Genomic DNA, 72089 nt, shown 5'->3' with positions numbered 1-72089 from the left:
TGGTACAACTCCAAATCAATGGAGCTAATTGATCATAGACTGGGACCTGCAAAACTGTGAGCCAAGATCACACTTTTCTCATTGTTATCTCAGGTATTTGTTTAGTGGCTGATGCCTAACAGTACTCTTATAAAAAGAAACACCAGCACCTTCTTTCTGCCTTGTGTAGACACAGCAAGATGATGGCTGTCTTTGAACTAGGAGGCACCCTTCTGAGATGTTGAATCTGCTGATGCTGTGATCTCCAACTTCCGCTTTCCAGAGTTATGAGAAATAATTGTACACTGTTATGAGCCACCCACTCTGTAGTATTTTGTTACAGCAGCCCAACCAACTAAGATAAAATGTTGAGGGAAAACCAGTGCAGGATCTTGTTGAAGGTGACAAGATATTTTTCAGACTCCTCCATATAAAGGAGAGACACTCCATGGTAGAATGAGTTCAATCCAAATAAGACAAAGTGACAAGATTTTAAACAGAGAGGGACTTGGAGATCAAAAGGGCAAGTGGAGAAATACTAGAAATGGCTTAGGGTTGGGCAGTACCCACTGAACAGTTTGGCAGTGTCTTATCTTGTGCATAGACTCACTACAAGGCTGAGGCCACCTTTAGGGACACAACCTAGTGCGAGCAGAAGCCAGGTTAATGTTGGCCAGTCAGCAAGGTGTTCAGAAAAGTCCTCTGTGCCCTGTGGGATCCTAACTCAAAGCAGGCTCACCAGCAGGGTAGATCTATTCTGGGCAGTACGGTGTCCACTATTCTGGGCAGTATGGTGTCCACACTGTGCTGAGTGTATGGCCACATTGAGAAAGCGACAAGAAGCAATATGGCTCCAGGTTTCACAATGGGACAGAGTAGCACTGGCTCCTCCTACAACTGCCCTTCAGCCTTGGTGTTCCTGAGTCCTGGGGGCTGCCTGGGGACTACTACCAGCTTTGGCCCAAGGAAATCCTATGAGTTTCTCTAGTCTACAATCCCAGCCACATTTTCTCTAGTGAGGTCTGAAGCTTGGCCTTGGGGAAGGGTCCCTTCCAAATTTGTCCTTCCCTTGGCACACCCCTCAGCTTCAGCGTCACTGTAGACATCTGTCTGCATCTTAGTTTGATAATTTCTCACAATAGGCTTCTGCTGCTCGCTCTGTGGTTATGATTTTCCGATTGCATCCAAATGGATCCAGAGTGTCACATGAAGAATGAAAGCGTTTGAGCCCAAGCAAGCTTTGACAGCTGTAGACAAAATGAAGCTCAGCAGATCTCCAGACCTTGAGGTTACTGGAAGCCGTTACTACTACCTGCAGCCTTACCCAAACCAAGACTGTGAGACACTTTCACAGAGCGTCGGCAAGGGATTAGTGTCTAGCCTGTCACAGGGTCCATTGCAACAAGACAGCCACAGGGACCAAGAGACAGAGCCTGCATATTTGCGGACTTTTCACTCCCTTTTTTATTTAGTAAAACTCTAGATAAGCCAACTGTTATGGTTGATACACTGTGCCAACTTGAGAAGTTTAGAAATTTAACTAAGAGACTCAACAGGGAGCCAGGATCCTTACTTTATAAATATCCTCAGCCTGTACAAGAGGAGGGCATAGAGGTGGTGTGAGTGCTGCACCTGCCCTGGGTTGGGGAGAGGGTCTTGCTTACTATATAAGGGAGGAGAAAAGGCTTGTTCTCCCCAACTTTTGCTCTTGCTGCTTTTGCTGTCTTCTGCTGCCTTGAAGTACTGCCCCTCACCATGCCTCCCTGCCTTTGAGCCAACTGATTAAGGACTGAAACCTCCACAAACTGTGAGCTAAATAAACCTTCCCTTTCTTCATTTTGGGTGTTGGGTATTTTTTTCCTAGCAATGAGAGAAAAGTAACTAATACACCAACCAATAAACCTTTGTGTACTTAATGTCTACTTTGTGCATGTGGTTCTGGTATATATCATAGGCTATTGAGGCACAAGCAAATGTTCTCTAGGTAGCTTACAGTCTGGAGGATATAAATCCCACAGGATTAAATACAATAGCAAGTATCACAAGTCATAGGCAGTGCTATGTATAAATAATTATAAACCATGTTGATGGGGCTGGGGATGTAGCTCAGCTGGTAGGGAACTTACTAGCACATGTCAGGCCTTGAATTAGATACCTAGTGCTACTAAAATAATGAATGGATAAAGCCACATGGATTATGAGTACCCAGAATTCTGGAGGGACCTGAACTACATATTTAGTTCCTTCCAAGCAATGACTTATAACCTACTTTCTATTTCCCTCCTATTATGGACTGAATGCTTTGTCTTGCCTCCCCTTCCCCCCAATTCACATGCAGAGGGCTTAACCCTCAGTCTGACTGTATTTGGAGTTAGAGCCTATTGGGAGGAATTAACCTAACCATAAGGATAGAGTTCTGAAACAATAGGTCTGATAGCAAGAGACACCAGAAAGCTCTTGGCCACCACCTCCCCACATGAGGGTGCAATGAGAAGGTAACCACACGCAAGCCAAGGAAAGAGCTCTCAACCAGAGCCAAGTAAGCCAGGCACCCTGACCTTGGGTTCCACCCTCCAGAAGAAAATAAGTGACTTGTTTAAGCCCTGTTGTCCATGGTACTTCGTTATCCCAGCTTGAAACGACTAAGATATCTCCCCTCTTTTCTGCTCTTTGGGTTTATAGGATGAGTCCCTGGATGGCCTGGATGAACCAGCATTTCTCCTCCTTTCTCACTCGCAGCTCAGAATAACTGTAGACTGTGGGGAATGCAGCAGCCTGACACAAGCAGGGAGTGACTAGAATTTTCCAGGCTCTATTCTTGTCCCCTTAGAACAGGACATCCTGCAGCACTTTAGCTCAGCAAGTCCACTAAGCCCCAGGTATAAAAGCTGGGCTGCGCTGTGCTCTGGGAGACCTTCCATTGGTATGAAGAGGGCCATTCATGGAGAAGACTGCCTGGGCAGCTCTTACCGTGGGGCACCCATTTACCATGGGGCCTAGGCTTCTGTTGCATCTCACTTCCTAAGTAATAAAGTTGCTCTATTTCCCTTTTGCAATAATTTATTTTTGCTATTTATTTATTTATTTCAATGATAAGGATCAAATCTAGGATTTCGTGTACACAATCAAGTCCTCTACCATTGAGCCATATCCTTGGCCCTTCCACTCCCCATCCCGTGTGAGCATCCCATCTCAGCAGACTCCTGCAGATGGGCTGAACAGGCAATGCAGGTGCACAGTGTTGGCAAGGAATTCAGAGGCTTCCCTGGGATTGGTGTCAGTGCATGGTGACCCTGCATCACAATCTCAGCTCTCACAGCAGCCCAATTAAAGTAGCACCTAAAGTGACACAGTACACATAATCCAAAAGACATTCTTGTCTTGACCTCATGGAACTGACCAGACAAGCCTTAATGAAGCTCAGAAAGCTACAGTTCTATAGTAGGGCCAGAAATACAAAGAAAAATGGTCTCCCAGAGCAGAACAAATATCAAAAACCATTTCCATGCAGCAAAGACAGAGGTGAGCCATGCCTGGAGGGGAGCAATAGAGGAGGCAGATAACTCTGGACCATTTAAAAAAGTTTCAGAAGGATTACCCTTCCCAGAGCCACCAGCAACTGGCACTGAATGCCAGAGGGAGTCAGGGCAGACCAGTTTTAGAAGGGGCTATAGCTTCTCCTGGACTATGTGGTGGGGGGAACACCCCCACAAGTCAGGCTGCTTCTCCCAGGTCTGGCAGGAGTGACACTGGTGTGTGACACCGGGTACCTTGCACTGGCTATGAACTCTTGCGTGAGTTGTTGCATAGTATTCACAAGAGAACTGAAAATTGATCAGTAAACCTCAGGAGGAAGCAGAAAAAGAGATGGTTGTCACCCATTGTCAGCACTAGCAAGATAATTAGACACACTGGGCAATTTAGCAAAGGGAAATGAAGCAGCGGAATTAAGTTGTTGAGTTGTTCATAGAAATTGTAAATGTCAAGTTAAGCTGCATTATCTCAATGACAAGGATTGCCCTCACGGGCACAAAAACCCTGAAGCTCCCTGGAGAGCATTATCATTGTGATTATTATTTGCCAGAAAGTACAAAGCCATTTGCTGCAGAGCAATGTTGTTTTTGTTTAAAACCCTGTTTTTTATGTGCCTTCTACCCCAAGCTGCCACCAAGATCCAGACAAGCACTGTCCCACTGTGACTCTTTAGTAATTCACAAGGCAACAGGGGGCTGCCAGTTCTCCAACTGAAACAGGCCCTCGTCCCACACCCCTGCCCTGCAAGCACATTCAGCATGGAGTATATTAGAGTCTAAGTGGCAGAAAACTGAGCCCAGACAATATCCCCTGCAGGAACTAGACATGGGTTCAATTAAACAGAACCCAGGAGAGTTTTCCCTGAAGGATAAAAGACAGATCTTCTCCTAGATGGGGAAACAAATGCAGGGAATTGCTTGGTTCTCTTGTGGATTTTGTGTTTTGGTGCCATCTCACAGCCTGAATGCCCAGGACTCCAAGCAAGAATCCTGAGGTTGATCTGGCAGGTAGTGAGGTCACAAGCATACCCTTGAACCTCAGAAATGAACTGGGGAGCAGAATAAGCTTGTTGGCCCAAGCCTGGATCAGGAGTTGGTGTGACTTCTTTCTTCCCAAAGAACCTGAGCTTCATGGGAGACACAAACACCCAAACCAGACTCAAGGCACTGCTGGGAAGAAGAGAAGAAAGACAATAAAACCAGTTTGATGGGACTCCCTTCTCTCACCCAGAAGGCACACTGCAGCTGCCCTGCCTGGAGGAGGGAGCTGGGCCGAGCTGCAGGAACCTACTGGGCCTTGCCTGTGACCTTCTTTCTGCCCGGAGAGCACCAGCACTACTGCCACTGCCTGGAGGAGGGAGCAGCCCTGCTAAGGAGGTTTGAGCTCTACCTAGGCCATAGGGGTGCTCTTCTATCAGCCAGGGGAGCTTTGCCATCCAAGGAAGTGGATGGTTACACAACATCCAATCCCCGGGAGAGTATGAGATCCTTGCTCTAGGGGGTTGCGGCCACACTAGATTGGGCTTAGTGGGATTTGGGCCTGCCTGTACCATGCCGGATGGCCTTCTTTCCATCAGGGGAGCTTTGCTGCCAGAGGGGGGAGCTGTGCAGCTTGAGGAGGCTTTAGACCTACCTGAGAGGATCCTGGCAACCTTCTTTTAATCTGGGGGCCTCACTGCCCAAAGAGGGAACTACGCTACCAGAGGAGTCCCAGGAGCCCAGAACATAGGAGACAATTTCCAACACACCCAAGGAGAAGCTTTGGAACAACACTTGAAACATGGAAATATAGGAAAATGACAAAATTAAAGACCAAATTACAATCTCAAACCTCCAGTCCATCCCAAGAAAACCTAGGAGCCATGCACATAGAAGAAAATACATGCCATATGCCTGAAATACCTGAAATAATAGTAACTGAAATAAAGAAGCAACTCTGGGAAGCTTTAAAGGAACTCAAACTAGAAATAATCTCCCAGGTAAAGGAAGAAATGATAAAAGAAATGAAAGAGATGCCGAACATATCTAAAGAAGACACAGTTAAAAAATTGAAGAAACTAAACAAAAAGATTGAATCCCTAGATGAACAATATAAGAAACAAACAGAATACATAAATCAGATGCAAAGAGATACACAGGAAATTAAAAATTCCATTGAAAGTTGTAAAAACCGCCTCAATGAAAGTGAAGACAGAATTTCAGACCTCAAAGACAAGATTTCAGCCAGTGAACAGGAAAGATCTTTTAAAAATAACAAGAAATCAGGAAATAATTCAACAACTGCAAGATGATGCAAAAAAAAAAAAACATAAGATTGATAGGGATAAATGAAAAAGAAGGGGACAACATAAAGGATGTCAAGAGAATATTTTAAAAAGTAATAGCTGAAAATTTCCCAAACATGAGAACATAAACTGACATCAGGATTAGTGAAGCATATATAACTCCAAATAGCCATAACCAAAATAAAACTACACCCAGACATAATAATCACCATCCCAAATATCCAGCAAAAGAATAGAGTATTAAAAGCTGTCAGAGAGAAAAGACAGATCACCTATAAAGGAAAACCTATCAGAATCACAGCAGACTTACCAGCACAAACAATAAAGTTAAGAAGAGCATGAAGTGAAGTATTTCAGATCCTAAAGGAAAATGATTTCCAACCTAGACTGATGTACCCTGAAAAACTTTCTTTCAAAATGGATGGAGAAACAAGATACTTCCATGACAAAGAACAGCTGAAGAACTTCATGATCACCAAGCCAACCCAACAAAGAATACTGAAAGATAGTTTATATACACTTAGGAAAAAACACTAAACAACGCAGACAATTAAACAGAACACGAAGACAAAGATGCAACAGCAGAAAGATAACATGTCAACAATAAACTAACATATAATAATTATAACCATTAATGTAAATGGTCTCAATGCACCAATTAAAAGAAACAGACTGGCAGAATGGATCAAGAAACAAAATCCAACCATATGCTGTCGACAAGAAACCCATCTAACTCGAAAGGAAACTCACAGACTGAAAGTCGAAGGATGGAAAACAATACTTCATGCAACAGGAACCAAAAAAAAGAGGGGGTAGCTATTTTGTTTGCAGACAATGTGAACTTCAAATTAAGAATGATCCCAAGAGATAAAGAAGGTCACTACATACTGGCTAAGAAAAAACTTCAAGAGGAAGAGATAACTATCTTAAATACATATACACCAAATTCCAGAGCACCCAGTTATATAAAACAAGTATTAACAGAAATGAAAAACCAAATTAGCAGTAACACAATGCTAACAGGAGATCTTAACACATCATTGACACCAAGGGACAGATCAACCAGAGAGAAAATCAGCAAAGAAATAACATAACTGAATCACACCTGTGAACAAATGTACTTGATAGACATATACAGAGTGTTCCATCCAACAACATAAGAATACACATTCTTCTCAGTAGTACATGGGTCATTCTCTAAAATAGACCATATATTAACTCACAGAACATATTTAAATAAATGCAAAAGAGTTGAAATTATCCCTTGCATGTTATTGGATCATAGCGCTATGAAATTAGAAATTAATGATAAAATATACTGCAATAATCCCACAAATAAATGGAAACTGAGTAACACACTCTTGAGTAATCGGCGGGTCACAAAGGAAATTAAAGAAGAAATTAAGCAATACCTACAAGCAAACGAAAACACAAATACAACTTACCGGAATCTGTGCGATGCAATGAAAGCCGTCCTCAGAGGAAAATTTATTGTACTGAGTTCACACATCAGGAAAACGGAATGAATACAAATAAATAACCTGATGTTACACCTCACACACCTAGAAAAAGAAGAGCAAGTCAAGCCCAAAGCCAAAAGAAGAGAGGAAATTATAAAAGAGCAGAAATCAATGCATTAGAGACTAAGAAAACAATCCAAAGAATCAATGAATCAAAGAGTTGGTTCTTTGAAAGAATAAATAAAATCAATAAGCCCCTAGCCAACCTTATTAAAAGAAAGGGAATAAAAAGCTCAAATTCATGCAATAAGGAATGAAAAAGGCAAAATCACTACAGACTCTATAGAAATAGAAGATCATCAACACCTATTTCGAAAACCTCTACTCTCAAGGGTTTGATAACACAGAAGATATAGACAGATTCCTAGAAGCATATGAAATACCAAAGCTAGGTCAAGAAGATGTAAAATTGCTAAATGACCCAATTTCTCTTAATTAAATTGAAATGTAATTAAGTTCTTACCTACAAAGAAGAGCCCAGGCCCAGACAGATTCACTGCAGAATTCTACAAGAAATACAAACAAGACCTAATGCCAACACTTCTCAAACTCTTCAATGAAATTTAAAGGGAAGCCATCCTTCCTAAGTCATTCCTGGAAGCAAATATTACTCTAGTACCAAAACCTGAGAAAGACTCAACTAAAAAAGAGAACTACAGGCCAATCTCCCTACTGAACACAGATGCAAAAATCCTCAATAAAATATTGGCAAATAGGATGTAGCAAATTATCAAGAAGATTATACAGCATGACCAAGTGGGATTCATCCCAGGCATGCAGGGATGGTTCAACATATGTAAGTCAATAAATGTAATCCACCACATCAATAAAGACAAAAGTAAGAATCACATGATCATTTCTATAGACACAGAAAAAGCTTTTGATAAGGTCCAACATTCATTTATGATAAGAACCTTACAGAAAGTTGGAATACATGGTCTTTATCTCAGTATAATAAAGGCCATCTATGACAAACCACAGCCAGTATCATACTAAATGGTCAAAAATTGAAGGCCTTTCCTTTAAAATCAGGCACAAGACAAGGATGTCCCTTATCACCACTCCTATTTGATACAGTACTGGAAATATTAACCAGAGCAATTAGACAAGAGAGAGAAATAAAATCGGTAAAGATAGGAAAAGAAGAAGTTAAATTATCATTATTTGCAGATGACATGATACTCTACATAAAAGACCCTGAAAACCCCATTGAAAGACTTTTAGATATAATAAATAAATTCAGCAATGTAGCTGGATACAAAATCAATACTTAAAAATCAATAGCATTCCTATACACTAACAAGAAAATCACAGAGAGAGAAATAAGAGAAGCCACACCCTTCACACTAGCAACCAAAAGAATGAAATATTTAGGAATTACTCTCACGAAAGAAGTGAAAGACCTATACAGGGAAAATTATAATACACTGAAAAAAGAACTTGAAAGTGATGTCAGAAAATGGAAAGATATCCTTGCTCATGGATAGGAAGAATAAATATTGTGAAAATGGCCATTCTCCTAAAACTGTTATACAGATTCAATGCAATCCCAATAAAAATACCATCAACATATCTCATAGATCTCGAGAAATCACTCCTAAAATTCATCTGGAGTGAAAAGAGACCCAGAATAGCAAAGACAGTTCTAAGCAGCAAAGGCAAGGCAGGAGGCATCACAATTCCTGACTTGAAGTTATACTACAAAGCAACTGTAGTAAAATCAGCATGGTACTGGAACCAAAACAAAGTCGAAGATCAGTGGAATAGATTAGAAGATACAACCACAAACACACTCAACCACCTTACCTTTGATAAAGGGACCAAACAGTTTCACTGGAAGAATGACAGTCTCTTTAATAAATGGTGTTGGAAAAACTGGCTCTCCATATACCGAAAACTAAAAGTAGACTCATACCTATCACCATGTACTAAAATAAAATCTGAATGGATCAAAGATCTGAATATTAAAACAGAAACACTAAATTATTGGAAGACAAATTGAGTGAAAACCTTTAAGACAGGAGTAGGTAGAGAATTCATGAACAGGACTCAAACCGCACAGGAAATACTTCCCAGAGTCAATAACTGGGATCACCTCTTACTAAAAAGTTTCTGCACGTCAAAGAAATCTCCAACGTAGTGAAAAGAAAACCCACAAACTAGGAAAAAATCTTAGTGAACTGTCCCTCAGACAAAGGACTTCTGTCTAAAACATATAAAGAATTTTAAAAAATCAAACCCCCAAAATCCAAAGATCCAATCCAAAAATGGGCATCTGAGATGAATACACACTTCAGATGAAGAAATAGAAATGGCAAATAAGTACATGAAAAAATGTTCATCATTAGTCATTAGAGAAATGCAAATTAAAACCACACTGAGATTTCATCTCACTCCTGAAAGAATGGCCAGGATCAAGAAAACCACCAACAATAAATGCTGGAGAGGCTGTGGGGAAAAAGGATCTCTCCTGCACTGTTGGTGGGAGTATAGACTGGTACAAACATTGTAGAGGTCAGTCTGGAGATTTCTCAAAAAGCTGGGATTGGAAGTCCCCTTTATTCCAGCTATTCCACTTCTAGGCATATTCCCAGAAGAACTGAAAGCATCATACCACAGTGACATATGTGCACCCATGTTTATAGCAGCACAATTTGTAATAGCCAGATCTTGGAAACAACCTAAGTGTCCATCAACTGAGGAATGGATAAAAAAAGTTGTGGTATTTTTATACAATGGAGTACTACTCAGCTATAAAGAAGGATCACATTGAGATATTTATAAATAAATAGGCGCAGCTTGAGGCCATTCTCATAAGTGAAATAAATCAAACTCACATGTATAAATACCTAATAGTTTCCCTAGTGTAAGAAATGATAAGAATGTATATAAGTATGTGGTAATCATGGTTTCTCATTAGATTGGTTTGAAGCCTTATAATGTTTTCACTCATTTAATTGGAATGGTTTTATTCTGGGTTGTTTGATTTTATTGTCTGTAATAGTATGAATAGATATTTTGAAGAAAACAAGACATCATAATAGCTAGTGCTGATTTAATATCATCTTGTTTTGAAGTTCCATCAAACCGTTGTTCTTCTGTCTCCACTGCTTTTATCATGTTGTATCTTATTGGACTTTATTATATGTGATAGTATAAACAAAATTTTTTATAGGCAAAGAGATAATATAGAAAGCACTGTTCATTTTCTGTTAGCTGGTTCTAAATACCCTATAATAGTTTCATCCTCTTGAATGGTTTCACACTGTCTTGATATGTTTGATGCTATAGTATATGAAGTTATACTCAAATATTTCAAGGAAAGAGACACTATGGTAACTACTATTATGTCAGGTTATCTGGTGGTGAAACACTACGTTGCTTAACTTGTTCTGTTCTGACCTGTATTGTTATGTTGTTATGTCCTCTTTTATCTCAATCTCCCCTTTTTTTCCTTTTTTTAAAATTATTTTTTAATTAAGGGAAAAATAAATTTAAAAATAGCAGGATATATTATAGTAACTTTGTTTTTCCTATTAACCTGATTTGAACCGCTGTATTGCTCTCACCATCTTGTATTGACTGATTTTACTCTATTCTGTTTTGGTTGATAGTATCAAGTTTGAGGGTATAGGCAACTACTTTGAAGGCAATAAGATTCACTATGATGCCCATTCTGGTTTGACTATTATCTTCTTTGGAAGTCCTGTAATAACTCCAATGTTTAGGTTTTATTGGTTTTGTTCTGTACTGTTTTGTTCAATTTTATTATACCTGATGATATAGACAATTCTTTTTAAGATAGCAAGAGGCATTATGGTAACCATTGTTGATCACCTGGTATTCTGTTTTCATGTCATGTACTATGTCCATCCTTTTGACTGACTCCATTTTGTTTTGTCACATTTGGTTTTATTCTCTTCAAAAAAATGTAATAGTTGTGGGAGTAATAAAACTCAAAATGTGTAATTGTTATTGTAAAAAAGAGGAAAAGAAAGTGCTCTAAAGGATATAACTGCATGTATATTTAAGTGTGTAAGATAGAAAACCATATTGCTAAATTTTTGTTGGGTCATTGAACACAACTGTGTGCAGTCTCACTGTTTGAATGCTTTAATTTTGTAATTTGAACAACTTTGCATGCTTTAATTTTGTAATTTGAACAACCATTTCTAAGATGACAATATGTAATCTGTTAACTAGTGATTTTTTACTGTTTATTTTTTGAAATTCTGTATTACTTGTACCCTTTTACTGTCTTGTTTTGTTTTGTTTTTTCTCTTTAAATAAAAAATGAAGAAAAAGAAAAGCAGTTTGATGAACACTGCCAAATTCTAGGCGATCCTCTTATAAACTCCATGAAGGGTGCATTATTTGGGGACTGAAGCTCAGATGGTATAAAAAGAATGTATATTATCATACAGCGAGCAGGATGTTCAAAGGCCAGTCTATCACGTCCAAAGCCTTGTGGTATTTCAATTAAGTCTTTGTCCAAAAAAATACTCTTCCTTCAAGGTGAGGAATGCAAAGCAGAGCTACCAGTTTGGGTCCTGGGGTACTGTTAGCCTGCAGCTTGGTGCTGCGTTTGGACTCAGAAGACCAATGTTTGTCCCAGCTTTGCCACTTCCTGTCTGTGTGGCCTCTGGACTCTCACACAGAAGGGTGGCCAAGGTATCGCCACACCTGGTGCCGACTTCATCAATTCAGTGGAGAGCAACAGTCCAATGGCGAGCCAAACCTCCTCTTTTTGTTTTCAGGTAATAGTTCAACTGCACTATCTCTGTGAGAACGGAGGGCCCCAAGAGCCTTAGCGGCTCATTTATTTGACTAAGGATTTTGTGTAAGTCCAGGTGGGCTGTATTGGTGAAAACCAGGCACAGAAAGGATTATTTCTTTCTCAAGCCAAATGCACAAAGACCAGTGGCTCTCAAACCAAGTTCCACAGGGATTCCTTAAGGCCACCATGGCAGCAACAGGAAACCAAATCACATTTCCTGATTTCTTTTTTATTTACATAAAACTCAAGACATCTCTGAATTTAAAAGTTTGTACAAAACGACTACGTGAGGGGAAAAAAGTTGTTCTGCTCTTTTCTGAACTAACCCTGGTGTCCTGGAACTCCCATCGTTCTACCCTCATGGTCCCGCCAGGCCCTGTTAAGTCCTTGCTCTAGGTTGCCAGGGGTTCTTTACTTGGCTTCCCCCTCACATAGAGGTCTGTAAAAGTTTCAAGTTCACATTAGAACAGTTGAGTGAGAACTTTCAGCTTTGGGGCACAGAGGGCAGCAATCCTGTGACCCTCCCAGGCAATGACTCCATGTGCCCCCTTGAGGATCTTTTTCCAGGCAGAGCCCAGAAGGAGCCCACAGAACGGTGGCCACCATCTTCTCCCTCAGGGAAGGTCATGAAGAAGCCAGTGAGGAAGTTTTGCTTCAGCCAGTGAGGAGTTGTGGGATTGAAGGGAATTAGGTAACTATTCTGACTAATGATTGCTGCTCTTTGCCCTCAGCTATGGGAAGCAGGTGTGGGAGGGCTGTCCAGGGATCTGCACTGTCCCCAGGCACCCGGCCTAAGAAGGTGTTCTCTCTCCTCCCTGATGCTCATCTGCTCAGGAAACAAGCGCATCCGGAGCTGGGGGAGCACCCACAGGTCCAGGAATTCACAGGCCACATGTGCACGTGAACACATTCTTACGCGTATTACAGATAAATGGGTAACACACATTCACACGTGTGTGTATACCCCACCGACATACATGCAACCTCACACCCACGTGTAAATACACTCCCACACACACATGTTCGCATTCTCTAATGGCCAAAAATGCCAAACCTTATTTGATTTATCAACTTAGCTCTATGTATTTCTTCTGAGAAGTGTCTTTTTATTTTAATTGCCCATTTTTTGACTGGGAACTTTACTCTGAGGGCTCTAGCTTTTCTGAGTTCTTTATATATTCTAGATATTAGTCCTTCGGCTGAAGGACAGCTGGCAAACACGTTTTCTCCTTCTGTGTAGAAGGTTGGCTCTTCACTCTGTTGGTTTTTTCCTTAGGCAGAGAATCCGGATCAGTTGTTTCCCAGCTTGTTACATTCTCTGCACCCAGCCTTGAGGTAGGGGCAGGAGTCCACTGAGGTTTATCTCAACTGGAAGACAAGCCCCCCCTCGTTGCTGTTCCATCTGGATTCTCACACTGGGGTCCACTCCATTTTCTCCTGCATCAGTGTCCGGCAGCAGTTTCCCAGCCTTCTCTCAGTGGCCTTTCTGCCTCCAGGGCCTTGGAACTATCTCCGAAACTGAGACTGTTGATTCTTCTATCTCCCACAAGATGGTGTCATCCTTAAGGGTAGAGACTACAGTCTTTTCAAGATTTATGCACAGCTTGGAATGCAGAGGTGCTCAAGATTTATGGATGAAGCCAGTCATGGTGGCGCTAGTCTATAATCTCAGCACTCTGGGAAACTGAGGCAGGACAAACACAAATTCAACCCCACCCTTAATACCCTTAGTCACTTCATGAGAGTCTGTCTCAAAATAAAAAATAAAAGGCTGGTGGATGTGGCTCATGAAAGAGGGAAACAGGGAGAAAGAAAGGAAAAGAGGAATAAACATTTTCCACCTTTGCCAAGGTGAGGAAAATTTATTTTATTTCAGTGTTGATCCATTTTTTAAAAAATTTTATTCATTTACGCTTTGCTATTCTTGACGATCATATTTGTTTTTCTCTCCAGAGGCACTGGCATTGTTGCAGAGGTCTGACTACTCAACTACTGATTGACAGACAATAATGGCAGCTGGTTCTTAGCTTCTGCAAGGTCTGTGTACCACCCCTGTGTTCTCAACTCAGTACTGTCCCTGAGCTGTCTCCCCATGTCACAGATAGGAAATAGGAGGCTGGTGAAGAAGGCAGCTGAGATTTGACCCAGGCGTTATCTGATACCGGAGCTTCTGCTCACAGACCCTGCGGGCGGACACCTTCACTTCACTCCACTGTGCGCGTCATTCCGGCCTTACATCTGCTTGGACTTTCTGTCCTGCACTTCCCTCTCAGACTCAGAATCCACACTCTTGTATACTCTGCACTGTCCAATGCAATGGTGCCCTCCAAAGTTACCTCCAAAGGTTACTAATGACTTTTTAAAGCATGTTTTAATTGTTTATTTTCTACATCATTATGCATTCGTGGATTTTTATCTTGCTATACTGCAGGATACTACAGTCATTATCGATTGGCTGTCTGATGGGTGTTCCAGTCTGTCCATCTTTGGCCATCCTTTTCACGGACACTTGGATTCTTTTGAAAGGACTGGGATCATGTTTGGCTTCCTTGCTTTCAGGCTGAACAAGTCTCCTCAAGCTCATCTTACACATTTCCCTCCCACACTAGAATCAAAGGCGCTGATCCTTTCAGTAAGAAAAGACATTTAGAACACAGGAGTAGGAATAACCACTGATACTAGGTTGCTCTTCCTTCTGTCTTTTCAACAGATAGAGGTGAAAAAGAAGTAATTTTTAAGCAAGATAATAAATCGTTAATTCTCACTGGCATCTTCAATTCCTTTATAATTTTACTTTTAAGGCTGGATGTCTTGAGTACTAACATTATTAAGTATCTAAATGATTTTATTTATCGTAGCATAAAATGGACAGAAGTTTCAAACTCCTAAAACTAGCATTTAGGTGCATTTTTCATATGTTTTATTAGTACATATTTGTAGTACATAATGTCTATATTCCTTGCAGGGAATTGGTACTAGTCCAGACATTTAAACCCCTTTAATGTCAGTACTACGACTAACAAAACCACTACTGAACACAGTTTGAGATTTCATGTGTTTTTCCTTTGTCCTCAGCATGTGCCACCAGGGAATATAAAATCAAAATATTTGGCACAGGTCATTTGCAATAAATTCACAACCATGAGTTTGTTACTAATATAGTAAGTAGCTCAGTTTGTTGGTTTCTGTTTTATATGCAATTTTAGAGATCATTTTGTTTCATTCTTTCTTTTGATTTACTTTTTTAAAAAAATATTTATATATATTCCAACATTAAAGCTATAAAACAAGCTACATACAGAGAAGTTTAGTGTTCTTTTTTTCCTCACTCCTCTATCTTCTTCCAGGCATTAATTTTCAAATCAGTATTTGCTTTAGTCTTCTGTTGTCCCCATGTGAAAACATTAACAAACAAGCATATTTATACATATTTCTAAGACAACACATACATTCTGCTGTATTTTTGAACAAATTTCCCATATTCATAAATGGAAATTGGATAAGTGAGACAGGGAGACAAAGAACCATTGTGTTCACACTAACTTCATGAACTGCAAAGCGTCTCCCACTGTTATTCCGGACCATGGGGTCCCATAGGATGGAGGAAGGTTCAAGTGGGGAGACCAAGCGAGGGGACTTGGGGACCACCGTTACCACTTCAGCCCCAGCAGCACCAGTTTTGTTCTGCATCATTGACATACAGATCAAAGTGGGTCCAACAAACGGTTTTTGTTACTAAAAGAAAAATTCTGAGAGAAAATGAGCCCAAGTCAACTATCAACCCAAACCCACAGATAGGAGTGGCTTCTGGGAGCCCCCACTTCCCGTTAACCTCACAAAGCAGCAAAGGCTTGCAGTCTGGGACTGTCTGAACCTGAGTCCCAAGAAAACCCTCTGGGATGCGAGAAGAGCAGCAACTCACCCATGAGACTGAAGAGGGCCCGAGAAACCACCTGTCCATGCCTTCATCTAAATGAATCCTTTATGCACATTTACAAACTGACTTTAGCTCCAATTGGGGGACAAGAAAATGCAAAGGAAATGAAAAGACTTCTAGAAAGCAAAGAAAACCTGTACAGTTCTTGTTATAAAATTAAAAGTGCCTTTTATAGATGTGTTAAAAATTAACTCAAGAGTTGGCTGCCCGGATGGAAAATAGGTGACAATGAGTTGTTTTTATTTTTTGCTCTTTGCCATATCCTACTATTACAAGCTGGCACAGCCACTCTTGGAAGTGGGCAGGCAGCTTACACGAACACTACATAACACATATGTGTCCACAAATGGCCTGCCCTCAGTATTGCCCTAGTTCATGGCACAATTATTGGTCCATAGTAGGTGCTCATTAGAGAATTTTGGAATGGATGAATAATATAAATATTTTGTCCTAATGAACTGAAAGGATAGGAGTCCAAATCTTGGTTCATCACTGTAGAAACCTCTCAATCTCTAGACCTGTGACAGAAGTGGGGTCAAAGTAGAATTTTGCATGGTTAGTGTTTTCCCTTCCCAGATCAAGTGGGTCAGAAGGGAGCTGTGTCCCAAAATGCTTTGAATCTGACATGTAGCTAGGGGACCGCACAGCTGTAAGAAAACCCTTTGTGAGGTCATCATTCCACACTTACTGGATGTCCCCAGATGGAGACATGTAAAATCTTTGGGGAGCCATGCCTCACTTTGTAGCCCCTCTTTTAAAAAATGTCATCATCAGAAGTCAGTTTGATAGCATCAGGAGGAAGCAATGCCTCCAGTATCTGAAGACCCTGAAGTCTCTGCGATATGATGGATTTCAGACTGTGTACTTTGGGGAAACGGATATCTCAGAAAGTCTTGTCACTGGGGAAGATTTTAGTAATGGCTATTTCCTGCAAGGTCCAACTTGGTGTGTTGTGCATGCTGGTGGCTGTCAAGGATGGGTGCCTTGGAAATACCGGATGTTCCTGAGAGATGAGCTGTGTGTCAAGCAAGAAGACAAGCTATTCTTTGAGTTCTGTGACATAGTGAAGAAGGCTTATGGGAAATGTGCTATCGTGGTCAAAGGGAGAAGGCAGCAGAATGAGATGAGACCCAAGGAAGATGGAGAGGCTGAGGCCCAGTCCTATGTCCCAGCTGCGATTAACTTAACAAGCATTGTGTGCTGCCCAGAGGTGGCCAAATTCCATGGCCATGAGCTACTCTCTCTGCCTTCCCCATATCATTACCTGAATCCTTTAGACTCTGCTTGGTCCTCTCTGAAATGGTTTATCATCAATAACAGGAAACAATTTTGTTTGCATTCCATCGACAATGTCTATTCCTACCAGTATATACTGTTTAGTGATTTAATTAGTAAAGGGATTGAGAGGATAAACTTAAGCAAATGGAAAACAATAGTTAAAAAAGTACAGAGATGGGAAAATTACTATCTTGGGAAATTTTCTTAACAGCAAGTCCTCCAACAAACAGTGAAACTCTGCTATCTGTATACCAAAAAGTTTGTTAAGATTTGATCATGGTACCAAAGATAGTGACCTCACAGGGACACTGGGGGACTGAGAGGTTCTGAAGGATGTTGACAAAGCGCTGAGTTTACTGAACGTTTCATTAAAATTTATTGGTAAATTAGGGGTCTTACCACTTGTCTCATTAAGGCTACTTTGAGAGCCAAATCAGTGGGAAGTTTGGTGTCAACCTTGCACAAAGTAGGATGGTTGTGGGTTAGGTGAGCAAGATTAAAGACTGTATGGTCAAAATTTAAGTTTGGGGGGGGAAAAGGAGAACAAAGTGTGTGATTACAAAAATGTCAAAATTAAGCAGTAGGCCAATTAGTTTCAGCCCAACAAAATAATCCAGCCGGAGGCAGCTTCCCATTGTCCAGACGGTGGAGAAGCAAGATACTTTCCTACTTATTGTTATTCCTTCCTCATGAGCAGGGTGGTGGAGGACGGACAAGAGGCATCTGAGGAAGTGTAACTCCAGTGAACAGGTTGGGGGTCCCACCAAGGGAGCTGGGGCAGAAATGGCAGTGATGGTTCCAGTGGCACCTGGGTAAACAGGTGACTAGAAAGGGGCTCTGTGACCCACTAATTGAACTCCAAGCATCCTAACAAGAGGCCACTAGTCTCTGTCTTGGAGCTTCCTTCCTGGACCCTAACAGCGGAGCCACCCTGTAGCTGGCACAATACCACCCTCTTCAGGTTTAGGGTACCTGCTAATGGAAATTATAGGATGTGTGGTTGTGTTTTGCACACTGATAGGGGGAAAAAAAGCCTGAGCTCTATTTAAACACAAGATAACATTCATTCTCACTTATATAGGTTCAGGCAGTAATTTTATAATTGTAGCAATCATTCTGAAATCTGCAAAAAATAACATATGGGATAATGAGGAGGGCTGTGGAGCGGGAGGTATAGGAGAACTCGGTACTTCTTGCTCAATTTTTCTGTGACCCTAAAAGTAGTTAAAAACTAAAGTCTATTTTAAAATAATGTTGGCTTCATTTTAATTGCTGGCTTGACTCTTAAAGAGGCGACAGACCATGAAGGAGCTATAATCATTGGTAGATTAATCCACGGACGTTCATAGCTGAAATGCTGGTAGGAGCTGGGATCCAGTGGGTAGCTGTGCCTTTGGAAGATGCATAATTTGCTGGCGCTCTTCCCACAGCTTCCTGGCTGCTGGGAAGTGGGCCGCTTTGTCCCCCAGGCCCTGATCCCATGATGTTCTCATCTCCAGGCCGGCTCAACTCTCTGAGTTTACCAAGCCAAACCAAACTTCTCCCTTCAGTGGTGGGTAGTGGGTAGTTGGTGTCAGCAATGGGAAAACTGATTAATACAATTTAGAAGATTTCTACCTGACTTCCAACAGGCTGCACTATGGAAAAGACTCTGAGGCTGGGTTCCAGACTTTCCCTCCTGAATTTCCCTGTATTTTTCAGAAAGACTTTGTCAGCTGAAGATAGATGTTAAATGCTTTTTGGCAACTAACTGGTAGATTTCTTCAGCCTTTTGTCATTCTTAAAAACGGAATCCAAGTATGTATTTTATCTGGGAATGAGTCATACCCAAGATAGTCAACCACTCAGAACTACTAAGTTTCCATTTTTGGGGCCAGGGATTAAGCTCAGTGGCGTAAGCACTGCCTGGTAAGTGCAAGGTTGTGAGTTCAGTTCTCAGTCCCCCAAAAAAAGTGTCCATTTTTCAGATCCTGCTTTACAGCCAGTTGTGCTGTATCAGTTTCCTGTGGTTATAATAAAAAAGGACCACAAACTTGGGGCTGAAAACAACAGAAATTTATTCTCTCTCTGTTCTGGAGTCCAGAAGTCAGAAATTAATTCCAATGAGCAAAAATCCAGGTGCTTCTTCCAGAGGCTCTAGGGAGAAATCTGTTCCTTGCTTCTGGTCGCTGCCTGCATTCCTTGGCTTGTGGCCTGGCTTGCGGCCCCGCACTCTCTCCCCTTCTCTATCAAATCTCCTTCTACTTTCTCCTTATGAGGACACTAATAATTGAGAGTTGAATGAATATTCAGGGCTCATCTAGAGACTCCAGAATCATCTTCAAATTTCAACGTTCTTATCTTGATAACATATACAAAGACTTCTTTTCCAAATAAGATAATGCTCAGGCTCTTCAGAGTAGGATTTGGATCCCTTTAGGGACCATTAATCAGCCAAACACTGCTGCTGAAAAAAAAAACTGCCTAATGAAATAGTGCTTCTCCCAATGGCAACTAACTTGGTGAAACAACCCTTATTACATAGTATATCCGTGTGATCTTTTTCTCTTATCTGTTTTAGGGTTCAAGTTCCATGAGATCAAGTAATAGTATTGTTATGGGTTGGATTTAAAATGTCCCCCAAAAGGCTCATTTATTCAAAAGTGTGTCTTGTAGGGGTGATTAGATCATGGGGCCTCTACCTCTGCCTTTACCTCTGTATCTTCCTGCTTTCTTTCCTTCTCAGCTGTCATGAAGTGAGTAACTTTGCTCCAACACACCATTCTGCCATGGTATTTCTCCTGGGAGCCAGTCAACCACAGACTGAAATCTTTGATACCATGAGCCAAATAAACCTTTCATTAGTTAAGTTGTGTATGTCAGATATTTTCCCCATCAGTAGACAGCTGACTCACACGGTATGTAAACCATCTTGGTCACTTTATTGTGCTATCACTGTAAGACCCAAGTGTGAGTGGCCTGAATTTGGGGAAGTGAGTGGGGTTTGCCCCCACTTCACACTTACTGCACAGCTACTGAAGTCCTGCCATAAGCACTAACAGCTGCGTTAGGAGCCAGTAAGACATAGTGGAGTCTGATCTTGACCCTCCTATGACTTCTAGGTATATCAGTATAAGTATACCAGTTACCCACTGAGTTAAATGAATTGACTTATTTAACCCTCACCACAGACTAGAATGTAGACATTACTATTATCTACACTTTATAAATGTGGAAGCCCTTGGCAAAGAGAAAATATGTAACTTGCTGCTGTGCAGAGAGCTAAGATTCCAACCCAGGGTGCACAGCCAGCCAATAGCAAGAGGCCTGTATACTAGTGAGCAGCTCGTGTAACCCTAACAATCCAAAGCAGGTGCTATCATGTCCCCCGGTGTACAGACGAGGAAACCAAGGCACAGGAAGTCACTGAAGGTGTCAGATTCTAAAGCCCTCGTTCACAGCCACCACGCTTAGCTTGGGTCTCAAGACCTTCCTTGTCTTGAGACAAGTAAGTCTAAAAGAAAGAAATAAGAAAATCGAACCAGACAGCAGCTGTCAAAATGGTCATCTACATCTGAACATCATAACAAAAATCTTTTTCAGTGAAAAATTGAGGGTGAGGGCAGAATAACCTTTTAAAGTTGTATAATTTTGCAGCAAGAAAAATAATTGAAAGTTTTTAGGTTATCAGATGAACAAGAGAAACCAAACAGGAGCTATTTTTGTTCGAAAAGCAAGACAATAAAATTAGTTGAGACACAGATTCCTTTGAGGCCTTGTTTAATCATTAGGAAAGCAAGCAGAGGAAAGAGAACATCAATATATCCAGAGAGATCAAAAGGGCTACCTTTAATGTGCAATTTAGTTACATAAGATGGGATTCATAATTAAGATGTTACTTTATCCCAAGCATGGAAACTTCCAACAGAAAGTAAAAGAAAGTACACTGGGCTGTGGGAATGCAGTGAACCTAGTTGGAATCCCAAGTTTGCAGTTGATTACTTGTGAGACTTTGACTAAGTTGCTTTACTTCCCTCAGGTCCATTTAACTTATGAGTAAAACACAGATATCATATATGGCAAATCATTCCATCATGTCTAGAACTTACTAAGTGCTCAGAAAACTGAAGCTTGATTCCTGCCCAGGCTGAGGGCAAACCAAATGTATCTATAATTAGACTGAATGTCACTGACCTCATTTCCTTTTTACCCTTTGAGGGAAATCTTTGCGACTTTTTATCACTGGGATACAAGAGTAGGCACATCTTAAGACACTCTGATCACAGGAAACTGTTCTCTGGCATTTCTTTTAAGACCATCTGCAATAGGTTAGGGAATCAATAATGAGGTCTTCTATGGTAGGAATGGGACAGGGAGCCCAGAACCTCTTTGGGAAGAGTGATGTTTTGTGCATGGCATGAAATTAATATGGGTGCCAATTCACAGCAACACCACACATCTGCAGAGAAGATGGCAAAGAATTCCTGAGGTCAGTGGCTCTGGCCTGTGCCACCGCCAACAACCACATCCCCACTCACTTCAGTGGAGCAGGCGGACTCCCAAGGAGGTGCATATCAGAAAATGGAACAAGTCCAAAAGTAAATAAGCAAATGCGAAGGATAGAGCCCTGCATGGCCAACCAGGGGTTGAGTGGCCCACCCAGGTTGTATACACTCCTTCTAGGTTGATTATTTTGCACATACAGTCTTTTGTGGACTTGACCTGACCACCACTGCATCTACAGAAGGCAGCACAATGATTATCAAGCTTATTCTACAAAGACAAAGCTGGGACACTAAGTGACTCACAACCAGTGACAGGAGGGTGAGGACCAGTATCCAGGTCATCTTGTGCCAGCGAGAATTAGGTTAAACTATGAGTAGTCCACACACTTGTCAACAAAATACAAAGCACCCCATTCCCACCACCAAGGTGGCAGTTCAGGAGCCAGGTGATAAGACTCATGGTCATCAAGAGCCCAGGGTCCTATCTCTTAGCTTTATTTTTGGTCACTTATCAAGATGGGAGAGGTGTGGGCAGCAAGGGCTGAGTCCAGGGCCTGCTGCTGTGGAGTCATGGGCAGAGTTACTGGAAGAGGTGAGACGGGGTCCAAAGACAGAAGACAAGTCCTCATCATGAGGAGGTAAAGGAAAAGATGGAAGCCCACACAGAAGCACACGGGTGTAAAACAGTGAGGGGTCATGGTTTTAGACTAAGCTCTGGACTAGGAACCCTCAGAGAAGACCAAGCCAAAATGGAGTCTTTCTTGCTAACTGTCACATCACCAAACTGAGGCTTTAAGGAAGCAGGCAGGTCCCCAAGACAATAGTTTCTCCTGAAAATAGACAATTTCAACCCACCTGGCTCAGTGCAATAAGATGTCATCAGTTCCTCCACTTACCAGCCTGGCCTGGGTCCCTGTGTGTCACTGACATTGCCCGGGGAAAGCTATCAACCCAGCCTTGGAAGTATAGGGACTGTCTTCCTTAACTTGGCTCAGTCTCGACAGTACAAACCCAGAGCCAGAACCCAAAGCCTGACTCCTGTCTTGGTCTCCTGCTTACTGGGGAACTTTAGCACGATGGACCATGGTTCTGTGCCTTGGTTTCCTGATTTGTGAAAAGCACATGATGTTAATGATCCCCTGCTGGGAGGTGATGGATATAAAAGAAGCTTGTGGAAGGATTAAGGTGGAATGGGATGTAGGTCACAGGGCTCACCTGATCTGTATAGATGGCTCTTTCCAAGCTTGCTCCTGGCTTCCAGCTGGTTCACTCTAAAACTAAAGGATGCATCTCTAAAGGAGGACAGGGAGCACTTGCCAGGGAATCATCAGGGTGGCTTCTCTCATACAGGTTCTTGAAGCAGCAGATCTGGACCAGGCCAGGAACCGCTCTCTGTTCCATTTTTTTCCTTCTAGACCCTCTCTGGGTGTTGCTCCCGTGGATTAGGTATGACAAGGGGACTGTAGCCTGCAGGAAAAAACCCTCCCAGCTTCACTATGAGCTTATGACAGGGATCATGCGCTCCCCGAGTCTGCCAGGGGACTTCACATTTGGCGCCCTGTGTCCCACACAGAGCCGGTGCACTACATGGCTCAAGAATGATCAGGTAAATCAGGTGACAGTGAGATGTGTGGGAAAGGTTCAAGGCCCAGGCACCTGGCACACTTTAGGAATAAGCCGTTGGAACGGCTTTGGTTTCTTACAGGTAAGAATTTCAAGATTAAGGAGATATAATTAACCCCTTTTAAAGAACTCCAGAGGATTTGGCTTTCTGAAATACTTATGTTCATCTCTGCCTTTTAAAGCCAAATACATGCAACACTTTAAGCTCTTCTTCCTAAAGTCACTAGTATGGACATAATGTCACCATGTGAGTGGCTGTTCTGGTGCAGGGCTATATACTGGGCACCACACTGTAGCATGTGGATTTGAGTTCTCAGGGCTGGCCAGCTTGTGTCTCTTGCCCCAAGCGCTTCTGCTGCCAACATCTAATCTTCCTTTCCGCATGTAATGTGTTGTAAGCTTGAAAATCAGAGAGATGTTAGAGATCGGTGAGAGGATGAGGTAGGATCAGCATGAGGGGTCCTGGAGACCTCCTAGGGCAGCAAGCAGGGATTTCATCTTATGCTCTATATGACAGTTTCACCTACCCAGGGGCAATCATGTCTTTTTTTATGAGAGCTGCTGGCTAGCTGGGGTCCAGGTGGGGGTCCTGGCTGTGGGTTTTAACCTCTCCACCCACCCTCACACAATGCCTACTTCTAACCAATCATTTAAAACCAGCCGACACATCTCCCTGACTTCACCAGTGTAGTAACAGTGTCCCCACTTAGTAATGAGTCATCTCCCCCTAGTGTTACAAGAATGTATAGAAAAGGTACCTGAAAACCCAAACTCTCTTTACAGAACACTCATGGGCACAGTCAGGGTTTTAGTTCAATTCTTGGGTCATCTTCTACCAATCTGTCCAAGATAGTCAATGTTCCACCAATTCTGAAGTTGAGTTTTAAGCCTAGAAAATCACCTGTGTTTAAAATAAACAAACATTCCCTGGTCAGACTTTCATTCTCTACCAAAACCAACACCAGCTCAGATTTGGGAAGCACATGGGTAGCATGTATGGAAAAAAAATGATGCCCAGGGGTCTGGAGCAGAGGCCAGCTCTAAAGAACAGGCAGTGAGCCAAGGCCCTGGAGCAGACTGGGTAGGACCAACTGGCAGGCTGCAGAAGGGCCCTGACTGGCAGGTGGGTTGTGGCCAGGGTCCATGCTAGGTCCCCTCCAGCAGCCTCCGGGACCACAGCAGGACTTGTCACAATGCAGGGACGAGGGCTCCCATGCAAAGGCTGGAGCAGCCTCAAACAGTGAGCTGGAGCATGAGCTTAGGGAACGTTGCCTGGTGGTTTCTTGACATTTATGGCTTGTAGGCTTTGGGTTGAATCTATACTTAGAACTTTGATCCTATGTGAATTCTTCACTGCTGTCTAAATGCTGATTATGACCATCCAGTAATCACAGCAAACTTGAGAAAAGATGATGTAACTCCCGTCACCCAACTGGCAGGGTGGGGCAGACACTTGTTAATGTACACTCTCATGCAACTGTCCATATGGCCATTGCCAGTGAGTCCCAGCAATCCCAGTGCTCACAGCCCTGGTTACTGGGTCCTTTCTCCTCACTTACAATGGTAGCTTAAAATCCAAATCTTTTGTTTTTGTATGGAGTCCAGGGGGCCTTGAACTCATTGCAATTCTCCTGCCTCAGCTTCCTGAATGCTGAGACAAGTGGGCTGTGTGCCTGGCTTTGCTAGATGCTCAATAAAAAATTCACCATTTGTCTTCTCTAAAACTTGTTCTTCCTTGATCCAACTAGTGAGGGGACACACCCCCGGGCTCTCGTGTTCACCCGGCACAGGGAACAGGAAGCTAATTCTTCCAACTCAGTAGCCATAAGGGAGGTGGCTTTTTACCCTACAACTCCTCCCCAGTGACTCTCCTGGGTCAATACAGGAACCAACTCTGCCCAGCAGGCAGCTTACACAGCTCCCTGCATCCCAAGAGTGATGAAAGCAGAGGGTGTGGGAAGGAGCCAAGCAGGTCAGGAGGGGGTGACAGCGAGCTGGCCCAGGCTCCCAGGCCCAGGAGCCCCCTGGGGAGGCAGGTGCTACATCCAGAGCAGAGGGGAAGTGCTTGGGACCTCGGCCCACTGCCAGGAAGGGACAGGGGAAGGGAATGTGAGTAGGAGCCAGCCAGCCAGACACATGTACACTGTAACCGAGTTCAAGGATCAGAGACATACTTTTTTACTAAGGTATTTACTAGATGAAATACTGGTTCTTTTAAAGGTATATAAAAATTCACATTAAGTTAAAGAGATAGAGTGGGAGTTCATCCTCTGGCATATGATTCAGTAGTTCTTCTCTTTCTTTGCAGCTGGAGTCCTCTCAGGCTGACATTTAAAAGGCAAAATCTGGAAAGAAAAACCAATGAGGAATCACTGGAAAAGTTTGATCAAATAGTATCAAACAGGCCAGGTATGTTGGCTGGTGGCGTACATTTCTAATTCTAGCACTTGGGAGGCTGAGGCAGGGGGAGTGCCACAAGTTCAAGGCCAGCCTAAACGGTGAAACCTTATCTCAAAACAAAAGAAAAAAGTAGTAGCCAACACCTTACTTGCTTAACATTAACCCTATATTTGAGTGTTGAGACCTAACAAAGGGAAACCACGAGTTTATCTATTAACTTAAGTATTTTTAAAGTACAATTTTCCTTCCACCTGGAAATCCCTTCTGGATGAAGCAGGGCTCCGGTCTCCTTGCAGGAAGCTCCGCTATGCAAGCGGCCACCTTACACCACTGACCCTGTCCCCGGACATCCGCAGGACGAAAAGAGGCATTTATGATCTCGCACCCGATCCTCCAATCTTCTTCGGTTTAATTCACAAAACCATCACTCCGTCTGGAAGATCAATCCAATCGATGATATTTCAGGTACAACTGCTGCCCCTGCCCCTCTCAATTTCTCAGCTGCTCCTCTTCCCTTACCCCTGCACTTACTGCTGAGTTTTGGTCAATGAATCACTTTTTGAAGGGCAAGATCCAGTGGCAGTAACTTCTTCTGGCTGGGAAAAGACCACAGCTCACTGAGGACCAGCGTGCAGTGGCAGGTGCCGGGGGAGTAGGTGACAGAGCGGACAGGCTTCTATCAGCTCACTTTTGTGTATTCTAGAAGACACTGCAGCTGAAGGCCAGGCATAGAGACTACGTGTTTGACCTGGTTTCCATTCTTGGTGTCGCTCTTTGCCACTGCTGTAGGAGTTGTTCTTTTACCATGACACGTATGAGATTGTCAAGACCGAAGTGACACAGCAGGGTGGGAAAACACCTTGCAAAGCACCTACTACAGATCCTTCATTCGGGGAGCACAGACCTCAGCATGGGTGGAGCTTTGGAGCCACGGGACCGGAGTTTCCCACACCTGTTGCAGAGGTGGCAGACTCAGCTACGGTGGTTTTCAAAAAACAGGAGCCCAGACCCAACTGTGTTTCTCAAAACATCCCAGACAATTCTGATCCTTAGCCAGGTTTCAGAAGCACTGAGCTGGGCCTCTCTGCCCAATGAATCCTTTCATTTTTAGAGAGGCACAGAATTCACAGATAACTGAAAACACTGCAGGGACACCCTGGGATCAAGGAAACAGCATGTTCACGTGCAACAGGGCCTTAGTAACAGCTCCCCAGAGCCTTGAGGCTTGAGCCCCACAGCGAGCTCTGGGCCTTAGATGCGCAATGAGGCAGGCACTGACCACAGGGATGTCTGGGGAGGGGACAGTCGGGAAGGGGCAGTGAGGCCAGGACGTAGACAAGGCTTGAGTCACTGTGGCTCAGGAACAGCCTGAGGGAGCGTAGGAGCAGGTAGGAAGCAGCAGATGAGGTCTGGGTTACAACAGGTCAGGAAGGGATCTGTTTGTCACATCAAAGACACATTGAGTCCTTCACCTCAGGGCTTCCAATGACCACTGCCTCCTTCCCGCCCACATCCCTGAGTTACCACACAAGCTCAGGTATTTTTAATAGGAGAAGGAGGCCGCAGCTGTAGTTATCTGCTCCAGAGCCCTGAGACCCGCTCCATGAAGAACCTCTGTCCATGCAGAGCACAGGGGCCAAATTCCGGGTACCATGGCAGAGCAGCAGGCAGGACCCCGAGCCCTACCTCAAGCCCAGTGACCAGCCTGCCCCAACCCGCCAGGCAGCTCTCGTTCGCAAAGCCTGCGAACCTTCTATTCCCTTTGGCTCTCCTTCTTCTCTCACTGCGTCTTCTTTTCCACCTCCAGTTTTTGCTGCTTTGCTTCCAGTCTCTTCCTTTGGTACATTTTCACTGCAGCAAATGCCAGGCAGAAAATCAGCGTCTTGGCTGCCAAGATATACAGCAGCAGGGGCACATGATCGAGGACCTTCAAGAAAAAAGAACCCCTGAGTGTTCTACAGGTGACACGGCATGTTTCTTTCGTGTTCCTTCATCCCACAAATATTTACTAGGCACGAAGCCAGGTGCTGGGGCTACACCTGGGACCAAGCAGACAAGGACCTGTCCCATGTCACCCGCTGCTCTGCTCATCACCCCTTTGCTTCTGGCTTTATGGGAGGGAACAGCATCAACTCCAGATATAACAAGTGGTCTCTCACAGCTTAATGAGATTTGCGGACCACGAGCCTGTGCCCTGCTTCTGGACAACTGCAAGCTCCAGGGAAAGGAGCTGGATCCAGGAGGCTTCCGCCACTCACTCCCACATGACCGTGATGGTCACTGCACCTTTTGGAGCTTCTGCCTCATTCCCTGTGTGTGAGGCTGGGCCACATTGCCTCTTTAGTACACTGCCACTTTCTCTTGGTTCATTGGCACTAGTGCTGGAAGGAAAAGCAAAATACAGTAAAACTCAAAACGTTAAAACTCAACCCTTGTTAACTGTCCCTGCAATTTCCTGTTGGGAAAATTTGTAACCCACTGCCTAAAAGGACGTCTGTGGAAAAATGGTTTCTACACTAGCCAGTTCTATCAGGGACGTGTACATATCACAACTGTATCTCAAAGCAAATACAGGTAGGACTTAATGAAATCATTGGGTTCAATTGCCTAATCACTTATTATATGTAATACCAATAAAAAGAGATTTTTCTCCCTGGAAGACACTGGAACCAAGCTTGCCCTACCAGTTTATCTCAGGTCAATTCAAAACTAGCTAGTGAAGGCATTAGCTCACACAGCCGGAAGGCTGGAAGACTTGGATGCTCTAGGCCACCACTCTGTTTTTTATTTTCCCCCCTCATGGTACTGGGGAATGAATCTAGAGCATTCACACTGAGCTACATCCCTACTCCTTTCTATTTTTATGTGGAGGGTGGGCTGTCTAGGGTGGACTCGAGCTTACAATCCTCTTGCCTCGGCCTCCTAGAATGCTGGATTACAGCCATGTGTCACCATACCCAGCTTCTCCTCACTTCTCAAACAAGCAAAGCAAGGCTCCTGGAGGTTGAGAGGCCCACCTGTGTCATGAGGCTCATCCGTGATGTGGCCAAGGGTCCAGGGGGACATTCTAACCCTTAGCAAGCTCCTTCCCACTAATTTTTGATTCTCAGTGAAATGGAGGTAATGGAACCACAACCTATACAACCGACATGTGCCTACAATATCACTGAACTTCATTGATTTAGACTTGGAAGTGGATTTCATGTATGAAACAGCATCAGAGCGGCCATATACTGGGCACTTCCTGTGCACTTAGGAATCCCATGTGGCTGTTTCCCTACATCCTCATTCTCATCCTACTGAGCCCCATGGGGCGCACACACACCGCAGGGGAAGGTTAGCAACCACTGAGGTGGGGTCTGACTCTTCGTCACAGAGTCACCCACTAACAGGTGTCCGCTTTACCATTTAATTGTGCAAATCAACAATGGATTGGCTCCTGAATTTACCAAAGGCAGCTGAACTCACACCTCTGAAGTTACCTATGTGTGGCCACCTGAAAAAGGTTGCACTGTGATACGGTAAGACTATAAAGACTATAAAGGGGCAGGCAGACTCCAATTATCCAGATTGTTTTGATTGAACTGAAATAGGAAGAACATTCAGTAGCTTGGGAAGTTTTCAACCACTAAATCATTTTAACAGCAAAGAATAAACATGATGTATGGACTTAAAGTGATACTGACAGTAATAAAAAGTATACACGTTACAGAAGCAAAGCTTCTGTAAACAGAACAGCTCAGCCTGCTGGTCTGGCTGCCAGACTCCTGTTCCCAGGCCTGTGGCTAAGCCCCCTGTCAATGGGGCCTCTTTCCTTCTGATTTCTCGAAGGTTCATATTACAGAGGCGAAGGTCTAACTCCAAGTCAGCCAAGAGGAGGACGTGCCATGGGTATTCTAGGCTGGCCACAGCACTGTCTCCTATGGGAATCAGCTGCTCTTTTCAGGCTTCTACATCTCTGTACATGAGTCACTGAGGACCGAGCAGGAAAACCCACCACTCTCGGTGACCTAAACCTAAAACTCAGCGGCAGCAGTTGCAAGAACAAACTATCCAAACTAGAAGTTGGAAAGCCCATTGAAAAGGACATGGAAGGTACACAGGCAAATGACTTCAATATTTACTTCCTATTATAGGAAGCAGAGAGGAGAGGGCAAGAGGTAGAAGTTTCTGGACTGGGAGAGGCAGCAAAGGTCAAGAACCCTAAAGGGCCAAGGTAAGGGCCCGGGGCTCCTTTCCTGTCCTTTGCCAGACGACTTTGCCGCTGTGTCCCAACTCTCTTCTGACTTCCTTCTACCAAAACACTTCCACCTCTCAAAGCATGCAGACCACTGGGGTACAGCTCAGCGGCACAGCGCCTGCCTGGCAAGGAGTCTGCTCTGAGTGGCAATGACTCTTTCTGGGCTTGGGGGGGATCCTCCTTGCAATAAGTAGCCTTCTAGGTGTTCTGAACAAAGAAGTGCTCATAATCATTGAAAAAATACAGTAAGATCCCTCACTTGACAAATACATCCCACTCCCATATATGGAAAAAATGCTGGGAGAAACTACACCAAGCTCATGAGCGGCAGCCATCCCTGGAGAGTGACATGATGTGTGACTTCTGTTTGAGCTTACTCTGAGCAAGGTGGCTACACTAAACATTTCTTTTAGTGGCTGCTCTCTTGACCAATCACCTCACGCTGCTGGTTTCTGTGATTTAAACGGTGAGCTCTCTCCCCTGTCCAAGTGTACTGACCCACAGCTCTCTGTGGGCCTATCCTCTGGTTGCCCTTCAACCTCTTTTCCCATCAACTAAACCAAACACTTTACAGGAGCCACTGTGTTTAATCCCCAGCCAGCTCAAGGTGCACTTGATGCTCCTTTGGTAGTTTACTTATGACTTACAAGAGAGTTGTTCCCATGAAAAGTAAGTTGAATGCTTTGCAAGACTTAAGCTTGAATAGGGGGCAGGGCAGGCTGTTGCAAGAAAACTATAAAAGACTAGAGAAGAGGGTCATAAACATATGGAAAGTTTTCTGTGTAGGTCACTTCATAAGATCTATAGATCTCTGTCTTAGTCAATCCAGGTTATTATAACGAAATACCATAAACAGCTTATAAACAATAAGCATTTATTTTTTGTCATTCTGGAAGGTGGCAGTCTGAGATACACCACAGCTGGGTTCTGGAAAGGGGCCCCTTCCAGGCTGCAGACTCCTTATATTCTCACACGGCAGAACAAGGATGAGAGAGAAGCTCTCTGGGGTCTCTTCTGTAACAGCACTAATCCCATACTTGAGGGATCTGTCCTCCGATCTAGTTGGTTCTGCCAGGATCCTCCTCCAAATACCACCACACTGGGGTAAGGGTTCTAACATATAAATGGAGGGGAACACAAACATCTGCACATTATATTAAAGGAACCAAAATGTGAAACTTTAAAGGTATGTTTTTTTGCAAGAAAGAGACTGATCTCAAGTTAGAGGATATGCAAAGAAAGGCCTGGCCTTCCTCCAGAAGTCTGATGAATAAATGTACATTAATGTGTTTTTACTTAAAAGAATAACACAATAAAATATACTATGCTTTCATCTCTTTCTTTGATAATTAATCTGCTTCTACAGACCTGTTAGTCTTCATTTTGACAACTGAGTGCTGTGATTCAGAAGCGGAATGTTTCCTAAGGTCCCCGTGTTACAGGATTGGTCCTCAGGGTGGCGCTCTTGGGAGATGCTGCAGACCCTGAGGAGGAAGTCTAGGTCGCTAGGGTGCTACCTTGAAGGGAACTGTAGGATCCTAATCTGTTCTCTTGTGCTTCTTTGCTCCATCACATCTCCCTGGCCCTGTCACTGGGCACCGCCCCCACTATCTCAAAGCAACAACTGTGCCATCTTAGACCAAAATCTCCAAAACCAGGAGCTTAATAAAACCCTTTTCCTTACAAGGAAATTATCAGAGGTATTTCATTACAATGACTAAAAGCTGACGAATATAAGGAGAAAACAAAAAAAACAAACCATCATTGTTTAAAACTATTCTCACCTTCCAGTTCATGATGTACAACCTGTGAGTTCACTTGTGATCAATGTCACCCTCCCAGTCAGGTGCATGAGAGGGAGCTGGGATGGCAGGTCCTCGAGATCGCCAAGATCTGCTCTGGGGGAACAGAGGGGAGAAAAGAAGCAGGTCAACTTGGATGTCCAGGGCAGACCACCTTAGGAGGATGTGCCTTTGATAGAGGCAGGCATGGCAGCAGTAATGGCAGGCTCTGCAGAAAAGCAGGTGGTGAGTCTTTAACAAGGTGACCCAGGTCACCCCAAGGGTGGGGTGAGGACTCTCTCTCTCTCTGCAGCTGCCAGCTATTCCTGAGGGATATGTGCTCCCTCCCACCATTAAGAGCCCATGCCCAAAACTCACTCCACCATGTCCTGGCCTAAACGGGCACAGGTTCAGGGATGAATGTCTTTGTTTCTCAGGACCTCTGCTAACTGACCTCTGCTATCTTCGATATTTTAAAAGTTATCAGAAGGGAAGGCAGTAGATGATAGAGAAAATATTCCTAAGAAAGCAATTCATACCTAAAATATTTCCCTCTAAAGGATGACAGAAGGTAAGGCTGAAAATGACAGGGAGTGACATAGCCTGAGCATAGGACTTGCTCTGGGGCCTTAAAGGGTATGTCACTACTCTTAGGGCATGACATATACCCCTGGGGAGCCAGAAAACAAGCTCTGGATGAAAAACTTACACACTTTGGTAAATGACTCCCTTCTGAGTCCTCAGGGCCACCTGGAAGTGAGGGAGGGAGGGAGGTGCCAACAGATGCGCTCTAGGGTCCCTGTTTTTTCTCAAATTTAATGACGTATAGCATAATAATCACAGCTTACCTTTATTGTACCAGGCTGCACACATACTTCATTTAGTCTTTTTAAGAGCCTATGGGGTATAATTGACTATCTTTGCTTTATAGATGAGGACAGAATGTTTAAATAACATATCGGGGTCTCCCAAGTAACAACTCAGCTCCATGCCGTCTGGCTCCAGAGCCTTACTCTCGGTGCTATCCTGATCCAGGCCGAGAGCTCTGCTCTCAAACCCATGAGCTGCTTGTCTTTAAAAGCACTTACTATTAGAAGAAGAAAAGCAGCAGAAATTATCACAGACCTTTGGGAGGAGGACATGAACTTCAGGGAAGAACTCTGAATCACAAAAACATCTAAACATCAAAAGTCCCTACCTCATTTATTCAAGATCACAGTGACTTGAAAGCCAGTTAACAGCTGGTACAAGATAACCAAGTTTTCCCTGTGACTTCTGCAAAGTCAAATAAGCTAATGATAAGAATTTGAAACACAGTACTGTTTACATGTGCTCACTGTGATTAAGTGTGCTCATTAACTTCATGTATAAATGGCCCGCTCACTAAGCAGCAGCAGATTCTGACCCCCACTGCAAACATGTGTTCCTGAGATGTTATAATCTATCGCTAGAATTTTAACACTGACCAATCTCTAAAAATGTTACGGACTGTCTATATTGTACATTAAAGTGAAATGGTTTTAAGTTCTTTAAAATTTATTTTTACAATTCCTGCTTTGAGTAGTGTACAAAGACAGTAGGTTAGATAGCTGCTTCCCACAAATTTTCTAAGGATAAAACAGATACCCCATGAACTGATACATGTAGAGAATATTGAATCCCAAGGTCAAGGAAAGCAAAATAGTTCCACACAGCTTATAGGAGAAAATGAATGAAAACAAAATAAAACACTCCAAAACAATCCAGGGGTCTGGCCCTCTGGCAGGGATGCATTACTCTTACCAGCAGTGTGACCTTGGACAAAACCCTTGGCTTCTCCAAGCCTCAACTCCCCTGTCTGTAAATTCTTCCTCAGAAGCTGGACTCTACACACAAAGCACCATTTCCAGTACAGAAAGCATTAAATCAACATCAACCATTATCATTAGGATAAATATCTCTCTTCCACTAATGGACATGCTAAGCTTAAGAATACAAACAGGTAGCACCCAGGGCAAAAAGCAGTGATGGAAGAATAGCAGGGCATAGAATAAAGAATAATGAGGACAAGGAGAACTGGAGATCTGGACTCCTTCCTTGTTGATATCAACGGCAATGTACATGACCTGGGGCAAGCCATTAACCCTTTGAACCAGGATCCTCATTTGTGAAATCAGAATCCAGCTGGTCACGGTGGCCCATACCTGCAATCCAGCTCTGAGAGGCTGAGGAAGGAAGACTGCAAGCTTGAGCCCAGCCTGGCCAACATGGCAACTCAGCAAAACCCTATCTCAAAATTTAAAAATAAAATAAAAAAGCGCTGGGGAAGTAGCTCAGTGAAAGGTTCTGAGTTCAATCACCAGTACCAAAAAATCCAAAGAATAGTTCTACAACTCTGACTCATGACTTATCATCCTGTCACAGCCAAAATATACTAGCAGCTGCCTCAACTTCATACCTTGAGTGACAAATTCAAGTTTATTTAAGACAAAAACAGGAAGTCAATCTGCACTTGTAGTGGAAGAGGTGGAACCAGGTTGGAGGCGAAGAAGGCAAATCATTCTGATTAGCCACGGTCACAACTGGAATCACAACTTCTCGCTTTCCCGAAATGATATGCCCAAGTGGGCATTTTCATAGGACACTTGAAGCCTTCTGGAGATGAGAATAAGAAAGCTAAAAATATCAGTAAGCTATTTGCTCTGACATCAATAAGTACACTCAATGTAATGTTAGACAAGCAGCTGGTATCCAAGGGCTGAACTGCAAAAGTCACCAAGATGTGGACAGTTTTGAGGGGCAGTATCTGGGAAGGGCAGGGAATTTTAAACGTCCCTTGGAACTACCTAGTCTTAGCTTCAACCTCAAAAATAGCAAATGGCTTAGATACAACCCCATATATTTCTATTTTTCTAATTTCCTTTATTGCAAAAAAAATCTTGATTTTTGCCTTTGCCAAGTTTCTTTCAGAAACAAAAGCTATTCATTATTATAGGACAACGGATAACACCATGTTCTTCTTGGCATGTCTGATAAACTGAGAGGTCAGTGTACTCGACAAGTTCCTGCCTCCCATCACCCTCACCCTTCCTCTCCAAGTTCTGAAGCTGTGCTCATTTCCAGTCTTTTACACTTCGCCAATCATCTGAACCAGGGATCAATGTGAGCAGGGAGTGGATACATGGTGACCTTTTGGGTAGCACTTGGCCCTCTTTGCTCTGCCCAGGGCCTTCAGGAAATCTGACTCACTTGATCTCTGCTCCTCTGACTTCACATCCCAACCTTTCGGGGATCTGCGGAGGAATGAGGGCCAGAGGTCTGAGCCTTTCTAACCAGCGAGGATACCTGGCCCGGCGAGAACACCTCGGGGAGTAACAGAGCACCCTGGGGCCTCGGCTCTTCTTAGGAGTAATTGGGGGTCCCGCCCACTCCTCTCCCGACCGGTTGACACAAGAAGAGCAACACGCCCCCCACTAAGATGCAAGGCTGAGAGCCTGGGCCTGTCTTCGTGCTCTTCTGCCCTTCCATTCAACAAAGCTTCCAGAACATTCATTCGTCCCCAAGATCGTCCAATCCCCACGCTCTAGCCACCAGCTCTGACCCTGCGCAGACCACGCGCCAGCTCGGAGACAATCCGCCCTCTGGGGTGAGGCCCTGTGATCTGCGACCCAGGACCAGCAGGCGTTGATCCCTGAGAGAAAACGCGAACGCAGGGCTGACCGCCCTATCCCCAGTGCCCCAAAGAAAGTTCGAGGATCCGCTAGCTCCAGTCAAGACGTAATCCACCCACACTTACAAGAGCCCAGCGGCGGAGCCTCTCACACCCGGCCAGCAGGAAAACCACGACTCCCACAATCCTACGGGGGAAACTACAAGTCCCAACGCACCGCTCGGCGCGCCAGCGCAGTGCGGCCCACAGTCGCGCAACGTAAATCGCTTTGTGCGCAGGCGCGGTGGGTGCATGAACTGTGCCTCGCTGTGTGTGGGTGATGTACTCGTGGAAGAGGACCCTCAGTCCTGAGGTGAACTGAGTTTTACTTGGTGCACACGCCTGGAGGTGTGATGTAGGCCGGGCACCGTCATCCAAGCGCTGGGGCGTTCTCTGGGGGCATACGCTCATCCTGAATCCACTGAGGTGCAGGAGGACAGCAGTGAGAAAAGACGTTAGGGAGCCCACAGACCCCCGCGGTGGCTGTTGTGTGCGCCTCGGGACACTCAGATCCCCAGAACTGTCCGAGTTTAGCGTTGGTCTTCTCGCATGACATTTGCATGCATGCGTTTTCCTTTAGGGCAACCTTAGGGCTCCCCAGTGCTAGCCTCCCAGAGTTCTGCATATAGTGAATGCTTAATGAACGCTCGCACAGCGGGGCACAGACAGAACCCATATACAAAAAGAAAGGAAGAAATACATTTGTCACGCGCTCGACTCACCCCTCGGAGGGGAAGGAAACAGGCCTGAAGGAAATTGCAGGGGCAGAATGGTGTTTGTATCCAAGAGCAAACTGAAGGGACGGCATATGGTTCCTTAGAGAGGGAAAAGTAACAAAACTACCTTTGTTATAAAGCGCTTTGAGATTGTTGCCTAATTTGAGTCAAAATAACAAGCCTGTAAAGGACACACAATAACAACCATTTCAGAAACAAGGAAACGGAAACGCAAACAGATATGCTCAGTTTTGAGGTAGCAGGTACCAGAAAGAGCGCTTGAAACCAGGAGCCTGGATCTGGAGTCATCAGATCAGCCCCTACCGTGGGTTCATGTTTAAATACCTGTGGAGCTGTCCTTTAAGAAGTAAGCCTTACTCATGTCTTAGGGAGCCAATAGAACAAATAGGAGGTGCTCTAAAAGCAAACAGCATACAGAAGAAAAATGGGAAGCTGTTTAAATTTGGAATTTTCAAACCAGTCTGGTGGGAGTTGATACTGGGGGGAGAAATTAGAGCAAAAGGTTTCCACAACTATACTGAATATATATGCCTGTGGAGAGTCAGAGTCAGCATTTCAGCCCGGCGTGGTGGCACAGTCCTATAATCCCAGCACTCTGGGAAACTGAGGCAAGACATTGGGAAGTTCAAGCCCAGTCTGGGGAACTTACTGACTTTAGGGAGACTTGGTCTCAAAATTTATTTTTTTTTCTTTTTTAAAATTTTATTTAAGGAAACACTAAACAAAACAGAAATCAGGTAGAAATATACAAACTTTCAAAGAAAAAATAAATAGAAATCACTAGATGATTACAGATTGTCCTCTTACAAATAGTTTTTAAAGGTACTAAAATGGAGCATATAAACTGGGGATTCAAACAGTGAGACTGCAGCTAGTTCTGTTCAACTATCCAACAAAAACTTAGAAATATGGTTATCAATCCTATACACTTAAACATACATGCAGTTACCCGTATCTTCAATTATGTTGAGACTGAACAAACCCAATCAGGTTATTACCACTCTGAACAAAGAATAATACTATTGCTGAGTTTCACATTATGACACTCCAGATCAGCACTGGGTATTTTAGTGTCTCTTTTTCTTCAAACCATTTGTTCATTTCATCATGTGTCATAAGATCAGTTCTCATAAACTGTTTATAGGTTCTACACATGCATGAGTCCTAAATGTATTTCTATCCTTTCTATATTAGAGGGAGAAACAAAATAAAGCAAGAAAAACAAAACATATCCCTGTAAACACATGAAACAAAAAAGACATATAACACCGTTGTACAAAGAGTTCTACCATAGTTCCTGTGTTGTCTCTTGTTATCTTCAATAGAACTGGGGATATCATCAGACGTAGTATAATTGAATTTATCAGTACATAACAGTATTAATAAAAACACAACTTTGTATATAGTATAAAATTTCAAAAACAGGTAGTGATCAAACCAGAATGTGTATTGTAGTGAGTTTTGCCATCGTCAGTGTAATTTCCTATACTCTCAGACTTGATACTATCATATCAGTTTTTGAATAAAGTCTGTTGATACCAAACAGCAATCAAACAAACCAGATTTAACTAAAATCAGTCATGATAAAATAGTATAAATCATACAGGGCTCCAGATTAAGTTAATAAGAAATTAAAGATGATTACTGTGCTATATCCTGATGTTTTTCGAATAGCTCTCTGTGCCCTCAAATCTAATGCAAGTAGACAAACTGGGACAGAATAAAATCTATCTAAGCAGAGTGGTGCAAGTAGCATGGGTTTTAAATCCTGATATACAATTAATATCTTCTGCCATCTTTTTAAAGACTCTCCCTCCCCTTTCACTTCCCCAGGGTACACTGTGCACTTTTGGGTCTCACCAAGACCCTTGGTTTTAAATTGGAGGGGCAACCTGTTATTCACCTAAGTGGTTCCAAACCTTCTTCCTCCTGGACTTGACCTCTAATTGTATTCCTTTACCTATTAAAGCCTGTCTTTCCAACCTATCCTCAAATAATCATCTAGTTGCCCCTCTTACTCTCTGGTTCTCTGTCACACAGAGCATTGTTTTCTCATATTTGATTTTCAGTCCATGTACTCTTTTTCATGTTAATTTTATTTCCTAAAAATAACATCTCTGTGGACACTACCTCCTGATCTACTCTACGTGTGGTTCTTTTTTTTTAAATTTGGTGTATCAAGGCCATCTATATTACAGATTATAACCAACCTTCTCTGCCTCATTTCTGTTATGCTCTTTTTTTGTCATCAGGTGTCTGCTTGTCTTCTTCATTCTGTTTTCTGCTCCATTCATTGAGGCCTCTCTGCCGTTGTTCCTGGAATCCTAGTACTTTTCTCTCTCTCTAGAATGCCCTGCAGTATTTTCTGTAGAGTTGGATTGGTGGTCGAAAATTTCCCAAGTTCTTCTTTGTCTTGGAAGCATCTTGTTTCTCTATTAATTTCTAGAGACAGATTTTCAGGGTATATCAATCTGGGATGGAGGTTATTTTCTTTCAGGGATTGGAATATTTCACTCCAGGCTCTTCTTGACTTGATGGTTTGTGTTGAGAAGTCTGCCATTATTCTGATGGGCCTTCTTTTATAGGTGATCTGTTTCTTATCTCTAACAGCTTTTAATATTGTTTCTTATATTGAATTTCTGGGATCTTGATTATTATATGCCTGGGTGTGGCTCTCTTTTGGTTGTAGGTGGCTGGAGTTCTGTATGCCTCACACATCTGCATATCATTTCCTTTTCCTATGTTTGGGAAGTTTTCCTTAATTATTTCTGTGAATAGCCTTTATAGTTCCTTTGTTTGTACCCCTGCTTCTTCATTCACATTCTTTATTCTCAAGTTATAGATGCTCTTGTCGTCTTCTAGCCTTTGTATTGTTACTGGTTATTTCCTTGTTACTTTTAAAAAGTTTTTCCTTTCATAATCCCACATTGCAAACCTGTCCTCCAGTTTGGATAGTCTATCCTTAGTTTCTTTCAAGCAGTTTTGCCATCTTCCCATAGAGTTTTAAATTTCCTGATAATCTCTTTGAATCTGCTTCATATATTCTATATTTTCTTTATATTCTTCATCAAATGGTTCTCTCCTTTGTTTGAGTTCCTCCCTTCTTCCATCTGTGTCTTCTTGAGGGGTGCTTAGCATCTCTTTTATGAACCTTCTAATATCTTGCTTTACTTGGTGTCTTAGTTACTTTTTACTCGTTGCTGAGACAAAATACCTGAAGCCCAAATTGGGAAAGGAAAGGTTTATTTCTTACAGTTTTTGGAGGTTTCAGTCCACACTCTGTTGGCTCCAAGACAGGCGGGTATGGCTGGGCAGCAGTTCATGGCAGCTGCAAACAGCAAGCAGGAACCAGCAAAGAGCAAGACACACCTTCTTCCTGCCATTACATCACATCCTGGCTCCACCCCTATGTGGGTGGAGCACTGACACCATCAATCCAAGCACTAGACAATGAACCAATCGCAAATAAACAATGCAAACTCATGAGGCCTGGGGGCCACAGACATAAACCATGATACTTGTCTAAATATTTCCCTTTTGAACTCATCTGTGAGGTCCCAAAGATATCTCTTTATGTCCACTGGTGCCATGTCTGATATTGCATGTTTGCTGTCCTCATTCTCCTTTGTATTTACCTGTCCTGGGTCAATGTTCTCAGGGTTGGGACCTGGGGATTTTTTGTTGTTGCTTCCTCTTCCCATCTTTTTTGTTTCTTCCAGGAGGCCCCAGTTTTTTTCTTTGTTGGTAACAATTCTTTTGAAGCACGTGGGCTAGATGACCCTTCACACTGCCATGTGCTAGTGATTAGCAGACAAGGATAGTATATGCTGGCCCCTGCCCTCCAGGTCAGTCAACCTGCTGAGCCCTTCACTCCATTAGTGTGCACTGCTGCCATAGGGAATTGATTTTGGATAACCTATTGGGTCTCAGCCAGGTCGCATGACCCAAGCAAGCTCACTCCACCAATCCTGTTTGAGAAGGGAACAACTGACTGAAGTCACTGCTGCCCCTTGTTCCTGCCAGTCCTGCCTGGTAACAGAATGTCACTGTTGGAGCCCCCTTCTCTGTGGAATGGTTCTACTCCCGTCACTCACCACAGGTCGATGCAGGCTCCCCACCAGCTCAGCTTTCTGTTAGGCTTGCAGACCCCCAACATCAGTGTGACTGCATTTCCAGTGAGTTGAAGTGGTGGAATTTCAGTCGGCTCGGTAAGTCACCACCACTGGGTTTGGGCATTACAGTGGGAGCATTGAACCTTCAGCTGTTCCAATAATAGCACTGGGACTATATGTTTGAATGGTTCTTCTCACCTTAGTTTCTTCTTGGGACAAGAGAATTTCTCTCCCTCTGTTCAGGACTCCCCATGCTATATTATGTTGAATTCTAAGTTGACTATCTCAGGGAGCCTCTGTAGCCTGCTGTTATCCATTTGCCATCTTTGCTCCTGCTTCTGGTCTCAAAATTTAAAATAAAAATTAAAAAGGGACTGGGGAGGAGGAGAAGAGAGCTCCCAAGATCCAGCCACGGAGGGACTCAGGCAACTTATTCACCTGCCCTCTTGGTAAGTGCCTGCGACATGGGCCAGAAGGAGAAAGAGCTCCTGAGATCCAGCCATGGAGGGACTCAGGAAGCTTATTAACCCGCCCTCTTGGTAAGCCCCTGCAGCTTGGGCCTGGAGGAGAACCATTACCTGTGAGCCTACTGGCACACGGGCTGAAAATCAAGCACCCTTCTCCCGCCTGCCCCCCTCCCCCCATAGCTACTGGGGATAGATGTTTTAACATCTCTTGGAAGGATGACCATATGCAGTATAGCAAATATGGGGGGTTTCCTTCTATCTTCTGTTCTAAGGCATAGTTTGTTTTCAATGTTTTGTTATGTTTCTTTTGCTCTATTCAGTATTCTCAATTGGTTTTAAAATGTTCTATTTTTGGTTTGATTTTACAGTACCTAATTGACTGGACAACTATTGTTAAGTTAAAGAGATACACCACGGTACTTATTGCTACTATCCCAGTATCCTACTGTGAAATCCTGTACCAATGTCACTGCATTGTCTCGATTGGCTTTGTTCTGTCTTGTAGTGCTGCATTTTTACTACTTTCACAATTTAAAAAAATACATGTTAAGACTCATGCATGTGTAGAACCTATAAACAGTTTATGAGAACTGATCTTATGACACATGATGAAATGAACAAATGGTCTGAAGAAAAAGAGACACTAAAATACCCAGTGCTGATCCTGGAGTGTCATAATGTGAAACTCAGCAATAGTATTATTCTTTGGGTTTGTTCAATCTCAACATAATTGAAGATACGGGTAACTGCATGTATTTTTAAGTGTACAGGATTGATAACCACATTTCTAAGCTTTTGTTGGATAGTTGAACAGAACTAGCTGCAGTCTCACTGTTTGAATCCCCACTTTATATGCTCCACTTTAGTATCTTGAATAACTATTTGTAAGAAGATCATCTGTAATCGTCAACTAGTGATTTCTTACTGTTTATTGTTTCCTTTGAAATTATGTATTATTTCTACTCATTTTCTGTTTTGTTTAGTCTTTCTTTAAATTAAATTTTAAAAAGAAGACTCTATAGTACCCAGTGCTGATCACGGAGTGTCATGATGTGAAATCCAGCAATGCTAATTCTTTGTTCAGAATGATTTTAACCTGCTTTAGTTTGTTTAATCTAAACATAAATGAAGATATGGATAACTGCATGTATGTTTAAGTGTATAGGATTGACAACCATGTTACTAAGTTTTTGTTGGACAATTGAACAGAACTGTTTGCAGTCTCTCTGTTTGAGTTCCCACTTTACAAGTTCCATTTTTGTACCTTGAACAACTATTTGTAAAATGACATCAACTAGTGATTTCTTACTGTTTTTTTCTCTGAACATATGTACTATTTCTACCTATTTTCTGTTTTGTTTAGTCTTTCTTTAAATAAAAAAATTTTTTAAAATGTGCTTAAAAAGGGACTGGGAATGTAGCTTGGTGTTAAGACATTGGGTTCAATCCTGGTACAAAAAAAGTCTTTCACCCATTCTCCAAAAGTAAGGTTGAGTGATAACCATTTCTGCTGTCACCTATATATTGATTGCTAATAATAAGCTATACTTAACTAGGAAAACTTTGATTCTTTTTCTCACAGTTTGTTTTCCTTTGCCCAAGATATATAAAGTGGGACGCTAGTTAAAGCAGTACGGATAGACTAACATCATAAGCGCTGCAATAGGAAAAAAAAGATACTTCATGAACTGAGCTTAATTTCCATTAACGCAGAAATGACAGGGCTCAGAAAGTAGAAATTCATGAAAAGCAAGGTTTTCCTCTGTCATCTGAATTTGTTCACTGGTGCTATCTGGAGAAGAATCAAACTTCTACATCTGTAAGTTGTGACAGTGATGTAAGTTACAGCAAGACACACACCCAGCAGGAAAAGTTTTTAATGTTTGCATTTCAAACAGAACAAGATGTTTCTGGGTGGTAGAAAATTACATTTCAAAGAGAAAGGGAAAAAAAGGATTTATAATTGCAAGCTTTCTCAGTTGCTCCTAGAGTGTCATCAGGTTTTTCTCAAACTGTCAGTTCTCCTGGCAGTGTTCATTTTTCTTAGGCAGGTTCTTTTAAGAGGGGTAGGGTCACCCTAAGGGTACAGCCCTGACGTGTTAGAAACAGTGCCAGTGCTTGATCAAGTCTCTTAGTGTGTGGAGGTGGACAAATCATTTGTAGCAAGAGTTTACAGTTTTTATAGAGCAAGATTGTAGACTAGTCAAGAAGAGGGCTCAGAGAGCCTGACTAGAGTTTAGTCAAGGAAAGTCATTGTCACCTGGTGGAAACCTCAGCTCCCAGTGTGGACGGAGACCTGATACCTGGAATTGCTGCTACCTCTGTTGCTGCTCTGGGCTCTCTGAGATAGATGTGTCTGAGAGCAACAGCGTTTCAGGTTTCTGATGTGAGAAAGAAGGCCTCTTCTTGCAGTTGGCATATGAATAGCTTCCCCAATGCTAATATTTAACACTTCCCTTAACATAATTGCAACTTTGTTATAGGAAACAGATAATGTCATACTATAATGTTAGCCTTGTGTGATTTGAACATGGATTGTCCCACCACAATCTCCAGTCTAATACTGTTGAGAGGCTCTGGGTCATAAGGCATGCACCTAATGAAGGGGTTAATGGTATCTGGTGGGAGATTTCTTACCCTCATGGGAGGAGGTTGTGACAGTGAAAGACCTCTGTTCTTCCTTTTCTGAACATACCTGCTCGGCCTTCACTTTCTGCCATGGGTTGAAGAAACAGAGTTCCTCAGCAGAAGTTGAAGCAGATGCTGGTACCATACTCTTGGAGGCTCTCAGCCTCCAAAACCATGAGTCAAAATAAACCTTTTTGTAAATAGCCTCAGCTCTTCTGTTATAGCAGTAGAAAATTGACTGAGACAGTGCAAGTACAACTACAAGTGTGTTTAGAACAAAGAGCTCCTAGTTTTGAATTTTGTCTTTGTACCCTGAGGCCACAGGCCTTGTTCACAATTGCTGTTCCCTGGCCAGGGAGGGGAGGAGATGAAGCACGAAGCTACATGGTGCTGAGACCCTCACCCAGACCCTCCTCTGCTCAGCTGCTTTGCATGGGGAGACCGTGACCCAAGTTATCTCTGCCCTCTTGTCGCTGCTTTGACTCTGTCCGCTTGGTGTTGATCTCTACCATGACCCCTTGACAGTCTGTCACATACCTGTCCTCCTCCATCCTGGCTGAGCGCCTACAGCACACCCTTCTGTAGTCCTCCTCTATCGTTGTCTCGGTCACTTTTCCATCACTGGGACACAGTATATGACTGCCCTACTCTAAAGGAAGAGAGGATCATTTGGTTTGTGGTTTCAGTCCAAGGTAATGGGCTTCAAGGCAGAAAGAGCATGGTGGAAGAAAGTGCTCACATTACAAAGTTGAAGCAAAAAGAGAAGGAAGAATTGGAAAGGAGTGTCCACTCTTCTACATCATGGCCCCAGTGGCCACTTCCAACCAGGCCCCACCTCCTCCTAACAGCATATCCAGCTACTGAGCTCATCAATCAGAGAGTACATAGACTGCACCGTAACAGTACTCCTAGGGCCCCGGCCGGTGACCCCAGTAGACAACCAATCGAAATAATAAAACCTCTGTAAACTGAAGTTTCCTCCTTTACAAATCAAGGAGTCTGACAGTAATGGGGTGGGGGGGAGTCTTCTAAGGTGCCTCCCTGCTCTGACAGTCTGGTATCATGTACCCAAAGTACAGAATGTTTATTTTATTTTTTAATTCACAGATAAAGTTGCATGCATTTATTATATATAACATGATGGTTTAAAGTTTATGTATCCTGTGGAATGCCTAAATCAAGCTAATTAACACAGACATTACCATTCCTCACATACACTGTAGTTACCATTTTTGTACAAAGAACATTTAACATCTACTCTTTTTTTTTTATACAGGTTCTCACTAGGTAGTTTAGGGTAACCTTGAACTTGCTATGGCACCAGCTACCCTCAAACTTGTGGTTTTCTTCCTGCCTTAGCCTCCCAAGTCTTGGGATTACAGACTTGCATGACCACGTCCAGCCTACTCTTAGCAATTTTCAAGAATACAGTACACTGCTACTACCTTGGTCACCATGACGCACGACAGATCTCTTGAGCTGATGACTCCTACGTGAAAATTTCCATCTGTTGACCAACATCTCCCAGTCCCTGCTCCCACGGTACCACGGTACAAAATGGCAGTTATTGTCTGGCTTTTCAACAGGCACCAGCAATGTAGGCACTTTCTGTAACTTCAGTCTCTTCAAACATAAAGGAAAATAAAACAAGTATAAATATAACACGATTGAATGAAAAGAATGAGTTGTTTATAAACCCGTCATAACTTTTTATCATGTTTCTTAAATAACGAGAACTTTTAAAGGTTAATTTCCTTTGAAACTTTAAATGTTAGTTTAAAATATGTTTCTGTCACACCAGCTGTTTCTTAAATATTTGACTTTGCCGGTATGGATTATTTGCCCTTTGCAATGCTTTTTCTGTCTTCAAACCTCCGAGCAAGCTAAATACCAAGGAAACAATAAATGTAACCTTGAGGTTCTGTTCATTTGTCACTTCAGACTGCACTCATAAATTAATAAGAAATATTTCCATGTCAATCCAGTGAGCAAGTGATAAATTTTGAACCTCAGCTTCTGAAAAATACATATGAGTATTTATAAATTGGATTTGTCATATCCAAGCTAATGTTTCATGAGAAAAAAGGGTCAGTAATTTGTAAATCTGCCCTATCTCTTTTCAGTGCCGCTGCTCAGGTCTTTTGCTTTAAGTTTGCTTTTATTGTCACTGTTGACATTGATTTAAATGGCATTTACATTGCATAGAAAATAAAAGAGGTCTTCGGCACAAAATGTCACTCCAATAAGCAAATATAAATCAGTACTATTGAAATGTCATCTGTCTCAGCTGGTCAGCCACATGATGTTTGTGAAAATTCTTAGCAGAGCGAAGAGGACCTTATCCTCTTCTGAGCAGTGACAGCGTTGATTTGTGTGGCCTGTGGACATCTCACAGTACCTGGAGGTCGGGGCTCAGCTCCGTACCTCTCTCTCTTATCAAGGAGACAATTTGAACTGCGTCGCACTGGGGTTCTCGTGGACGGTGGCCTTTGATTCCTCCAGGTGCCTAACTTGACTCCTGTACTTCTCCTGCCAGTCCTGCACAATGTACTGGTGGTAGGGATCGTGGGAATGTTCCCGGTGCTTGGATTTCACGGTGCTCACCAGAATAGCTACCACGATGAAAGAGAACATTCCGATCATCACCATGAGGTACAAGATGACGTAGTAGAAGTTCTCTGCGTCCACTTTGGCCTGCAGAGCCTCCTGTTCCACAGTCTCGTTCCTCCGCCAGTTGTCCATATAAGTAACAAAAATCCCTTTGAAGACATCTTCCAGGGTCTGAGTCAAGTTGGATAAAGTAATCATGTTTTCCTCCTGTTGAAATGCAAACGATAAATAGATGAATGAGATTAAGAAAACAGATCCTTTCTACAGTTGGCTCCCTTGAAAAGGGGGAGGAGGGGGAACAGTAATATTTCTTTTCACTGTGGCTGGTTATTGAGTGTGTATTTTGTTAATCTTTTGACTGATCAGATCCATTTTACTCATTTTTGCATGCATGGTCATGTTGTAAAAAATTTTGATGGAAGATATACTATTTTTTGATAAACATCTACATATACATATATATTATAAAAATGGAAAAAGGACAAAGTAAATAGAGCAAAGTGTTAATGGTGGTATACTTACGGGTATATATTTTTTCATTCTTCAGGGTTTTCTTATGTTCCAAATTCTCACCAGTAATCTTGCATTACTTTTGTTCTTAAAAAGATCAGTAATTCAGAACAAGTGTCCAATGATATCAGTCCAAAGAAGCAAATAGTCATGTGTGAGTAGAGATTGAGACACAGCATTGAGGCAAGAGAGTGTGAGAGGCATCAACCCTTTCCAATTAGTTCTGTCTCCTAGGCTTGGGCAGCTGCTTTTTCCCAAGTATCCTACAGAGATGCATAGATAGCCATACCCTAAAGACGTACTTTAGGTAACTGATACAAAGAAGTAATCTGAACAATCACCTGTACTCCTCAAACCCATCTCTCCTCTCCATCCCCACTGGCACTACCCAGCCATGGCATCTCTCCTTGTAGCTCTCTCTGTCCCATAGCAAGGTGCTCAGCTCATGAGAGAAGTAAGATCATGCCATTCCCTTGCTGTTGAAATGATGCAGTCGCCTCCTCTTGTTCTTAAAATAAAACCTTAATTCCTTAACAGGATTTACCTGGCCTGGCCTGAGCTGGCTCCTGACCCATTTCCCAAATTCCCTCTTGCTTGTAACAATCTGGTTACAGCTGACTTTCCCCTGCAGCTAGGTACACTTGCTTAATCCAGGGTATTTGCATATTGTCTCTACTCTACCTGCATTATTTCTGCTGTGATCTTCCCACCTGCCTGTTCTTTAGGCCCTCTCTTAATTGTCACCTTTCTTGAACATGTGTGATTCATTCCCTTTATAAAATGTGACACTTCAAATCTCCCTATCTGGAAAATAATTAAAAATAAACTTCCAGGTATTAATCCCATAGAATGTATCTTCCCGAATTTTCCTCATTAAAAATCACCATAACTAAGATATTTTCTCCACCTGACATTTTAACTTCTGTTCTTCAGATAACCCTAAAGTTCTTTCATCTCTTCAACAGCAGGTTGGAAGAAAATTTAACAAATGCTACAAGGTACACACCAAACACATTTTCCAAAAAAAAGTGGAGATGTGCTCCCCACACCCCTTCATTTTGGTCCTGAGCATTGAGAGAACCCAGAGCCTTTTCTCTAAGCTACACTTCCAGCATTTTTTTTTAAATATAGAGACAAGGTCTTGCTGAAAATGCCATGGGGTAGGATTATTTCACACATGTGCCCTTTTGCTTTATTTTTTCCCCAACCCTTCTTTATGACTTCTTTCAAAAAAGAACACTGTGACTTTGCTCCCTTATCTGTTTTCTCTGCCATTCCTCTAGAACGAATTCCATTTTCTTTTGGGTAACCAAATTGAGAAAATGAGTAGAATATAGAAACACACACACACACACAGCCAGTAGGGCTAAGTTTCCTTAACAGAGGGCTGGTGATGAATACAGAAAGATTCTTGAGCTGGGGACTGAGAAGAGGCCATGTGTGAAAAGGTCTTGGGTAACTGGGCTGAGGAGGAAAAATCTGGGGTGGGGAAGATGAGGGCTTCGTTTAGGTTGAGGCACCCACTTGTAGAATTCTTTCTGAGATGCTTCAAGGGTACAGTTGCTCTAGGTGCTTTAGTTACTGGACCACTACTGATGCACCAGGCAGTGAGACCCTGATTTTGTGTCTGGGTCCCCGAATGAGTAGAGATCTACAAACTCCTGAGTGATCTGATCTCTTCTGTCCATCCTGTGTCCCCAGTTCAAGCGGAGCACCCCTAACCCTAAAACCTGAGGTCTGAAATGGGAAATCCAAATTGGGAATTTGCTAACCCCCAAATGATGCCCACAGTGGGAAATTTCACACCTGACTTCCTGAGATGGGGCACAGTCAGAAATCTCAATGCACTGAAAATATTGTATAGCATTCCTTTCAGGTCATGTGCATAATAAACATGAATGAATTTCATGCTTAATCTTGCAACCCATTGTATTCCTCAGTATGTATATGCAAATATTTGAATTTGTTTTTAAAAACTGAAACTTTGAAACACTTCAGATTCCAAGCATTTCAGACAAGAGATGCTCAGCCCACCTCTCTGAGGACTGGTTGCATCAGTTACTCTGTAACCAAAAGACGTGAAAGCCCCATTGTTACAAGGGAAGGGCAATAGGAAAGGCCATCTTCACTGTCAGCATGATTCTGTGAGCAATTTCATCAAAGTATCTCATCAGCTTTTCGCCACATATGAGAAATTGAGACAGGTGCTTGGCTTCTATGAGGGAACAGGGCATAGCTGAGGTGGGTTTTGAAGTTCAGCAAGGATATGCAAGGACAATGCCCCTGGAGAAGCCTTCAGATTGCGGAACTGAAATGGAAATGGGTCACTTAATAAGCATTGAGGAGATGGTGCTGGAAGGAAGAGGAACTGCAAACTCACCTTGGTCTTTTGCCTGTCTGGTCCCAGGTTGCTGTGCGTAAGGAGAATTCCCTTGTTTTTGCTAACTCCAGGAGAGATAGTTTTAGAAACTCACATGAGTCATCTTTTTTCTCCCCAGACTTTTCCTGAGCTTCTCACATCTAGCAGAGACTCCTTTCTTACGCTTTTTTTCTTTTTGCAAACTGCCATTTAAAAAGAAATCAACTACTCAATTTTTTGTGTTTATTCATGTGACATGTACAGAAAAAAAACACTCTTCAAGATCAGAATTGCAACCCTTGGTTCCTGAGGCACCTCGGCCCGTGCCCAGCCGCGCCTGGCCATCGGTGTGCGGAGGAGGAGCTGCGCGGATCCGGAGCGCCTGCAGAGGCCCCTTCCTTTGTCTGGAGGAGGAGGGGTCCCAGGTTCCTGAGGCACCTCGGCCCGTGCCCAGCCGCACCTGGCCATCGGTGTGTGGAGGAGGAGCTGCGTGGATCCGGAGCCGCCTGCAGAGGCCCCTTCCTTTGTATGGAGGAGGAGGGGTCCCGGGTTCCTGAGGCACCTCGGCCTGTGCCCAGCCGCACCTGGCCATCGATGTGCGGAGGAGGAGCTGCGCGGATCCGGAGCCGCCTGCAGAGGCCCCTTCCTTTGTATGGAGGAGGAGGGGTCCCGGGTTCCTGAGGCACCTCGGCCTGTGCCCAGCCGCACCTGGCCATCGGTGTGCGGAGGAGGAGCTGCGCGGATCCGGAGCCGCCTGCAGAGGCCCCTTCCTTTGTCTGGAGGAGGAGGGGTCCTGGGTTCCTGAGGCACCTCGGCCCGTGCCCAGCCGCGCCTGGCCATCGGTGTGCGGAGGAGGAGCTGCGCGGATCCGGAGCGCCTGCAGAGGCCCCTTCCTTTGTCTGGAGGAGGAGGGGTCCCGGGTTCCTGAGGCACCTCGGCCTGAGCCCAGCCGCGCATAGCCATCTGCGTGCAGAGGAGGAGCTGGGTAGATCCGGAGTGCCCGCAGGAGGCCCTTCCTTTGTCTGGAGGTTTGTGGATATCTCTGCAAGCAGGGAGGGATCACAGGCTCCTGAGGCACTGCGGTCTGTGGTGAGTACCCTAACCCGGCTGCGATTCAAGAGCTGTGGATCTACCAAGGGGCAGGTGGGCGCACAGTGTCCCTGAGGCCCAGCTTGTCTGGAAGCGCGGAGTTCTGAACAAGCAGAGAAGGGCCATTGGTTCTGCAGGCCCAATGGCCTGGGGTAGAGTGGTGCCAGAGTCTCAGTAGCTGCAAACATAGAAGGGGATTTTCAACAGATCCTGAGGAGGCTTTCAAATAACACTTGAAACACAGAAATATAGGAAAATGACAAAACGAAAGACCAAATTACAACCTCAAACCTCCAGCCCATCTCAGGAAACCCTAGGAGAAGTGTATTTAGAAGAAAATATATCCCATCCTCCTCATATATTAGACACAATAGCTACTGAAGTTGACAAGCAACTCCAGGAAGCTTTAAAGAAATTCAAACTCGAAATAATATCCCAGATAAAAGAAGAAATGATAAAAGAAATGAAAGAGATTCTAAATATATCTAAAGAAAACACAGATAAAAAATTGGAGGAATTAAACAAAAAGATAGAATCCCTAGAAGAGCAATATAAGAAACAAACAGAATACATAATGCAGATGCACAGAGATATACAGGAAATAAAAAACTCCACTGAAAGTTGTAAAAACCGCCTTAATGAAAGTGAAGATAGAATTTCAGACCTTGAAGACAGGATTGCAGCAAGTGAACAGGAAAGGAAAGATCTTTTAAAAATAACAAGGAATCAGGAAACAACAATTCAACAACTGCAAGATGATGCAAAGAAGAATAACATAAGAATGATAGGGATTAATGAAAAAGAAGGAGACAACATAAAGGATATCAAGAGGATATTTAGAGAAGCAATAGCTGAAAACTTCCCAAGCATGAGATCAGAAACTGACATCAGGATCAGTGAAGCATATAGAACTCCAAATAGTCATAACCAAAATAAAACTACACCCAGACATATAATAATCACCATCCCAGAAATCCAACACAAGAATAGATTATTAAAAGCTGTCAGAGAGAAAAGACAGATCACTTATAAAGGAAAACCTATCAGAATCACAGCAGACTTCTCATCACAAACAATAAAGTCAAGAAGAGCATGGAGTGAAGTATTCCAGATCCTAAAGCAAAATGATTTCCAACCTAGACTGATATATCCTGCAAAACTATCATTTAAAATAGATGGTGAAATACGATACTTCCATGACAAAGAACAGCTGAAGAACTTCATGAACACCAAACCAACCCTGCAAAAAATATTGAAAGACATTTTAGATACACAAAGGAAAAAACCACTAAGCAAAGCAAATAATTAAACAGAACAGAAAGATAAAGATGCAACAGCAGAGAGATAAGAATCCTACAATTAAACAACATTTAACAGTAATAACCATTAATGTAAATGGTCTCAATGCACCAATCAAAAGAAACAGACTAGCAGAATGGATCAAGAAACAAAATCCAACCATATGCTGTTTACAGGAAACCCATCTACCCAGAAGGATACTCACAGACTGAAAGTCAAAGGATGGAAAACAATGCAGCAGGAATCCAAAAAAAAAAAAAAAAAAAAACAGGAGTAGCCCTCCTGTTTGCAGACAACATGAACTTTAAACCAACAATGACCATAAAGGACAAAGAAGGTCACTACATACTCATTAGGGGAAAACTCCAAAAGGAAGAGATAACTATCTTAAATATATACGCACCAAACTCCAGAGCGCCCAGTTATATAAAACAATTATTAACAGAAATGAAAACTCAAATTATCAGTAACACAATTGTAACGGGAGACCTTAATACGCCATTGACACCAAGGGACAGATCGACCAGACAGAAAATGAGTAAAGAAATAACAGAACTGAATCATACCTGTGAACAAATGGGTTTGATAGACATATACAGAATGTTCCACCCAACAACATCAGAATACACATTCTTCTCAGCAGTACATGGATCATTTTCTAAAATAGACCATATATTAGCTCATAGAACATATTTAAACAAGTGCAAAAGAGCTGAAATCATCCCTTGCATGTTATCGGATCACAGCGCTCTGAAATTAGAAATTAATGATAAAAGATACCGCAAAAATCCCACAAACACATGGAAACTGAATAACACACTCTTGAGTAATCAGTGGGTCACAGAAGAAATTAAAGAAGAAATCAAACAATACCTAAAAGAAAATGAAAATGCAGATACAACTTACCGGAATCTGTGGGATGCAATGAAAGCCGTTCTGAGAGGAAAATTTATTGCACTGAGTTCCCACATCAGGAAAACAGAACAAATACAAATAAATAACTTGATGCTACACCTCAAACAGCTAGAAAAAGAAGAGCAAGTCAAGCCCAAAGCCAAAAGAAGAGAGGAAATTATAAAAATCAGAGCAGAAATCAATGCAATAGAGACTAAGAAAACAATCCAAAGGATCAACAAATCAAAGAGTTGGTTCTTTGAAAGAATAAATAAAATCGATAAGCCCCTAGCCAACCTTATTAAAAAAAGGGAAGAAAAAGCTCAAATTCATGCAATAAGAAATGAAAAAGGAGAAATCACTACAGACCCAATAGAAATACAGAAGATCATCAACACCTATTTTGAAAACCTCTACTCTCAAAAGTTTGATAACACAGAAGAAATAGACAGTTTCTTAGAAGCATATGAAGTGCCAAAGCTAGATCAAGAGGATGTAAAACTGTTGAATAACCCAATCTCGGTTACTGAAGTTGAAAATGTAATTAAGTCCTTACCCACCAAGAAGAGCCCAGGCCCAGATGGATTCACTGCAGAATTCTACAAGAAATACAAAGAAGACCTAATGCCGACACTCCTCAAACTATTCAATGAAATTGAAAGGGAAGCAATCCTGCCTAAGTCATTCCTGGAAGCAAATATCACTCTAGTACCAAAACCTGAGAAAGACCCAACTAAAAAAGAGAACTATAGACCGATCTCCCTAATGAACACAGATGCAAAAATCCTCAATAAAATATTGGCAAATAGGATCCAGCAAATCATCAAGAAGATTATACACCATGACCAAGTGGGATTCATCCCAGGAATGCAAGGATGGTTCAACATACGCAAATCAATAAATGTAATCCACCATATCAATAAAGCCAAAAATAAGAATCACATGATCATTTCTATAGATGCAGAAAAAGCCTTCGATAAGGTCCAACATTTATCATTTATTCATGATAAAAACTCTACAGAAAATTGGAATAGATGGTCTTTACCTCAATATAATAAAGGCCATTTATGACAAACCAACAGCCAGCATCATACTAAATGGCCAAAAATTGAAAGCCTTTACTTTAAAATCAGGCACAAGACAAGGATGTCCTTTATCACCACTCCTATTTAATATAGTACTGGAAGTACTAGCCAGAGCAATTAGGCAAGAAAGAGAAATAAAAGGGGTAAAGATAGGAAAAGAAGAAGTTAAGTTGTCATTGTTTGCAGATGACATGATACTCTACATAGAAGACCCCCTAAGCTCCATTGAAAGACTCTTAGATACAATAAATAAATTCAGGAATGTGGCTGGATACAAAATCAATACTCAGAAATCAATAGCATTCCTATACACAAACAACAAAACCACAGAGAGGGAAATAAGGGAAACTGGACTATTCACATTAGCAAGCAAAAAAATGAAGTATTTAGGAATTACTCTTACGAAAGAAGTGAAAGACTTATACAGTGAAAATTATAATACACTGAAAAAGGAAATTGAAGATGATCTCAGAAAATGGAAAGACATCCCTTGCTCATGGATAGGAAGAACAAACATTGTGAAGATGGCCATTCTCCCAAAACTCTTATACAGATTCAATGCAATCCCAATAGAAATACCATCAACATACCTTATAGATCTAGAGAAATCACTCCTAAATTTCATCTGGAACCAGAAGAGACCTAGAATCGCAAAAGCAATTCTAAGCAGCAAAGACAAAGCAGGAGGCATCACAATCCCTGACTTGAAATTATACTACAAAGCAACAGTAGTAAAATCAACATGGTATTGGAATCAAAACAGAGCTGAAGATCAATGGAATAGATTAGAAGATACAACCACAACTACAAACACACTCAACCACCTTATCTTCGATAAAGGAGCCAAGCAGGTTCACTGGAAGAACGACAGTCTCTTTAATAAATGGTGCTGGAAAAACTGGCTCTCCATTTGCCGAAAACTAAAGCTAGACCCATGTCTATCACCATGTACTAAATTAAAATCTAAATGGGTCAAAGATCTGAATATTAAAACAGAAACGCTAAATCTATTGGAAGACAAATTGGGTAGAAACCTTGGAGACATAGGAGTAGGTAGAGAATTCATGAATAGGACTCAAACTGCACGGGAAATACTTCCCAGAATCAATAACTAGGACCACTTCTTATTAAAAAGTTTTTGCATGTCAAAAGAAATCTCCAGCATAGTGAAAAGAAAACCCACAAACTGGGAAAAGATTTTAGTGAACTCTCTCTCAGACAAGGGACTCTTGTCTAAAACATATAAAGAATTAAAAAAACTCAGACCTTCAAAATTCAAAGATCCAATCCAAAAATGGGCATCTGAGATGAATACGCAATTCTCAGATGAAGAAATGCAAATGGCAAATAAATACATGAAAAAATGCTCATCATCATTGGTCATTAGAGAAATGCAAATTAAAACCACACTGAGATACCATCTCACTCCTGAAAGAATGGCCAGGATCAAGAAAACCAACAACAACAAATGCTGGAGAGGCTGTGGGGAAAAAGGAACTCTCCTGCACTGTTGGTGGGAGTGTAGACTGGTACAGCCTTTGTGGAGGTCTGTCTGGAGGTTTCTCAAAAAGTTGGGATTGGAAATCCCATTTATTCCAGCTATTCCACTTCTAGGCATATTCCCAGAAGAACTGAAAGCATCATACCACAGGGATATATGTGCACCTATGTTTATAGCAGCACAATTTGTAATCGCCAGATCTTGGAAACAACCCAAGTGTCCATCAACTGAGGAATGGATAAAAAAGTTGTGGTATTTCTATACAATGGAGTATTATTCAGCTATAAAGAAGGATCGCATTGAGATATTTATCAATAAATGGGCGCAGCTTGAGACCATACTCATAAGTGAAATAAATCAATCTCGCATGTATGAATACCGAATAGTTTCCCTAATGTAAGTAATGATTCAAATATATAAAAATATGTGATAATCATGATTCCCCATTATGTGGCCTTGAAGCCTTATAAAATTTTCACTTATTAATTAGAAAGGCTTTACTCTGGGCTTTTTGATATGGAAATATTTGAAGCTATAGTATATGAAGTTTTATCCAAATATTTCAAGGAAAAAGACAGACACTATGGTAACTACTATTCTTTAAAAAAATTATTTAGCTATTTCTTATGTTTATTTTAATTAAGGGAAAAACTTTAAAAATTAGGATATATAGTAGTAACTCTTTTTGATCTCCTATTAACTTGTTTTGAAGTCCTGTAATACTCCCAAGATCTTGTTTTGACTGATTAGACTCTGTTCCATTCTGTGCGATAGTAGCAAGTTTGAAGGTATAGGCAACTAATTTGAAGGCAATAAGATTCACAAAGATGCCCATTCTGGTTTGACTATTGTCTCCTTTGGAAGTCCTGTAATGTTCACAATGCCTAAGTTTTATTGGTCTTGTTCTCCACTGTTTTGTCCGGCTTTATAATATCTAATGAGATGGACAATTCCTTTTAAGGAAACAAGAGACAATGTTGATAACCATTGTTGATGACCTTGTACTCTGTTCTACATCATGTGCTATGTCTATCCTTGGTTTTGACTTACAGCTTTGTTTTGCCATATTTGACTTTATTCTCTCCCCCCCAAAAAAGTAATAAGAACTAAGGAGTAATAAAATCCAAAATGTGTAAATTTTGTTATAAAAAAGAGAGGGAGGGGAAAAAAAAGAGCTCTAACGGATATAACAACAAGTGTGTTTAGGGATGTTAAATAGCTGACTATATTAATGTTTTTGGATCATTGAACACAGCTGTTTGCAGTCTCTCCGTTTGAATGTCTACTTTGTATTCTTTGATACTGTGATTTGAGCAACTATTTCCAAGATGATATTATGTAATCTATTAACAGGTGATTTCTTACTGTTATGTTTTTTTTTTTTTGTAGTTCTGTATTATGTGTAACCTTACACTGCTTTGTTTTGTTTTGTGTTTTTCTCTTTTTCCTCTTAAATAAAAAAAAAAAAACAGAATTGCAACCCTCATCTTTCAAAGGAGCCTGATGATTGGGGATAAAGAAAACCGAATCATAATGGCTTGAGAACTTGACCTGCTCCAGGGCCAGAATTTTTTCATTCACCTCTGAATCCCAGGACTCTGTCAAACAGATCTTTACCAAATGTTTGGTAAATGAATGAAAGCATGGTTGCTCCTCTCTCTGTAGAATTCAATTGGAAATTACCAGAACAGTAATCTTTAACTTATTTAGGGTGTGTGCTCTATCTACCAGAGATTCCTTGAAAATTAAAGCTATGTGAGTTTATTTTCCCAGAGGAGTATACAAATGCGTACAGGAATCTCTCCATTGAATTTCAGGGTACTCCTGGACCCCTTATTACTCTTCCAAAAATCTGTTTAACAACACATCTTTGAGATGAGAGACTTCATGGTGAATTCCCAGAAGTTACAAAGTAGTGCTTTCTGAGAGGTGCCATCAATGGCTCTTTATGGTGTGCCAAGGTCTTCTCCATGTGTAGTGTATTAATTCCATGCAGTAATTGTCACAGTCCCACGTACACTGCACTATGAACCTGACATCTGAGGAATCCAGGTACAGAGGGACCAAGAAGTCAGGGTACCACAGAAGTGAAGACGAGATTTGAACTCAGTCCACACAGGTCAGCCAAGTCACTTGAATTTCTGTAGGTCTGCAGCCTGGCAGCACTCACAGCTTGATGAGTGAGATCATTTATTTGTCACGCTCTTCTACAAGGACACAGGCCTGCTACTAAGCAGGTCAGGAGTGATCTTGGTTCAGACTTAATCCCAAGGCTACATGGGGCCTTTGGGATTAAACAGTTAAGCACTACCCTCTGTCCAGGCTGAGACAGCAGGGCCAAGGAGGTTCACTTTTTGAATACTGATGTATGAAATGTGACAGGCAGTCCACTGTCCATGCCTGAACCACAGGAAAAATCCAAATCTCAGTGTGTGAAAGTAATTTCATTGATACACATTATGCCAAAACAGATTTGAGTGATACATGGATTGACTGAAACTTTTGATTCCCAGGATGACTACTGAACTGATAGACCCTAACCATTTTTAGTAAACACACTTGTCCTGCCATAAACATCACATAAGGATTTACTGCAGTAATACCAAGACAACTGTTATTTATGTTCTTTTTGAATGCATGACATTTCTGTTTATGTAGGTTAACATGGTCAAATATTGGCAACTGCATGAGGTTCAACCAAACAGAAACTATATATCCAATGACTAGCTCTTGCAGAGTCCCAGAACAGAGTAAATCATAAAGATTTTTGAGGCAGACTTACTCTCTGGTAAGAATAGCCCAGAGATCTTAAATCACTCTTCCAAAATCACAGGGCTCTTACATTGGCCACAGTGCCTGGAGTTGAACCCAAATCACTCAGGCCGGTGCTCAGTCCTGATCATGTTATAGCAGAGGTCACCCAGTCCAATAATTGCTTGTTTCCATTACTTAGGCTGGTCAGCTCAGCTGGGGAAAAGATAAAATACCACAGCCATGGTCGGAGTTTGCAAACATCCATTAGTTATGCCTTGTCTCCAGGTTACAGAACCATTTCCTGATTCCAGCTCTCCCTGCCACACACGTGTGACTCAAGACAGGGGCAATCTGGACACTACAATTGACCCCTAAATTCACAGTGCCCTTTTCTTGAAAGAAAATGGATTACGGGCATCAACAGAGCCTTCTAGTGGCTGCAAAGTATTTTATTTTTATATCAAGAACAGAAAAATTTATGATTGCCTACATGTACCATGAGTTCCTCATTTAAAACAAAAACTTTCAAAATCTTCACTCACAGCCAATTACTGAAGAAAGAAAAGAAAAGAAAGCAGGAAGGAAAGAAAGGAGGGAGGGAGGAGGATGGGCAGTCAGCCAGGTCATATACCAGGAAAATTGCTCCTTTCACATTTTCTGGAAAAAGAAAATGGATTACTTTGTTAATTCCTCAAAAAAAGACAGAATTTGTAATAAAACATACCTACACAGTGTGTCAGCAGTACGAAATTCCTTTGCAAAGCCAGGCTGCTCTGAACCTTCTTACTGGCCTAACAAGCTCTTCAGGATTGTACACAGATCTCAGCCTGTTGAGGACCTCAGCTTGTGACCAACTAAGCCCTCACTAATGGCGTTCTGCAATCCTGGGCTTTTTATGAACCCAAATGTTTAATCTAATCTTACGTGGAAAGTTAAACACTGGCCAACCACCGGGAATTAACCTTCACGCCTCACAGGATGTGCCTGCATGGAGCCTGGCTTTGGGCAGAGTGGCACAAGCTCCCTCTTTGGATCCCAAGATGCCACTCTACCCAGGGCACAGTGAGGGTCTCTTCCCAGGAAAAGACTTAGTGGGTAGCATCATGCCCTTAGATATGTACGGAAGAACAGGATCTTAAGAAAATGATATGATATCTCCAAGTTGTTTGATGTGGGTATGAAGAAGACCAGCATGATTCCAAGTAAGAGCCACTGATCTGACATTTTCCCCATAAGCTAAATTTTAACGTATTCCTTTTAACGTATAGTGAAACTGGTCCCAGAGTCACGATATCATGGAGATAGAAGCAAGTCCAATGAGTGATTTAAAGTCTTATAAAGAGCTAAACAAACTCTAACTACCCGAAGATCCTTTTCTGTCAAGGTTGGATTGCTGAGAATTGGACGGAGTGCAGCTTTGTAAAAATTGTCACCAATGAGTATTTACAGAGTGCTAGTGTCTTCTTCGTGTGATTAATGTATCCATTCCATGCAGTTATTGTCACAGTCCAATGTACAGTGCACCATGAACCCGACATCCAAGAAATCCAGGCACCAAGGAAATGGGAGGTCAGAGTGCCGTAGAAGTGAAGCCAAGATTTGAATCCAATCCACAAAGGCTCAGTCAAAGTCACTCGAGGGTCATGGCCGATCATTACTCTGTGACCTGTGGCTGTGACGAAGCAAGGTTAGCTTTGTTTTACAATTGTTTTTTGTTATTATATGTTCCCCAAACAAAGTGATTTAAAGTGCACTGGGTGGCAGAGGAAAGTTTAAAAAATCTTAACAAATTATTTTAAAGTCTGCATACGTGTGAGCTGTGTTCTAATGAAAGACAAAGATCTCTATAACTTTACACCAGCTTCTCAGTACACCACGTGTCCTTACGGATTTGCTTTCACTGAACAATGTAAGGCAAACTCAGCCAGAAAGGAATGGTTTGAGAGTCCAACTGAGTTGAAGGCTTCTCCACACTCCTGGAAATTTGACTGAGAAGTCCCCTGGGTGATTGTGCCACCTGCTGGCAGAAAGAGGCCAACCTCACTAAGACATTTTTGGCCAACCTTACTCTTGAATTCCATAACAACGTGAGGAAAATCAAAGCAGTGAGCAATTCCACGCTTGTGTACTTGACGACAGAATGGTATCTCATGGAGGCTGAGAGCTCTGTTTTGAACACCAACCAGAAAAGTAAGCAGATTACCTCCTGGCTTTGCTCTGTGACTCCCCATCTGCAAGATGGAGCTAGTGAGAGTTCCTCCCTCACTGGGTTGACTTTAAATGCTACAGCAGATCTACACAACTTAGTACACAATGCTGAACATAGGAGGACAGTAAGTGGCATATGCATATTAGCTTTGCTATTTGTTATTAAGGAAAATGACTGAGAAAACATGCCAGTAAAGAGTAGAGTTTGATCATCTTTTACCACAGAAAAGAATCCTCCAGCATAGGTAAAGAGTAGCTTCTCGGGGGCTGGGATATAGCTCAGCAGCACAGTGCATGCCTGGCAAGCATGAAGTCATGAGTTCGGTTCTCAGTACCAAAAGAGAAATCTCCTTAACAGTTTATTCTTAGATAGTTTTTGTCATATCCCACAGCACAATGCATAACACTGAGACTGACGATCTGCAATGAGATGAGGTTCTGAGGGAATGGATGCTTTCTCATTGCTGGGACAAAGCACCTGTTAACTGCAACTTGACAAGAAGAGGTTAATTTTGGCTCATGATTTCAGAGTGTTCAGTCAGTGACCAGCCAACACCAAGATAGAAACAGCACGGCAGAGGGATGAAAGCTGTTCGTCTCATGGCAGCCAGGAAGCAGAGAGAGGTAAAAGATCTGGGGACAAGAACACTTCCTTCAAAGTCACAGCCCAGCTGATCTACCTCTTCCAACTATACCCCGTTTCCTAAGAGCACATTCAACTATGAATTTATGAATGGATTAAACCACTGATGAGTACTGTCTAGCACCTGCATGGTTCGACCACCCTCCAAAACCCCATCTTTGACCGCATGAGACTTAGGGGATATTTTAGGTCTAAACCATAACAGCTGTGGAAGCAGCATGTCAACAGGTCCCAAGTGTCAGTGAAAGGCTGGGGAAGAATATGGGGGGAAAATGTACAGTGCTTCACTCTTAACAGGCTTCCTGCTTGATCTCTGCACCAGGCTCTCAGCAGATTTATTTGTTATCACCTCCACTAAGAAATGGAATCTGTCCAGAAAACAAGGTACATAAAAGCAAACGTTCTCTTTGAAAATCAAATTGCAGCCCACAACTTTACAAGGCTCTTCTGTCTGTGCATGGCACATGTGTTTGAAACCCAGGGAGTTGGGACTGCATTGAAATTTAAAAATTGGATGTTATTTGGGCCCACATTCAGCACTAACAAAAACCAAACATCTTTCAAAAGAGAGTTGCTGTAGAAGGCTTTGTTTCTAACCATATCTGCCTTTCAAGCTACCAGGTGTGTTTCAGGGCATTTTGATGAGTACAAATCAACTAGACAACAGACATTTGGAGGGAACATGACTGTTAAAATGTGGGGAAAAGGAATGTGGACGATTTTCTTTGGGGATCTTAAAATCAGCACGTGCACATCCCCAGTACTAGAGATGGACCCAAGGCCTCTTGCCCATTAGACAAGCACTCTACCGTATCTATGTTCCCACGATTCCCCTTTTCAAAAAATTCTTTTGAGACAAAATCATCTCTAAGTTATGCAGGCTGGTCTCAAATTTATGATCTTCCTGCCTCACTCTCCCAAGAAACTGGGATCATAGAGTGTGCCACTATGCCCACCTCAAACAGTACCTCCCCACTTCAAATCAATCCTGCTAGGAAATATCTTAGTTGACTCTATTTTTATTATATCTTGACAAATTATCGTTGTATAGATTTATGAAAGACAGTGATGCTCTGATCTTTGTATACAATGTGGAATGATTAAACAAAAGCAATTACCCTATCCATTACCTTGAATATTTTTGACATTTGTGCTGAGGATATTTGAGATGTACTCTGTTAACAATATCAAAATGTGCAATACTTAATTATTACTATATTTATTACATTGTGTGCTAGATTTTTAAAAAGTCCAGCTTATTTCTCATCTCTCAGGCTTTGTGCCCTTTAATTGCTCTCTTCCACCTCTTTTACCCCCCTCTGCTAACCATCATCATACTCTGTTCATTTGAGCTCAATTGTTTTAGATTCTTTCTAGGTTCTGTCTATTGGCTTTGCATTCCCATAGGAGAGGATATTAGTAGATATGGCCACATCCTCTTCCCTCCATTACATCCTCCTAATACAGTTGTATAACAATTAAATGCTAAATCCAACTATAGAGTTTACATTATTATGATATAAACATTGTCCTTTGAAGAGTCAAATACTAAGCAGCTCATCTCTTACCTGTGTGAGTCTTTGTTTTTGCTGGCTTTAATACCTATTTTATTTTTACTCTGAGTTCTTTGAACCCCTTTCTATAGACTTCCATGGCAATGTTACCTGCACTCAGTATAATTTTTTGACTTACCAGACTCTATTCCATTTTGTCCAAGAGACATCCTCAGAGATGTTACCTTCCTTCTCCGTTCTGCACTGGTCATCTCTCTGTCTATCACAGAGGTGTCACTTTGGCATCTCCATTTGTCACCATGCTGAGAAGTCACTTCATCCCTCTTCTTGGCTGGAGGAACAGGGAACCTGACTATCTCTACCATGATGAAACCTAACATTAGCTTATTCTTTTATAACTTTCCTTAAAACTAACCAATTGTGCAAAGCCAATATATAGTTTAGTAAAAAAAAAAAAAAAACAGTTCAAGGCAGCTGCAGACTTCTGGCATAATCCAAATACATTGAATATTCTAGAGTGGCAGTTCCTGCAAGTTCAGAGAATGTGAAAGAAGTGTTATTTCGATAGGAGCTCACAGACTCTCCAAAATGATTCCAGCCCGTAACTGCCCAAGAGGAGGTCATTCTGTACAGCAGTTTTCAAATAAAGCCAAAGGAAGAAGCTCTTCTTCTGCGGAGCATTCTCCAGTGCCAGTGCTGCACAGCCTCAGGGTTATCCAGAATACAGATCTCAACAGTGGCTTGGGACACTTGGAAACTGAGTTCTGAGGAGCAGAGGTACACTGATAACTTTACTTCAGAAAAATGCACATAAAGCCACACTCATAGGACACTGGACTTTACTGCAACATAAATAATTTATTTTGTATAAACATAGTATTGGTTCATTCACAAAATTTTAGCAAAAATGTAGTTCATTTTAAAATGAAGCAAAATTGTGTAAGTTATACAAAAATCAACGTTATCTGCCATAAAATTCTATTTTAAAAAGAAGGTTCTGCCACTTTGGTTGAATAAGTTTCTCTGATGTGAAGTGGTTTTTTGACCTCAAGTGGTGTGCGCCATCATGCTTTAAAAACATGCTGAGCAGCAGACATGGTGGCTCACTGCTGTAATTGCAGCACTCTGGGGGGCTGCGGCAGGAGAATTGCAAATTTAAGCCCAGCCTCAGCAATTTAGTGACTTAGTAAGATCCTTTTTAAAAATTTAAAGAAAAATTAAAGATCTATAAGTGAGTAAAGGTTCTTGGTTCAGTCCCCAGTACCACAAAGAAATAAAGAAGTGTGGATAATCATGGGGCAAAACAACAGAGAGAGAGAAAGACAGACAGAGAGAGAAAGACAGACAGAGAGAGAGAGAGAGAGAGAGAGAGAGAGAGAGAGAGAGAGAATAAAGGAAACTTACAAATTTGAATGCAGCAAAATTAATTCTTTCATTTAAATAAAATCCAAATGTAGATTGTCTTACTAGGCTAGCAGACAACAGAATGGCAAAATACTTTAAGAAAAAGTTTTCAAGCAGAACACCAGGATAAAGTAGTAGAAATTTTCCAAATACATCAATAGTCACAATATCCTTAAATAGAACAAACACACATTAAAAGACAAGAATTATCAAATTGAATAACAAACATAGCTATATGCTACTTGAAAGGTACACATCTGTCTTGGTTACTTTTGTCTCATTGATGGGACAAAATACCTGATACCCTAAATGAACAAAAAAGGTTTATTTAGCTCACAGTTCTTGGAGGTCTCAGTCTATTCTCTGCTGGCTCCAAGGCAGGGTGACATGGCTGAGGGTTAACCATTCATGGCAGCCACAAGCAATAAGAGTAAAAAGGGAAAAAGGGAAAAACCCTGCCTCCTTCCCTCCCATATATTGTATGCCAGCTACCCATCCCTGGGTGAGTGCAGCACTCACACCGCCAATCACAGTGCTAGACACTAAGCAATCACAAATGCTAGGCTCAGCCACATTCAAAAGGCCCGGCCCCCACCCACGACTGCATAAGGCTTTGGGGAACATTTAGACACAAATCATTACAACTCCTAAAATAAAAATGTTTTAAAGTTAAAAATAAAAAAGGATGGAAAGATATTCCAACCAAAGGCTGAGCAACAGAAATCTAAGAAACAATAAAAGTTCATTTGATTCTTAGAATACTAAATGCTATAGTAATTGTATAGAGGGAACTGTCTCCAAGAAAGATAGAAAAACCATGTGTGTAGACCCAAAATACATGGAAGCAAAACAGACACATTTACTATAAATTGAAGAATTCACAATGATAGTAGTTAGGTTTCAGAAACCAATAGATTAAACTGGACATGGTAGTATATGCCTATAATTCCACCATTTGGGAGGCAGAGGCAGAAGGATCACCATCAATTCGGCTACATAGTGAGTTCAAGGCCAGCTTGAACCATTTAGCAAGACCCTGTCTAAAAAAAAAAAGCTTAGATTAAAAAATATATAGGAGGGGCTGGAGATTTAGCTCAGTGGCATAAGTGCCTGCCTTGCAAGCAGGCAGTCGTGAGATCGATCCCCGGTACTGATAAAAAGGAAAAAGACAAAAATATATATATACAGGAAACATGTAGACTTATTTGAGTAATAGTATTAATAAATCCTATTGAAGAGTTTTTTATTTACCTCCTTATTTCTGGGACAAGTTTAAATTGTCCCCACAAGTTAAAGGGGGGAAGGTTTATTTTAGCTCAGAGTTTATAGAGGTTACAGTCCATACTTGGCTAGCTCCAAGGCACTGCAGCACTGCAGGGGGGATAGCAGAGCAGAAACAGTCCATAGAGCAGCAGACAGGGAGTATCGAATCAGCTGCCTTGAGCCTCCCTTTCCCTTTTATTCCATTCATGCTACAAGTCTGCTGGTTGGTTCTGTCCACACTCAGGATAGTAATCTCCATTGATCATACTCAAAACTATTCTAAACCAACCAGTGCACTAATTTAATTACCAAACATCTTTTAATTCATAATCACACATCCTAGATCTAGCCATCAAAAGTCCCACCTATTAACATATGAGGTTTGGGGGGAACATCTAGATACACGCCATAGCAAATAGTATTATGGATTAGATACAAAATGACTCTAAAAGTCTCATGGTGTGGCTTTTTGAATCTGGTTAGACTGTTTGGTCATTAAACTCATTCATTGATGAGTTTCTAGCTGTATGTGCTGTTTGGAGACGGGGCATGGTTGGAAGAGGTGGGTCACTGGGATGCCTGACCTGGAAAGGTGTGTTCCTGTCCTCAGCCCTTTCCTGCCTTTCTGGCTCTCTTTTCCTATTCTCTCATCTTCCAGCCACTGCAAGATCAGTGATTTTCCTCTGCCATGCCCTTCCACTATGAGGTTTCTGCTTTGGAGCCAGATGACTAGGAACTGAAACCTGTGAACCCAAGAGCCAAGATAAATGTTTCCTTCCTTAAATTGTGGGTGTTAGGTATTTTGTCCCAGTGGATAAATGATTACTACAAATAGATACCAAGAGAGAATCTTGTACCAAGTCTTATACCAACAAATAAATGATAGGCATTTTTATGAGTGCATTTTATGAGATGGTTTTCTAAAGTTGATCATATGCTAAATTACTAAAGAAAGCTCACCAAATTCTTAGGTATTGGTTTTACATGCTGAATTCTATGATTTCAGTACAAGCTGGAGGCCTTGTTCTGCCTGATTTTAAGTCTTGCTATAAAGCTGTGCTAAGGATAGGGATGTAAGTCAGTGACAGGGTACATGCCTACTATGCCCTGGGTTCAATTTCCAACATCACAAAAAATAAAATAAAGCTTTATTAAACAAGACCATGTGACTTCATTGTAAAAATGGATAAATATGTAAAGGAACAGAATAAAGAACCACTTCTCCCAAATGACCTACACCTACTTGGTCAATTTATTTTCAACATGGTTATCAGTGTAAATCAGTGGGAAAAGGATGACATTGGCAACAAATTCTGGAACAACTAGATAATCATATGGGAAAAATATGAATCTCAATTCTTACAACATATACAAAACTAGCTCAAAATAGATTGTTGATGTAAACAAAAAATTAAAACTATAAAACTTGTAGATGGCAGTGGGTTATCAGAACTTACTAACATTAGTGTCACTAAAATTGGTATACCCCCCTCCCCCCCCACTGCTAAATTTGACTGGCTTAAAAAAAAACTTGTAGAAGAAAACATGAGAGTAAATCTCTGTTATACTGGGGTAGAAAAAGATGCCATAGATAGGGCTTCTTGACTTGCAAACTGTAAGAGAAACCTGTCAAAATGGAGAGTCTCGGGGAGAACATGGTGGACAGATAGCAGCAGCTACCGAGGCTCTCTGAGAGACCCAGTTTAGAATCCAGGAATGGTGCGAAGTGAGGAATCCTAAGAAAGAGGAGATATACCCTGCTGACCCAAGAACGAACTGGGCTGAGAGAAACCAACTAGGAATGCAATCCTGGTGCTATAACAGGAACAGATAAAGCCTGAGTGTGGAAGCTGGAGCCCACACCATTGAAAGCCACGATTTGGGTTTCCTGCCACCGCAGCTGTGTCTGAATCGGCTCAGCGGGGAGCGAGATGCACAAAAGCTCTGAGAGCAGGAATCGGTGAATGGAGTTGAGAGCGGGACGGGCGGGAGCCATGCATCAACCTGTGGTGAGTGAGGGAAACTAGGACTCTTCCACGATCTAGGAGGTTCCAAGAAAGGATATTCTGGGAGCAGGCAGACTTCCCAGAACAGGGTGCTGTAGTGACTTCAGTCACATATCCCCCTCTCAAGCAGGATTGGTGAGCAGTGCCTAGCTTACATGAAGCTGCTGTCTGAGACCCAGTAGGCTAGCACAACCCAGGTCCCAGTGCCTGGAGGTGCACCCTAGCAGTGAAGCCTTCAGTAGGTTGACCTGGAGGGGTGGGCTCCACATAGGCTGCCCAGTCCATAACTCTCTAGTGTGCTGTGGTGGGCAGGAACACCTAGCCGGCACAATTCAAACAGACTGTGGCCAACAAGGAAGGAAGCTGGGCCTCCTGTATACGCTTGTATATAAGGAACAAAGAATATGGGAAGAGGGAGCAACTAGAAAGGCTTCTTGGCCCCCAATCCTGAGAAACAGGCAATAGCAGACACGGCACCAATAGATATAAAGCACTATCTCCAGAGCCTCGTAGACAAGTTCAGGAATGAAGTTATTAATGACCTGAAGCAAGACATAAGCAGAATAGTCAGAGAAATGCTAAGCACCGCCCAAGAAAAAACAGATGGTGGAATGGAAGAACAGAAAAAAAAAGGGGAGAATTGTTTGATGGAGAAAATAGAGAAAACATAGAATACGTGAAGCAGGTTCAAAGAGATTACCAAGAAACTAAAAACTCTATCAAAAACTGGCATAACAACTTGAAAGAAACTAAGGACAGATTATCTGAACTGGGATGCAGATTTGTAATATGGGAGCATGAAATGAAAAACTTCTTAAAAATAACAAAGAAACAAACAGCAATAATACAAAGACTAGAAGATGATAAGAGGATCTATAACTTAAGAATTAAGAACATAAAAGAAGAGGTAGGGACACAAACAAATGGACTACAAAAGCTACTCACAGAAATAATCCAGGAGAATTTTCCTAATTTAGCAAAAGGTAAAGATACTCAGATGTATGAAGCATACAGGACCCCAGCCACCTACAACCCAAACAGAAAAACACCCAGGCATATAATAATCAAAATACCAGAAATCCAATATAAGAACAGAATATTAAAAGCCATCAGAGACAAGAAACAGATCACTTACAAGGGAACACCCATCAGAATTACAGCAGACTTCTCTGCACAAACCATCAAATCACAAAGAGCGTGGTGGGAAATAATTCAAGCTTTGAAAAATAATAACCTCCAACCAAGATTGGTATATCCTGCACAACTGTCCCTGGAAATTGATGGAAAAACAAGGTGCTTCCAAGATAAAGAGGAACTAAGGGAATATGCAACCACCAATTCAACTCTATAGAGAATACTGCAGGATATTCTAAAAAAGAAAAATATGAAGATTCCAGAAATAGTGGCAGAGAGGCCACAATGAATGGAGCAGAAAACAAAATGAAGGAGACAAACTGACAACTAGTGACAGAAAAAGAGCTCAACAGAAATGAGGCAGAGAAGATTGGATGATAGGAACAGCTATTTTGGAGAAACCAACGTCATAATAGGTAATGCTGATTTAATATCATCTTGCTTTGAAGTCCCATCAAGCTTTTGTTCTTCTGTCTCCATAGGTCTTAACATGTTGTATCTTATTGGATTTTATTACATGTGATAGTATAAACAAAAACTTTTATAGACAAGGAGATTATATAGAAACCATTGTTCATTTTCTGTTAGTTGATTCTAAATACCCTGTAATACTGTCATTCTCTTGAATGGTTTTACATTGTTTTAATATATTTGATGCTACAGTATACGAAGTTATACGCAAAGATTTCAAGGAAAGAGACAATATGGTAACTACTTATATGTCAGGATTATCTTGTGGTGAAACACTATTTTGCTTAAGTGGTTATGTTTTGATCTGCACTGTTTTGTTGTTATGCCCTCTTTTATCTCAATCTCAATTTTATTTATTTTTTTATTTTTATCCTTTTAATTAAGGGAAAAATAAATTTAAAAATAGGAGGATATATTATAGTAACCCACTTTGATTTTCTATTAACTTGATTTGAAGCCCTGTATTGTTCTCACCATCTTGTTTTGGCTGATGTTCCTCTATTCTGTTTTGCTTGATAGTACCAGGTTCAAAAGTTTAGGCAACAGCTGTGAAGATAGTGGGATTCATTATGATGCCCATTCTGGTTGACTATTATCTACTTTTGAAGATCTGTAGTGTTTCCCATGTTTTGGTTTTGTTGGTTTCATTCTTTACTGTTTTGTTCAATTTTATTATAACTGATGATATATATATATATATTTGATATATATATAATATATATATGTTTGAGATAGTGGGGGGCATTATGGTAACAATTGTTAATCACCTTGTATTATGTTTTTATATTATCTATTATGTTCACCCTTTTGATTTAACCGACTCTGTTCTGTTATGTCACATTTGGTTTTACTCTCTTCCAAAATAGTAATAAGAACTGTGGGAGTAATAAAACCCAAAATGTGTAATAGTCATTGTACTAAAGAGAGGAAAAGAAAGTGCTCTAAACGATATAACTGCATGTATATTTAAGTGTATAATATAGACAATGATATTACTGAGTTTTGTTGGATCATTAAACTGTTTGCAGTCTCACTGTTTGAATGTCCACGTTATATGCTTTTTTTTAAATTTTATTTAAGAGGAAAAAGAGAAAAACACAAAACAAAACAAAGCGGTGTAAGGGTACACGTAATACAGAACTACAAAAAAATAAAAACATAACAGTAAGAAATCACCTGTTAATAGATTACATATTATCATCTTGAAAATAGTTGCTCAAATCACAGTATCAAAGAATACAAGGTGGACATTCAAACAGGGAGACTGCAAACAGCTGTGTTCAATGATACAAAAACATTGATATAGTCAGCTATTTAACACCCCTAAACACACTTGCTGTTATATCCGTTAGAGCTCTTTTTCTTTTTTTTTCCCCTCTCTTTTTTACAACAAAATTTACACATTTTGGATTTTATTACTCCTTAGTGCTTATTACTTCTTTGGGGGGGGAGAGAATACAGTCAAATATGGCAAAACAAAGCTGTCAGTCAAAACCAAGGATAGACATAGCACATGGTGTAAAACAGAGTACAAGGTTATCAACAATGGTTATCAACGATGTCTCTTGTTTCCTTAAAAAGAATTGTCTATCTTATTAGATATTATAAAGTTGGACAAAACAGTAGAGAACAAGACCAATAAAACTTAGGCATTGTAAACATTACAGGGCTTCCAAAGGAGACAATAGTCAAACCAGAATGGGCATCGTAGTGAATCTTATTGCCTTCATAGTAGTTGCCTATATCCTCAAACTTGATACTGTCATACAGAATGGAACAGAATCTAATCAGTCAAAACAAAATCGTGGGAGTATTACAGGACTTCAAAACAAGTTAATAGGAAATCAAAAAGAGTTACTATTATATATCCTAATTTTTTAAATTTTTTCTTTAATTAAGACAAACATAAGAAATGACTAAATAATTTTTTTAAAAGAATAAGGGGGAGATTGAGATAAAACAGGACATAACAATATAACAATAGAGGTCAAAGCATGACTGTTTCAGCAACCTAGTACTTCACCACCATATAACCTGACTTAATAGTAGTTACCAGATAGAATAAGAAATACATGAATAATAAAGATGTATATTTGATATATTGGTATTCCATCAGCATTAAAACTTTCTGTCTTCAAAGAATATTCTTAAGAAAATAAAAAGACAAGTAACAGGATGGGAAAAATAACCATCATGGTAGATGTATATTTACATTATGCACAGTTTTAATATCTAAAATATATGTTTTAAACTCAACTTTAAAATGGAACAAATTACTCACTAAAATAGGCAAAAAAGTTTAATAGACACATCACCAAAAAAAGATATAACAAGAAGCACATGAATACTCGACATCATTGGAAATGTACTTATAACCAAAAGGAGATCTACTACTTGCCTATCAGAAGGTCTGAAAGTAGATGGCTGAGTGTCAGCAAAAAGATTTGACAGCACCTCATGTCAGGAAGGGTGTAGAGCAACTAGAAGCTTCCTGTATTGCTGATGGGAACATAAATGGCACAACACTCTGAAACAGTAACAAAAAGTTACCATTTCACCCACTTTTAGGTATTTGCCAAAGAAAAATAAAGAAGATATGTCCACAAAAAGACTTACATCCCCAGCACTCAGAGGCAGGAGGATCATTGTGAGCTCAAGTTTGGGCTACAAAGTGAGCTCAAGGCATGTTTAAACTGCATGGTAAGACCCTCTCTCAAAAATAAAAAGAAGAAAAAGACTTACACATGAATATTCATAGCAGCTTTATTCAAAATAGCTAAAAACAGAATAATACAGATATCCCACAACAGATACATATGTAAATAAGTTGTAGCATATTCATTCAACAGAATAGTGCTCAACAATAAAAGTAAATTTATGATACATCCAATAATGTAGCTGAATCTCAGAAACATTACCCAAGCAAGATAAATCAGACACAAAAGAGGTTATCCTGTATGCTTTCAATGCTGGAAATTTCAGAAAAGGCAAAAGTGCTATATAATGATAGAAAACATGCTATTTTCTTCCTGGGGCCAAGTAAGGGGAAGCCCGACTGCAACTGATTGAGAGAGAACTCTTTAGGGTGACTGCATTGATCTGTATCATCATTGTGGTGATGGTTATGAAGGCATATACATTTGTCAAAATCCACTGAACTGTACATATCAGCTGGATATGTGTGGTTTTCATGTAAATTATACACTAGAGCTGACTTCTTAATGTATACATAGGTGTATACATAGTATACCATGTATACATAGGTGATTTGAGAATTTATGTCTCCAAATCAATCTTCTCTTCCAAAATTCAGGCTCAAACAATAAAAGCTGATCTGTCACTTCCCCTTTGATGTCTACGGGGCACCTCAACTCTAAGTGTCCAAACAGAACTTTCGATTCTTCCATCAAATCTGTTCCTTTATCTATAGTTAAGTGATTTAATCTTCTTTCCAGTTACATAAGCCAAAAACCTCAGAATTAGATTTGGTTCCTTGCTATTTCTCATTTTCTCCATCTAATCTATTAGCAAATATTATGGACTCTGCCTCCTGTTAAAGAAAACCACTGCACACTTGAGCATGTCTGTGATTTGCCCATTGAGTGACACTGAACTAGGATCTTAATAACCCATCCCAACCTTTTTGCAAATAATATTTGGCCTTTGGTGCCACAAACCCGGGCAAAGTCGATTGCAAAAAACAGTCACAATCCATATCATCAGGCCATCGGACCACTGTCCTCAGAAGCTTGCCTTTTCGGTTGTGATTTCTCCTTGCTGCCATAACCTATTTTTTTTCCGTTTTTGAACAGGAAGCCCCTGTGTGTGTCTTTCTCCCTGGAAGCAATCAAGTTGGTTGTGTGTCACCATCACTGC

The 72089-nt window shown here is 41.6% G+C and overlaps 3 protein-coding genes across 5 annotated transcripts; 1 reads left to right on the top strand and 2 right to left on the bottom strand.

Moving 5' to 3' along the window:
* The first annotated feature begins 16727 nt into the window (after positions 1–16727).
* CUNH21orf140 (chromosome unknown C21orf140 homolog) lies at positions 16728–17525 on the top strand. Its single transcript, XM_003462223.2, has one exon. It carries the CDS (start codon positions 16762–16764, stop codon positions 17515–17517), a length of 756 nt encoding a protein of 251 aa, XP_003462271.1. The 5' UTR covers positions 16728–16761; the 3' UTR covers positions 17518–17525.
* Positions 17526–27577: 10052 nt separating this feature from the next.
* Positions 27578–35712, bottom strand: Smim11 (small integral membrane protein 11). Of its 2 annotated transcripts, none has more exons than XM_063224448.1 (3): positions 35613–35712; positions 31841–31954; positions 27578–27743 (listed from the first exon to the last, which is right to left on the bottom strand). In XM_063224448.1, exons 2-3 carry the CDS (start codon positions 31850–31852, stop codon positions 27597–27599), a joined length of 159 nt encoding a protein of 52 aa, XP_063080518.1. In that variant the 5' UTR covers positions 31853–31954; positions 35613–35712; the 3' UTR covers positions 27578–27596. The 2 variants fall into 2 exon arrangements, with proteins under 2 accessions (XP_063080518.1, XP_063080519.1); XM_063224449.1 differs by lacking the exon at positions 35613–35712 and adding an exon at positions 35066–35083.
* Positions 35713–42700: 6988 nt separating this feature from the next.
* On the bottom strand, positions 42701–58430 carry Kcne2 (potassium voltage-gated channel subfamily E regulatory subunit 2). Of its 2 annotated transcripts, none has more exons than XR_010039263.1 (3): positions 58295–58430; positions 46074–46286; positions 42701–45092 (listed from the first exon to the last, which is right to left on the bottom strand). XR_010039263.1 is itself a non-coding variant. In XM_063224447.1 (3 exons), exons 1-2 carry the CDS (start codon positions 46617–46619, stop codon positions 45906–45908), a joined length of 399 nt encoding a protein of 132 aa, XP_063080517.1. In that variant the 5' UTR covers positions 46620–47088; the 3' UTR covers positions 42701–45092; positions 45894–45905. The 2 variants fall into 2 exon arrangements, 1 of the variants encoding a protein (XP_063080517.1); XM_063224447.1 differs by lacking the exon at positions 58295–58430 and adding an exon at positions 46602–47088 and having other exon boundaries at positions 45894–46286.
* Between the last annotated feature and the right edge of the window lie 13659 nt (positions 58431–72089).

The sequence above is a fragment of the Cavia porcellus genome, unplaced genomic scaffold (genome assembly GCF_034190915.1).
Source record: "Cavia porcellus strain 051 isolate PalLab524CR breed Dunkin Hartley unplaced genomic scaffold, mCavPor4.1 scaffold_15, whole genome shotgun sequence".
NCBI lineage: Eukaryota > Metazoa > Chordata > Mammalia > Rodentia > Caviidae > Cavia > Cavia porcellus.
Note: the sequence above shows the minus strand (reverse complement) of the source record. Positions and strands in the feature narration are given on the sequence as shown.

What these genes read in the sequence shown, in the direction of transcription:
- CUNH21orf140 (XM_003462223.2), top strand. Translation starts at nt 16,762, where the DNA reads ATGCCTCACTTTGTAGCCCCTCTTTTAAAAAATGTCATCATCAGAAGT.